At 29.0% G+C, this 72,089-nt stretch overlaps 1 protein-coding gene across 2 annotated transcripts; it reads left to right on the plus strand.

Annotated features, from left to right (window-relative positions):
• Window positions 1–19,528: 19,528 nt before the first annotated feature.
• On the plus strand, window positions 19,529–59,422 carry LOC129912658 (delta-sarcoglycan). 2 transcript variants are annotated; one of them, XM_055991004.1, is made up of 7 exons: window positions 19,529–20,351; window positions 44,831–44,910; window positions 45,311–45,940; window positions 54,046–54,166; window positions 54,500–54,761; window positions 54,950–55,073; window positions 59,073–59,422. In XM_055991004.1, exons 3-7 carry the CDS (start codon window positions 45,329–45,331, stop codon window positions 59,259–59,261), a joined length of 1,308 nt encoding a protein of 435 aa, XP_055846979.1. In that variant the 5' UTR covers window positions 19,529–20,351; window positions 44,831–44,910; window positions 45,311–45,328; the 3' UTR covers window positions 59,262–59,422. The 2 variants fall into 2 exon arrangements, with proteins under 2 accessions (XP_055846979.1, XP_055846980.1); XM_055991005.1 differs by lacking the exons at window positions 19,529–20,351; window positions 44,831–44,910 and having other exon boundaries at window positions 45,112–45,940.
• Window positions 59,423–72,089: the final 12,667 nt, after the last annotated feature.

The raw sequence follows: 72,089 nt of genomic DNA on the forward strand, positions 1-72,089 counted from the left end.
CTCATATTCTCTGGGCTTTGAAATGTACTCTTTATGTCTTTTCAGGGAGAAGGGGGATATATTGTGTGAGCCATATATATTATTTTATGACTTATAGGAGTTTGGTGAAATTTTGTTAAGAAGTTGAGGCTTAAGTTTTCTTCTTAAAGGCTTGTGTCAACGTGTTATGGGTTTTTTTGGTTACATTAATAAGCTTTTGAGGATTGTCATAAATTTAAGTTTAAAGTTTTTTTTTTGTTACAAGTTTGTGGAGAAGATAATCTCTTCTGGGTGCATGTGCACTTAAATGTAAGGGACACCTTTTGGCTTTTGTGTCGAACAGGAAGTGGGTGCATTTTTTTTATTTTTTTTTTTTTTTTCACCACAACAAAAGTAAACAAGACCTCACTTCATGATATACAAAAAAAAAACCATTGATGTGGTCCCCTCAAAAGGATATCCAACAACGATGAGCCACATAAAGAAAAACTCTATAGCTCTGAGCAAATATTTGCATAAAAAGGTCAGTGGCACCTTTTCAATTGGTGAAAGGCACATATAAACTGAATATTGCCCCAGGAAGTGGAAGGACTTTCAGATTTTTTTCTCTCTTTTCAATAGAAAAAAAAATACATATATCCCTCATATAAGAGCGGTGTTTGTGTACACAAGGTGATGATGGCTGGCCATTCATAGGTGGTAAATTGTGGGCAAAATGTTTCCTGGTTTTCTGTTTTTTTTTTTTTTTTTTTTTTGATTTTATTTATGTTGTTTTTGTCTCCTTTTTTAGCTCGAAGCAATAAAATGTTCTCATTCAGAAAAGAAATTCAAAGAGCTTTGGCAAAAGTCTGTGATATTCGAAAGTAAGAAAAAAAAAAAAAAAATTGCGATGCAGTCAGTGATTTATCGAATTATCCCTAAAGCGATTTCTGTCTCTCCTTATCTCTGATGGTTGAAAAAAAAAAAGAAATATAAAATCCATATAATTATTTGCAAAAGAATGAAAGGTAAAAAAAAAAATGTCAACTTTGTCCTTGTGATGATGATATCAGGGGAATGTCATGTAATTACCTCTTGTGACTGATGCAATTTTATTTTTAAGAGGTCCACAACGATTTCTTTTGAAATATTATAACTGAATTGGCTGGAGGCAAAACACTGTTTAATGTTGAGGTATTGTGAGTTCTGAATATTTAACTGAAGAGGTGCAATAATAATAAAAAGCTAATTTTTTTTTATAATTAAAAAAAAAAAAAATCTTTAAGAAAAAAGTCAACAATTAATTGCATTCATGGAAACACCCTCTGAAATACTTGAGATGGTATCTTCTTTATTATGAAAAACATTCTTACAGTGAGTGTTGTATACGCTTGGTAAAGAAATAACTTTTTTTTAAACTTTACTTCATTCAACACTCAACATGAAAATAACGAAAGTATAAACAACAGACAAAAAAATTTCATCGTTGCCAAGATTGAACAGTGGTGCTTTTTATGAATTTTGACATCAAAAATTTTTTTATTTAAGTCGCAGTCGGATATTTGTAAAAATAATTGACTTTAATGTGTTTTTAAGCTATATTTGAATATTATTCCATTCTTCGCCATATAGTATGTAATGCATTTCGTTGTTTGTAAAATAGTTGTTTCCGTATACACTCTGCGAAATAATTATAAGGACAAATTGATTTTATTCGTCTTAAGATATGTAAAGGATATTATTTTTTATTTCTTTTTAATCCAGTCAAATAAGGGTTTAACCTCGGAATGAATGTTAGTAGAAATTTTTTTTGCTCAATATCTTCCTTTTGCCATTCTATAACATATCTCAAAAGTCTAGAAAAATCTCATGTCCGCTTGTCGCGATTTCAAGGTCAAATCGCGAAATGGAGATTTTCAAAATTAGCAAAAATAGGCTATGGTATTATATACACATATGATACATGATTTCAAGGTATTTTTTAATGCTGATTCCAAAAAATCTAAAATCAAGACAATCTGACGTCTCTGGAAAAAGTTATACCTGTTTTTCATCTGTCAACTCATATTATTATAACAGTTGCAAACTTACTCCCGAAAAACCCTTAAAAGTTATGGTAGATGAACCAAATTTTGAATGAAGATTTTAGAATCCATCATTATTAAAAATCAAAACAATCCATTACAAAAAATATATATACCTACCTACGAAATAATGGTATTTTTTGATGGAGGGGCAAATTTTAGGATATGCACTAAAAAAGATTCTTGTTCATCTTAGGAATAAGTGCTAATAGGCTAATTTTTTCATTTTAATCTTTGTTTGGATATAGGATTTTAGATTTTTTGGAATCAGCATTAAAAAATACCTTGAAATCATGTATCATATGTGTATATAATACCATAGCCTATTTTTGCTAATTTTGAAAATCTCCATTTCGCGATTTGACCTTGAAATCGCGACAAGCGGACATGAGATTTTTCTAGACTTTTGAGATATGTTATAGAATGGCAAAAGGAAGATATTGAGCAATAAAAAAATTCTACTAACATTCATTCCGAGATTTACCCCTTTTTTCTCCTTATTTGACTGTATTATTTATGAATAGGGAGACATGTATATGGGGGATTGTTTCCCACCATTTGTTTTTATTTAATTCATTAGAATACAATAATACAGTTATTTTTTCCGGGTCTGGAGCGAAATAATTATTATGGACACATCTGATTTTTGCACTAAAAGTTAGGTTTAGCGGGATAATATGTAACCAAAAGTAAGTGAATTATTTGGAAAATTAATTTTAAGCCATTATATCGATTTCATAAGTAAAAGTTTTTAGTAATTTCAAAATGCGACCTGGAAAATCTATGAAATAGATTGAACTGAGCAAACTTAAGGCTTACCATGAAAAGAGGCTGTCTACCCGGGAAATATTTACAGAATTGGAAAGGTCAGATTGTGTATAATTAATAATTTAATTTACAAAGGTGACAAGTATGGTTACTTAAACTATTAGGAAGGAAGCCTTTGGTCGAGGAGATAGCCAAAAGCGGAGTACGACGCACAGTGTGCAATTTTCGCAATCTAGCTGTACTTTAATGAAAAATATATGTCTCCCAAATCTAACAAAATTGGTATCATATGAAAGGTAAAACCTTAGGCAATAGAATGGCAAAAAAAAACAACAAGAAAACAACTGTATTTAACGTTCCTCAGAATCACAAACATTAGCTTGGTTCAAGAGAAAAAAAATTTAAAGCTCCTTGCTTTTCTTGGGTCACTTTGATAACAGCGTGGTTAAGTAATTTAATAGTTGTTTAAATGAAATTTATTTTTTTTTATTTTAAATAACATTTAAGAAATATTTAAGGTAAGTACATTTTTGTGTGCACTAAAAAATAAAAAAAAAATAAAAAATCATTTGTGTGAAGACCTAAAGAGTGTTGTTTTTTTGTGTTGTTTAACTTTGTAAAGCGTTTTAAAAATGTATCCTCGTGTTTCCATCGTGTTTTTGGGCTTAAACTTTTCTTGCATCTGCCGTGCGAAACCATTAATTTTTTTTTTTGTTCAGGTTCATAGGGCAAAAACCAATTTTTTGATCTTTTGAAAAATCGTAAATCACATTTTTACAAATTGAAAATGACTTTTTTAGATTCTTGTTGGCAAAATAAGACAAAAAGATTAAATAAAATTTTTCGATATTTTGCTTCGTTTTCGAAATAGAGACAGTTTAAGAACCAACTCCCAAAATCGTTTGTTGGATGTCGGCTCTTCCCCACCCATTGTGCTACATTTTGTACTCGTATACCACGGGTTGGGTTCGATATCCCGCTTTTTATATTCCCGTTTTTTTAAATCCCGCTTTTAAAATCCCGTTTTTCACTATCCCGCTTTTTATAATCCCGCTTTTTAAAATCCCGATTTTTATAATCCCGTTTTTTATTATCCCGATTTTGCAAGCAAAACTAGTTGTTTTATTTTAAAAAATCGCGCGATTTTTTAAAATAAAACAACTAGTTTAGCTTGCAAAATTGGGATACTAAAACAAATTAAAAAATGAGACATTGTTCTAAACGCATTTAATTAAAAGCTTTAACAAAAAATATAATATATAAAAAAATAAGAAAAAGTAAGGAATGTGATACTAAAAAGAAATCAATTAACGAACTAATATTTACTTTAAAGTTTCAGAAGAACAATCAAATCGTGATAATCCCATAGATTAATAATAACATAAAATGATCACAACACCTAAAATTAAGTACACACTACATAATCAAAAGAAATTTCATTTAAATATATTTCAACTTATATTTGGATGCATTTCAACAATATTGATATTTAAATAAATGAAATTTCTTTTACTTGTGAACTCAATTTAAGGCTTTATATTTTTATAAAAGAAATACCGTTTTCATAATGTGTTGAAGGTACATATTGTGTGGGCAAAAAATCAGTTTTACTAATTTTTTTGTCTATTTCTCATGATTTTTTTATTTGTGAATTAAGCATGTATTTGGTAAAAAAAAATCGGAATTTTCGGGATTTGACGGGATTTTAAAATGCGGTATTTCAGAAAACGGGATTTAAAAAAGCGGTATTTTAGAAAACGGGATTTTGAAACTTTTTTTTCGGGATTTTCGAAAAACGGGATTTTAAAAAGCGGGATTCCGATACGCTCCCGTATACCACATATTGGACATAAAGTTAGATATATAATTTTGAAAATCAATATAACCCTTGTAGAAATACATTACTTAAATTAATTATGTTGGTTTGCATCAAAAAAATTAACTGAACTTGGAATTAGAATTAAGTACCGCTAGATTGGCAAAATTGCACACTGTGCGTCGGCTGCACTAAATAATGGAGGTGCACAGAGAAAAATAGACCACATAAAATAGAACAAAAACAATAAGATTTCTCTATGGTTTTCATCCAAGAAAGAAACCTTATTAAAACAATCGGGTTTTCCTTATTGTTTTAAAATCTGCAAAAAAATAAAAAAAACGATGACCAGGCTGGGAATCGAACTGGAGACTTCAAATCATTAGTCGCCCAACTTACCACCTGAACCAGCCTGCCATGAAAATATTGATCGCGATTTTTGTTCTAGTGCTAAGTTGCAAAAAAAATCAACTTTTCAGTAAAATTTTAATAAGATTTTCTCTTTAAAAATAATAAGAAATCTCCTTAAAAAAACCTTATTAATTAGTGGAGTAACTAAAGCTCAAAAATTGGCAATATTAGGGAACCCGGTCGAACAGCTTATATTTTGATCATCTTTTTTTTCAAACGTCGGTAATTAAAAATACTTTAAAGTCTATAGATTAAAAATTGCCGGTGTTGCCGTTTTGATTTTTTAAATTTTATTGAAGATTTTTGTGAACAAAAAAATTTTTTTTCCAAAAATTTTTCTTAAATTTCATAAATTAATTGATGCCAAAAGATTGTCTAGGAAATTCAAGGAAAAAAAATATCTGGGAGTGAGGGACAATCTTTCATCGTTCAAGCGATAGATGCAATTTTCTTATTAATTGACTTCAAACACAAAAAAAAATATTTGAACACAACGGCCACACCTACAATATTTAAATGTACATTTTTAAAAAGCTAGAAGCTTAGTCATATTTGTAAAATTAAAATTAAGTTAATTGAATAAAGAGCTTTTGAAAGAATGGTAACTGAACTCAAATTTTTGAAAAAAAAATTATTGAAAAAATTTTAACATGTGGTTTTTAAAACTTTTTCGTAATATAAAATGCATTTTTTTTTTCAATTTTTTTTGGCCACATTTATTATAATTTGAAATTATAAAAGGAAATGTCAATATGTATTACGGTTTATAAAAAAAATTAAAAAGTATTTCATTTTCGAAGAACTTTTTTGAATAGAAGTTTTGGAAAAAAATTTAACTTATTTTTTTTTTAAAGTTCAACTTCTAAATATAAAATTATTTTTTATTAATTTAATAACCCTTACTGTTGAAAGCTAAATAGCAAAAATATAAAGTTCTTATTTACCAAAGTCTTTGAGAAAATCAATTATTTCAATGCAAAAATTCAGTTTTTATCAAAAAAAATCATTGAAATTGAAGTAATTTTTAATTATTTTTTTTAAACTGTAATATATATTACCTTTTCCTCTTCGGAATTCAACTGATAATATTTATGGCCAAAAATTTTTTTAAAATAAATTCATATTTTATTAGATAAAGTTTGGAAAAAGTCATTTACATTTTTTTTTTTTTACATTTTTTTTTAATTCTGAGTTTGAGGACCATTTTTTCAAAAACTCTTCATTAAGTTTAGTGGATTTAAATTTAAGAGATAAGAATGAGCTTCTGGCTTTTTAAAATGTATTTTAAAATATTGTAGGTGTTGCCGTTGTTTTCAAAATATTTTTTTTGTGTATGAAGTCAGATTGTGAGAAAATTGCATTTATTGCTTAAACGATGGAAGATTGTCCCTTACTCCTTTATACTTTTTTTCCTTAAATTACCTAGAGAATGATTTGCTATCATTTGTTTTATGAAATTTAAGCAAAAAAAATGGTTTTGTTCAAAAAAAAAATTAATTTTAATTTAAAAAAAACAATACGGCAACATCGGCAACTTTTAATCTATAGACTTTAAAGTATTTTTAATTACCTACGTTTGAAAAAAAAAATCGTCAAAATCAGAGCTGTTCGGCCGGGTTCCCTAATAATTTGCTTTAGTTACTCTACTAAATCGTTGATTTTAATAAGATTTCCTTATGAAATGTATGGACGGTAAAACAATATGGCAATGTGTTAATTTTTAGCGGGTCATATTTTTCTCTGTGTGGATTCAGGTCATTTCTACCAAGGCAAATGTTGAAAATCGTAGCTCTTGCCAAGGCATAAACTTGCTCGCCTTCGCTTTAGTAAAAAGCATTATTTATGCAGTATTTTTTTTTTCTTTGATATTGATATGAAACAAAAATGGTTGTTTGTAAAATCGGTTTACGGACTATAATCTTACGTGAAGACGTCATAACTCATAATTTATAATTTTTGAAGCTCAATACATACATATTAATTAATTAAATTAAAAATTAGAATTTTTCACTATGTCAATTTTTTTATATGCAAAAGTATACCAAAAAGACTTATATTTCTTTTAAAAAATTAAGCCATAACTAAAGCCTACATGTTTTGTAAAAAGTGATGATTTCTTAAAATAAAAAAATCACACATTTTTCATGAAAAAAGAGAAAAAAATTAAGTTTTTTTTTACAAATCATATTGTCAATATTTTTGCTTAACAATCATTTGTACTTATTATAAAATTTTATATCATCGGAAAGCTTATTATTTTAGCTTTCAATATTTACCTCAATCTTTTTTGTGCGACATCTAGAAAAAAAGCTGGAATTTTTTAATACAATTAATTTTCATCAAAAAAAAACTTTTTTTCTTACATTTCGATTTGGTCCATTTTTTCATTGACAACTAATAATAACATTTTATAATGATAATAATAATGATAATATTTTATATCATTGGAAAGCTTGTCATTTCACCTTTAAATATATGCCTCAATCATATCTATACGACATCTTTCAAAAAGTTACAATTTTAAAAGACAACCATGTCAAAATTAAAACTGAGATTAGGGGAGAGTGGGGCCAAATGTAACACTTTTTTCTAAAATCGATGGTTCTCCTACAAATTTGAAAGTGGGTCAACCAGACCTTTTTTAAATTAAAGACCCATGTTTTAGCTCCAAGATCCATTATAAAAATTTAGCAAAACATAACGGTAATGTTGAAAAATAAAGCTTCCAAAAAAAAAATCGTGTTGTTTCAACTTACCCCACATACGGGGCAAAGTGTAACACATACCGGGGTAGGTTGTACCAAGAACTAAAAATAAGAGAAAAATACATTTATTTGTTTATATTTATTTATTTTTAATTAATAACAATAAAAACAAACCTCAGTCATGAAATTTTGGTGCAAATTTGTAAAAAGTGGAGAAAATCCAAGATTTCCAGAGAAAATTTGACAGTAGTCTTAAATAAAAGTTATTCGAATTCATAAATTGTTTTATAAGCTTTATGAATTCAAGTGGTGGTTCAAAAATGTGTTTCCAATTTCAAAATAAATACAAATTCAATTACAAGCATTCATATTCAGGGTTGTTATTTGTTAATTATATTAGGTAAACAATTTTTCAGTATAGGTAGGTTTTTACATGGTACAACTTGCCCCGGAAAAATGTTACAACTAGCCCCAGCATGAAATTTGGCACATAAAATCAATTTAAAAAAAAAGCGAAACTGATATAGACATAACATATACACGCAATTTGAGCCAAAACACAGTTGCATATAACAAAAAAACACTTAGCACTCTATCTTTTTCGGGTAAAGAGGTAGACCAAAAAAAAAATTTTAAAAAAAAGTTACAAACATGCATTTTTTGGGCACCACTAGTGTAACTTCTCACCCTGTCGTCTAATCTTCATCTAAAGAAAATGTGCCGGTAGATATGCAAAAATTGAGCATTTTTCTCCTTTACGCGTTTCTTAATATTGAAAGGAACATCGCTTTTTTTAGCTGTTAATTCTTACCCCTGTTACATTTAGCCCCACTCTCCCCTACGTTGGTTTGGTGTTGGCAAACGATCTCTCGCAGGTGTTTTGTTCTCACTCGTATCGATCCGTGAAAGCTTCGCACAGTCGTACTATATTGGTACACACAAGTTTAGCGAACTACTCGAGAGGGTGGTGTTAGGTTTTTTCGTTACGAAATTTCTTGTTCCGGTCCCCGAGCTCAAAGCCCGCGATAAAATCTATGCAATAGCTTAATAAAAACTTTTTTTCACCAAAACTAATATACCTATACATATATTGGATACTCATATCTATTATTTTAATCGGTAAATGAGAAATAGTTTAATGTGGTTCTGATTAAAATAAAAACAATTTCCCCCCTCCAAAATTTTGACCCATACGTGTTATTAAAAAAAAAATTAAAGTCCCGTTGACTTAAAGTTCGGAAAACAACTTGATTCCGGTTTATCATTTCTGGAGCATTTAAATCAGTATTGTTTCGTATTTCTGTCGTAAAATCATATGATCAAAATGGAAAATCATATTTCTTAAAAAATGCTTTATCGATTTTGATACAAAATTCTATAGGCTTTGGTAAATAAGCTGGACGGCATAGCGACCAATTTTGTCTTGAAAATTATATGCAAACAAAATTTTATTTTTAAAACTGCTTCTACAATTATCCATGTAAAATTGACGATTAAATTAAATTGAAATGTTTTTTTTTATGAAAAATTACTACACTGAGAAAAAACGTATTGAGAAAAAAAGTAACGTTGATGCAATGTTACAAAAACTTTCATGAAAAATTTTCAAATTAAATTTATCAGACTTCAGATTCAGTTCTAGAAAATTCCAATTATATTTCATTTTTCATTTTAGATCCTGCCATTGTGCATGATAGCTGTCATCCAACTCATATATTTTTTCTTTGTCTAATATTCTTTCAAAACAATTGCAAGTACGAACTATAACTAATCCTCTAACTGGAAATGACTAAAAACTAAAACTGACTGAAATGAATTAGTTTGATAAGAAAACAAAAATAAAACAAAAATTTAACAAAAGAAACCAATTTCAATTAAATGAACAAATAAAAGATGATACAACAAACTAAACGAAAACTAAAAAAAATGAAAAAAAAAAAACAAATTATTATCCACATCAAGCGAGTTGCAACCTCTTTTAAAAACTAATAAAAACTAAAACGGAAATAAAAGAGAGAAAGAAAAAAAATCATGATTTCCACTTTGCTGACAGTAACAATCATAACCTACAACCACTCGTGTCTCTTCGGCAAACATAACAGTGCAACCACAAGTGCACAAAATTGTCCCCTTTCTCTTGGGTCCTTATATTGTTTGTGAGAGGGGGGGGGGGGGGGAGAAGACATCGTCTGACCAACGAGCGCCGACGACGATGATGATGTTGAGGTCCACTCTCTCTCTCTCTCTCTCTGATAAAACTATTGCTACAATTTTGCAATCAGACTAGGAATGTCCTTGGAGATCACGTAAAGAATTGAAAATTCCCTCTTCAGTATAACACAATTCAGTTTTGTGGGCAGGCCAACAACATCAGCATCAGGTTCAGGCGATGACGATGACAACGACCGACCACCACACAGAGAACGAGAAGTGACATCAGGTCAAATGGATTCCATATAGAACAACAAACTAAACGAAGCCTGTTACAGATACTTAGTTAGGATTGTGTCCTGGTTCTGGTCATATAACGTCGTTCTCATATAAAATTGAACTGAATATGAAGTAATTGCTCGCCTCCTCTTGCCCACCATTGTGGTTTCTATATTTTCTATATATGCAAATCCTCAAGTAAAAAATGACAGGAAGAACAAAAAAAAAAAAATAAGGTCCTTTGATTAAGCAATTTCGCCTGATGCTGTCGTAGACTGACGGACGCATGCAACAGAATGTCACATAAAAGAATTGTTAATCTGTGTGGTTGGATTAGATTTGATTCTAAATTAAATGTCAGCAAAAATAGCAACAGCGTATCCTTTTTGCACATTCGAAGCACGTAGATTTTATTAGTTTCACCCTTCCTCTATTCGAATGTATACTTGTATGTGTGAAGAACAAAGTAAACTCTCTTTTGGTTAACTTCAAAGATGGGGAATGCTTTATCCCTGGGATTATCACAGGATATCAAAACATTCTGAAGGATAAATTTATTACCAAACTATTTTAATAGTCTGCCAAAGAAAGTTAGATATATAAGAGAAAACTTATCGATGTCACACAGGTTGATATTGAACTGCAAACTCTTAACGCAAAATGATGATGTATGAACGGAGATCAAGCAAAAATGTTGTAGCCAGGACTTGTCATCTATATACTGCGGCTATAAGACATGAGAAGTAAAAGTTGATTTAGGGAGAGTCTGAAGAATGCTGAGTATTTTTTTATTTAATTTTAAAAGGATAAAAGGATACTTTTGAAAAGCAATAAATTCATACAGGTAGCTGAAAGTGTTCCCTTTTGAGCAAGAAAAAGGAGTCTTTAAAAGAATATCATATCGTGCAATTTTTAATAAATTTGCAAGAGTTTTTGAAGGATAATGCTCTACATAAGAAAAAGTGTATTTTTGGAATTTGAATAGAAAATGAATGATTGGAATATAAAGGCAAAATAAAAACAGAGGTTATTCACCTTTTAGTTCGTTTACGTTTTTAATTTTTTATTTTTATAAGAAAATGTTTGAAATGTATTTTTGCAAGAATTTAAAGTGTCTCAAAAATATCATGGTTTAATAAGGGTGTTTTTTCATAACAAATTTAGTTTATTTTTTATTACCGAATTTCATTCGGATAGATCGCACATTAAAAAAAAAAAAAACATGATTTTCTTATAAACAAATAATTACAAAAAAAGCCTGCATCTAAAGACCTCTTTAAGGATTCGAATTTATTTAAAAAAAAGTCTTCATGACATCATGACAAATTAGGACTTTTCGAAGCAAAAAGTATGACCTTAAGACCTTAAGAATTTATGAAAGAAAAAAGTCTTCATGACGAATTAGGACTTCACGAACCAAAAAGTATGACCTTAAGATCTCTTTTAAGAAGCGAATTTATGAAAAAAAAGTGTTAATGACGAATTAGGACTTCACGAAACAAAAAGTATGACCTTAAGACCTTTTTAAGAATGCGAATTTGTGAAAGAAAAAAGTCTTTATGACGAATTAGGACTTCACGAACCAAAAAAAGATCTCACGAAAAAAAAAGATCTCTTTTAAGAAGCGAATTTATGAAAGAAAAAAGTGTTCATGACGAATGAGGACTTCACGAAGCAAAAAGTATGACCTTAAGACCTTTTTAAAATGCGAATTTGTGAAAGAAAAAAGTCTTCATGACGAATTACGACTTCACGAACCAAAAACTATGACCTAAAGATCTCTTTTAAGAAGCGAATTTATGAAAAAAAAGTGTTAATGACGAATTAGGACTCCACGAAGCAAAAAGTATGACCTTAAGACCTTTTTAAAAATGCGAATTTATGAAAGAAAAAAGTATTCATGGCGAATAAGGATTTCACGAATAAAAAAGTATGACCTAAAGATCTCTTTTAAGAAGCGAATTTATGAAAAAAAAGTGTTAATGACGAATTAGGACTTCACGAAGCAAAAAGTACTATCTCAAGATCTCTTTTAAGAAGCGAATTTATGAAAGAAAAAAGTGTTCATGACGAATGAGGACTTCACGAAGCAAAAAGTATGACCTTAAGACCTTTTTAAAATGCGAATTTGTGAAAGAAAAAAGTCTTCATGACGAATTAGGACTTCACGAACCAAAAACTATGACCTAAAGATCTCTTTTAAGAAGCGAATTTATGAAAAAAAAGTGTTAATGACGAATTAGGACTCCACGAAGCAAAAAGTATGACCTTAAGACCTTTTTAAAAATGCGAATTTATGAAAGAAAAAAGTATTCATGGCGAATAAGGATTTCACGAATAAAAAAGTATGACCTTAAGATCTCTTTTAAGAAGCGAATTTATGAAAAAAAAAAGTGTTAATGACGAATTAGGACTTCACGAAGCAAAAAGTACTATCTCAAGATCTCTTTTAAGAAGCGAATTTATGAAAGAAAAAAGTGTTCATGACGAATGAGGACTTCACGAAGCAAAAAGTATGACCTTAAGACCTTTTTAAAATGCGAATTTGTGAAAGAAAAAAGTCTTCATGACGAATTAGGACTTCACGAACCAAAAACTATGACCTAAAGATCTCTTTTAAGAAGCGAATTTATGAAAAAAAAAGTGTTAATGACGAATTAGGACTCCACGAAGCAAAAAGTATGACCTTAAGACCTTTTTAAAAATGCGAATTTATGAAAGAAAAAAGTATTCATGGCGAATAAGGATTTCACGAATAAAAAAGTATGACCTTAAGATCTCTTTTAAGAAGCGAATTTATGAAAAAAAAAAAGTGTTAATGACGAATTAGGACTTCACGAAACAAAAAGTATGACCTTAAGACCTTTTTAAAAATGCGAATTTGTGAAAGAAAAAAGTCTTCATGACGAATTAGGACTTCACGAACCAAAAAGTATGACCTTAAGATCTCTTTTAAGAAGCGAATTTATGAAAGAAAAAAGTGTTCATGACGAATTAGGACTTCACGAAGCAAAAAGTATGACCTTAAGACCTTTTTAAAAATGCGAATTTATGAAAGAAAAAAGTATTCATGGCGAATTAGGACTTCACGAACCAAAAAGTATGACCTTAAGATCTCTTTTAAGAAGCGAATTTATGAAAAAAAAGTCTTCATGACGAATTAGGACTGCACGAAACAAAAAGTATGAAAAAAGTCTTCATGACGAATTAGGACTTCACGAACCAAAAAGTATGACCTTAAGATCTCTTTTAAGAAGCGAATTTATGAAGGAAAAAAGTGTTAATGACGAATTAGGACTTCACGAAGCAAAAAGTATGACCTTAAGACCTCTTTAAAAATGCGAATTTATGAAGAAAAAAGTCTTCATGTCAAATCAGGACTTCACGAAACAAAAAGTATGACCTTAAGATCTCTTTTAAGAAGCGAATTTATGAAAAAAAAAGTATTCATGACGAATTAGGACAAAAAGCAAAAAGTATGACCTTAAGACCTCTTTAAAAATGCGAATTTATGAAAGAAAAAAGTCTTCATGACGAATCAGGACTTTACGAAACAAAAAGTTTGACCTTAAGATCTCTTTTAAGAAGCGAATTTATGAAAAAAAAGTGTTCATGACGAATTAGGACAAAAAGCAAAAAGTATGACCTTAAGACCTCTTTAAAAATGCGAATTTATGAAGAAAAAAGTCTTCATGTCAAATCAGGACTTCACGAAGTAAAAAGTATGACCTTAAGATCTCTTTTAAGATGCAAATTTATGACAGAAAAAAGTCTTCATGACGAATTAGGACTGCACGAAACAAAAAGTATGAACTTAAGAACTCTTTTAATATGCGAATTTATGAAAGAAAAAAGTCCTCATGTCAAATCAGTACTTCATCAAGTAAAAAGTATGACCTTAAGACCTTTCTAAAAATGCGAATTTATGAAAGAAAAAAGTCTTCATGATGAATTAGGACTTCACGAAACAAAAAGTATGACCTTAAGATCTCTTTTAAGAAGCGAATTTATGAAAGAAAAAAGTGTTAAAGACGAATTAGGACAAAAAGCAAAAAGTATGACCTTAAGACCTCTTTAAAAATGCGAATTTATGAAGAAAAAAGTCTTCATGTCAAATCAGGACTTCACGAAGCAAAAAGTATGACCTTAAGATCTCTTTTAAGATGCAAATTTATGAAAGAAAAAAGTCTTCATGACGAATTAGGACTGCACGAAACAAAAAGTATGAACTTAAGAACTCTTTTAATATGCGAATTTATGAAAGAAAAAAGTCCTCATGTCAAATCAGTACTTCATCAAGTAAAAAGTATGACCTTAAGACCTTTCTAAAAATGCGAATTTATGAAAGAAAAAAGTCTTCATGACGAATTAGGACTTCACGAAGCAAAAAGTATGACCTTAAGAACTCTTTTGAGTTGCGAATTTATGAAAGAAAAAAGTTTTCATGACGAATTAGGACTTCACGAAGTAAAAAGTATGACCTTAAGATCTCTTTTAAGATGCAAATTTATGAAAGAAAAAAGTCTTCATGACGAATTAGGACTGCACGAAACAAAAAGTATGAACTTAAGAACTCTTTTAATATGCGAATTTATGAAAGAAAAAAGTCCTCATGTCAAATCAGTACTTCATCAAGTAAAAAGTATGACCTTAAGACCTTTCTAAAAATGCGAATTTATGAAAGAAAAAAGTCTTCATGACGAATTAAGACTTCACGAAACAAAAAGTATGACCTTAAGATCTCTTTTAAGAAGCGAATTTATGAAAGAAAAAAGTGTTAAAGACGAATTAGGACAAAAAGCAAAAAGTATGACCTTAAGACCTCTTTAAAAATGCGAATTTATGAAGAAAAAAGTCTTCATGTCAAATCAGGACTTCACGAAGCAAAAAGTATGACCTTAAGATCTCTTTTAAGATGCAAATTTATGAAAGAAAAAAGTCTTCATGACGAATTAGGACTGCACGAAACAAAAAGTATGAACTTAAGAACTCTTTTAATATGCGAATTTATGAAAGAAAAAAGTCCTCATGTCAAATCAGTACTTCATCAAGTAAAAAGTATGACCTTAAGACCTTTCTAAAAATGCGAATTTATGAAAGAAAAAAGTCTTCATGACGAATTAGGACTTCACGAAACAAAAAGTATGAAATTAAGATCTCTTTTAAGAAGCGAATTTATGAAAGAAAAAAGTGTTAAAGACGAATTAGGACAAAAAGCAAAAAGTATGACCTTAAGACCTCTTTAAAATGCGAATTTATGAAAAAAAAAAGTCTTCATGAAATTTATTCACTTGATTGTAGGGAACTTTCTCGAGCTCATCATCAATTCGACCTCAAGTCCTTTTACAATATCCTCACGTATTAAATTCAACACAATCTGATATCTCAAAGCTGAAAAACACCTTCATTTTCTAAGCACCTACTAAAGAACGTGTTAAATTATTGTCACAAAAAAAAAAAAAACTCATATCGCACTAAACTTCAACTTCAATGTGACTTTAATCAAAACGACGACACTTAAATTCAAGTCTGTCGCGCTGTTGGGTGCTTTTGCTATGATGGTTGCACACTTCACTTAGCAACGCCTCACAACAAAGTGTCACCGTTACGTTGTTGTATAAAATAGTTGAAAAAGGGTAAACCACTCAGCGAATGCATACTGCACTGAATGGAATCAGCTCCAGCTCTAGCTCTCCCGCCAAAGAGGATAAATAAAACTCAAAAGAAAGCGTGAGCTTGGTTGAGTTAACAAAATGCAAAACAACAGAGAAAATTTTTAACCCCGCGGTGGAAATGGTAATACGAGTAGTACAAAAAGCAAAATATTTACCAACTGTTGGAGAGCTAAAAGTTTTTTTTTTTTTATTCTTTCCTTATATCATTGGGAGTCCTGATCCTGATGTTGTGAAGTGAAACCAAAAGGAGCAGCCGGGCTGAAGCTTGTTGCTGGATGAATTCCATTTAGCATGGCTGCTGCAGCAGCTTCAGGACTTTAAGAGTGCAAGGATATTTTTTTTTTATTAAGAGTGAACCCGCCGCCAACACACAACATTGTCTAGCAGATGGCTGCATATGTGTATGAGGTGTGTATATGTGCACAGAACACCTCTCTGCTCTCTCTTCTTGTTTTTTTTATCTGAGATTTTAATTTTCCTGTTTTACTTCCGGTTTTCTGGATTTTGATATCAGCTTGATTGCTGCATGTTCTGTTATATGTACCTGCCGGTATTGTGATGAGTTTTGTATTATTTCTCAGCATGCAATGAATTCAAGTCGTCGCATATATTCAGCGAGCAGATGAATAACCCTGCTGCCAGCAGCGAATGGAATGCCGATTTCCAGATTCTTCCATTCACACGTTGGATTTTTTTTTTCTTTTTTGAATTTATTTTAATTTTGTGAGCTTTTGTTATCGTAATATTTTTCACGGTTCGAAAGGAATTCTCTCATCACAATCAAAGCACACAATCATTTGTGTTTTTGTTGTTTATAAATACAAAATATGGTCACGTGGATTCACACAATGATAATAATAAGAATAATAAATGTTTTGGGTTTAAAGCGGCATTCATTCGATATTTAATTTTGTTTTGTAGTTTAAACAAGGAATTTTTTATTCACCTCGGTTGTAAAGAATATTGTTCTTTTGAAATATGTACATAATAAGAATAATTATTCTCGTATTTTTTATTAAATTCACTTGTGTTTTTTCTGTTAGTAATAATGTAGTATGTAGAATTTAGATAATGTAAACCCTGCATTAATCCTGACATATCTTGTTTTTGGCAAAGTATTTTTATAGGTAGTAGCTACAGGTAAAAGGGTGTTTTTTTTTAAGGGCTGAATTTCATGTCTGAATAAAGTTTTATAAAATCTGACAAATGTTCTTTTTTTATTTTTTAAACTTTGTGAAAAAGTGTGTTTTTGTATAGGAACTAAGAATCAAAAGAGTCTACAAAATGATCTTGAGTGAAAGGGTGAAAATTTGTAAGAATATTTCATTTACCTCAGGCACTATGAATATAATCAGTCTTTAAAAATGTTTTACCATTACGAACTTTATTTTTTTTTTTTTTTGCTTCATGAAAAACATTGTACAACGTAAGCACTATAGGGATTGGAAAACTTGATCATTAAGCTTAAATTTACTTTTTTTTAAATTCGTTATGACCACTTCTTGCTGAGATATCTAACTTTTAATGGAAAAGATTTTTTTTGTCTTTTACCATCAATATCTCAGTAAACCGTGGCACGGTGGAGCATTTGGTGTTTTTTGGCATCAAAATTCATTTGCACGGCCATTTCTTGACGAAATTTCATAAAATTCGGTACACCGAAGGACATTTGTATGGAGAATACGAAAAAGCTGCCAACTTTTTCTTATTCAAAATGGCGGCTCCAAAATGGGGGCCAGAATAAGCCGTCAAATAGGATTTTCTATTTTAAAATAGTACCTATATAAGCTTTAAATTTGGCTTAAGTCAAGTCAAAAAGGCTTAAGATCTTAAACATAGAATTCAAAGATTCATAGGTAAAAAAAGTCAAAAATTTTGTAAAAAAATATTCAAAAAGTGCAAAATTAGTAAAACACACTTTTAGACCTCTTATTACGCTATTTTATGGATATTTTTGTAAATTAGCACAATTTTGACATATCTTCCATTAATGTTTCATACAAAAATTGAGTATTTTGGGATTATATGGTTGCCAACTATGTTTTTGAATAAATATTAGAAAACATGATATATTGAAAAATTTCAATGTTCAATAAAACTGAGAATTTACTTTTTCTGTAAATTAAAATTTATTTTTTTTATAGATTTTAATAATCTGACATTTCGTCAATAAATGGCCCTGCAAATGTATTTTGACGCCAAAAAGAACTACTGTCAACGCTGATTGCACAAGAAAATTAAAGAGGGATTGAAAATTTTGAATAAATGTCCCAAACAAATCTGGAATATTAATTTGAAAAAATGAAGAAATAAAGGCTTTGGGTGGGTTTTGGAATAATCAAGGGTTTAGTTGGAAATATTGAGAAAACCAGAAATGTTGATTTTGCCTTTTTTTTTATGTTTGTCACCGCATAACTTTTGACTGAGTGAACCAATTTTGATAATTCTTGTTATGTTGGAAAACTGGTGGCTGCAGTGTGGTCCCATTTTAATTTCGTTCAGTTATAGCCATACAAACTATTAGAAAATTTTTGCTGTTTGCTCAGAAGTCTCAATACTGGTTTCATTTTTCACCTTTTTCAAAAAAATTAATTTTTTTTCTTCCATGTTGTTACGTAATTTGCAACCTCTTAAATATTTAGAGACCTGATTTATTGTGTAAAAATCTCAAATAAAAAAATCCACTTTCTTATCATCTTTGAGAACCAACATTAAAAAAAATTCGCAAAAAATCACAAAAGATTTTAACAGTTTTGGATTGGAGAAAAATAAACCTAAATTTTAAAACAATTTTCACTACTTTGTGATGCACAGAGCCTTATAAAATCTAGTACACTAATCTGGTGATAATTACAGTATGCAAAAAACTTTTCTTTTAGAGCACATTTAGGGCCATTTTTTTCACTCGGAGTTGAACATAACTTGAGAATTTTTATATTAAAAATTCTCAAGTTTCGTTCAACTCCGAGTGAAAAAAATGGACCTTAATTATTTGAGACAAACTACAGTTTTTTAAAATGTAATTCTAATTATAGTCATTTTTTTCAAAAAAAAAATGTATTCTGTTTCCTAAGCGGGAAGAAAAAGACTCCAACCTTATAAAAATTTTATACTTTTTTTGACTCATCGTTGCATTTTAATCCTATATATTAACTGCTTAAGTTTTTTAATAGAAATAAATATTACGCATACGCCCCAGTGACCCATTATTGTGACTTTAATTTTTTTGACAGTATGAACATTATATTCTCTTGTCTGGCAATGCCCTTCCATCAACCACGTGCTATAAATGAAATTCCTACAACCTCTCTCTCTCTCTCTCTACGTCACATGCGCATTTTCTCCATTCACCACGTGCTTCGCAGAAAGTGTCTGCAAATAACAAACCCCACACACAACAATACAACAGACAAAAACCAAAATAATCATCTGTTTTTCGTGAAAATAGAGAAAAGCTTTCCCAACACACTCTCTGGATGCCAAAACACCCGCACACAAACACTTGTAGATAATTCACGAAAGCAGCTCATTTCCCCCTCGCAATAAACTCCCACTTCTGCCCGCCGCTACCACGCTTATCGTATTTGCACGTAAAAATATCTGCACGTCATAGGGAAAAATTTCCGCACTCGAGAAAGAAAATTTTTCAATTGCTTGCCACAGATAGATTCCGTGATTCAGTGATTGTTAAGACTCCAAAGTGCACGGGAGCGTTTTTGGGGCAAAAATTCCGTCGCGATATTTTTTCTCGTCCGTACTACAGATGTTTTGGTACAGATAGATCTGTTAATATTAAAAAAAAAAAAAATTAATTTAAAAAAAGTAGAAGTTTCAAAAAAAAAAAAGATACGAAGCTCTATCCGAGTTGTACGAGTGTATGCAGTCGGATGGAAAATTTAATTGAGCATTTAATTGCCCGTTGATTGATGACCAAAGTCAAAGCGAAAAGCAATTTTGCAAGCGAGGGTTACAGCAACTTACATCGCTGCGTGTTGCCTCTATGAGTGCGTGTGTTTTTTTTTTTTGGTTAAAGTGTTTTAGTCTGGCTAGGATTCTGGGGTGAATCTCTGCTTTGTTTTATTTTATCTTCATTTTTTTTTTTGTTCAGTTTGGGGGCAAAATTTATATTCGCGGATGAATAAAAAGTGAGAGAGAGAGTTGGATTTATATATATTTAAATGCGTAAAATGAATGATTTTTTGAATTTGCAATGTTGAATGAAGTTCTCGAATTAAATTCAAATTCTGATTTAATTTTTGAGTCACAAGGTTTATTGGCCTCAGCCAGTGGCAGTAGTAATAACAATAATTGTTTTCGCAAAAAGAATCATCATCATTTGCAGAGGGTTGAGGAGAACAATCATCAGCAGCGAGAACGTCACTTTTTAGATTTGGAAGGTGACGAAGACGACGAGGAAGCAATTGAGGAACGTAGTCCACATGAAAAATTGAGTTGGACATTTTTTGAAGAAGTTTCAACACTGGATAGACATCTTCGGAGTGAGGTGAGCTGGATTTTTGAGTTTTTTCTATGAGTTCTGTAGTACAGACCAAAATTTACTAAGAATAAAGACGGTCTTAGGAAACTAATGCATCCAGCAATATTTTGGCTGAAAAAAATTAGTTTAAAGGAAGAGCTTAGCAATTTGATTTTTTAAGATTTTCATATATGTGCCTACCAAACTACTTTTCAAGTTCGAGATTTAAAAATTGCAATGCCTGTGAACATAATGTCATAATTTTGATTTCTGACTTTAAAATTTTTAAAATCTAGTATACTCGATACCCCTTAACGCACATATACATGAGAAATTTAAGCTCTTCAAAACTAGAGCAGTAAAGTATTTTTTGGATTTTAAGTTTTTTTCTAGAGAATAATGTCAATTTTAAGAAAAATATTCAACATTAAACCACCAATATCAAACAATTCAATAAAAAAGTTATTGAAATAAAAAATTGTATGAATTTCTTACAATTTTGACTATTTGGGACTACATTAGCTATTTCGACTATAATATACACAAGTACAAATGAGTGAAATTGAATTTTCTTTTTAAAAACCAAATCTAAACGTATTTTACCAAATGAAAAAAATTTACTTTGCTCAAAAACGTTTCTACAATCATATGAACGTTTTCTTCATTTCACTCATAAACCATTTAACTGATTTGAACAACATTTTGGAATGCTAATGTATTAATTTAAATCAAAAAACACATTTTTGAATTTGACAAAATAATCTAAAATCAATGGATGAGTTTTTTGACGTTTTGTTTATATGTATGAGTGTCGATTAATAAATTACTTATTTTATTAATTTTTTTGAAAAATGATTGAAAATTTGTTTACAAAGTATTTTATAATGTTCTTCTACAGAGATGAATTTAAAACAAAAAAATTAACATCGTCGAGGCAACTGTGTTATAAAACATATTTTTTTTAAATAAAATATTCAAACCTTTTACGAAAACCAAATTTCAGAAAAAATAGTCAACACTCAAAAACAAGATTCAAATTATTTCTTAACGTTTTGAAGAATTTATTATTCTAAAACTAAAATGAAATAATACAACTTTTTAAAAGGATTAGAAAATTACTACTTCATACCTAATTTTGGTAGATATTTAACAACAATAAAATAAACAAAAATAGTTGAAATCAGTCTAGTCATTTGAGAGAAAACAAAATAAGAATTAATAATAATAATAAATACAATGTTTCTATACAAAGACCCACAAAAAGTTCAACTCCAGTTACACTTCAAATTCGAAGTGAGGAAAATGATCCTTTTCTGAAATTTTTCGATTTTTTCTGGGAGTTGTATGGTAACTCTCAAAGAATAATATTGTGAACACTTAGTAACCTATACAACAAGTAATGCAGGCATGTAACAATCCTCTACTGAAATGACATTGAAAATAGAATTTTTAATAGTTTTTTTATGTCTGAACATTTTAATTTCCATGCAAGATGGTTTTCTTATAAGTCCGCTGCCATTCCGTTTTTGAAATCAGGAAATATTTTCAACCAGGATAATACAGAATCATTTTTATCTTTAATTCATTTGCTTTCCACCAAAAATTTAAAATTGATTGCAAAAAAGAATGAATTAAAAAAAATATTTATTGCATGAACAAAATTTGGATTGAAAATAAAATTCTTTTTGCAAGTAAATATATTTTGCATTAAAAAAAAAATTTATTGCATATAATAAAATTTCTACATTGAAAACAAAAATCAATGCAAATTGTGTGCATTAAATATTTTTTTTTTACATTCCTTGAATTTCTGACAATTTTCGCTTTTTGACAATAAATGAGCTATTTCAATTTTCAACTGTAATATTGAAGCCAAATAATAAGAATTCTAAGAAATTCGACGAATATTAGAAAAAGAACATATTTTTACATTTATTTATTTTTTTTTTTTTTTCAACGCAGAAAGCAAATATTTTTAAAGTACAACAAATAGGTACCTACTTTTATTTTAATGCATTTTTTTATTTGCAATACATTTTTTTTAGCCCATTAAAGGTCAAGCACCATTAAAATAAAGAAAAATGAAAATCATGTACTCTTCTTAAATCTTCATCTACTTAAAATAATAAGACTTTTGTTAAAAATTTGCGATTCGTTTAAGATCTTTTAAAGCCGAAAATCAAAGTGAATTGTATTTCATTACAGTAAGAGTTTTCTTCTTAAACAAAAGTATCGTTTAAAATGAAATGATTTTTCAATCAATGCATGTTAGTTAATTGAAGTTAAAAGATTAATTAAAAATAAAAATAAAAGGATATTCAGTTTAATTTAAAAGCATTATTTTCATTCAAATTTGGATGTGCATACATTGTGCTTTCTTTAAGTACTATTTATAAAGAATATGTATCGACTTATTTTAAGACGGTAGTCTTCTTGACAAAAAACTAAGCAGAAATCCACTTTAATTAATACAGATTCAATTTATTTTTAGCATCCTTTTTTTCTCCGTGTAACTTTCGTTAAAATTACTTTGTGACTTACAGTTTTGTAGTGATAAAATAATTTTGGATTTTCTTTTTCAAGTCTAGAAATATATACCTAAAATAGAACAAAACAATAAGATTTCTCTATAATTTTTTTTCTATGGTTTTCATCCAAGAAGAAAACTTTATTCAAACAATCGGGTTCTCCTTATTGTTTTAAGATCTGCACTTGTAGGGTTTTGAGAAGAAAAAAAAAACGACAACCAGGCCGGAAATTGAAGTGGAGACTTCAAATCATTAGTCGCACACCTTACCTCCTTAACCAACCTGCTATGAAAATACTGATCGCCATTTTTATTCTTGTTCCAAGTTTGCAAAAAAAAAAAATGATTTTTTCACTCAAATTTTAATAAGATTTTCTCTATAAAAATAATAAGAAATCCTTATAGAAAAATCTTATTAATCGTTTCTTTTAATAAGATTTCCTTATAAAACACATGGGCAGTTAAACAATAAGGCAAAATATGACCACTGTTTAGGTGGTCATATTTTTCTCTGTGCAATAACCGAGAAAGTGAAAATTTAATTTTTATTTACAAGTCCTAAGAACTTTTCGTGTTTCATATTGGACAATTAAACCATTTGATTGGTGACAGAATGGTTCACATATCTGATCAATTTCTCAGGAGAAGAACTCTTTGCCTCAAGATTTTTCTACAAAAAAAATTACTCATACGCCCCAGTGATCTGCTAAGTTCCTCTTTATTTAATCGTTGTTTTAATAGCAAAATAAGGCAGTTATTATTGACCATTCAATGACTTCCAAAACTATAGAAAATGTCTTTTTTTTAATATAAATTTTTTAATGTTTTGTATGCAATCAATGAAATACAATACTTCGTTTAGAGGCCAAAAAAATTTAAAAATATGTTTCTGTAGTTTTTATTACATTATTTATACCTATAGCTAAATTAATATATTCTTTAATGAATTTTATTGAAAAAGCAAAGAATTTCATGCGATATTTTATTTTTTATAATAATAATTGTTGTGAAGCAAATAGGTTTTTAATAGATTGAAAATTGAAGCTGATGTAGGATTTGGTTTTTCAGGAATAAACTAAATTTTTGTTTCAGTTTTATGTAAATTTAATTATTTTATTCAACGTTATTTGAGGGTTTAAACAAAATATTTGTCTTTTACAATTTTTTTTTGTAGTTGGTATATTTTTTTTAAGTAATTACGAGTAAAAACACAAAATTAAAAAACTTAAAAAAAAAATCAATAGCTCGTTTTAAGGAAATCACCATAAACGTTTTGATAATCTAACAAAATTTTTATCTTTTGAAAATGTGTCTTTTATTAAATTAAAAAACACTTTGAGCATTACTACCTACACACTTTTTTTTGAAAATGGAAACAACTTTGGAAGAACTATTTGAGATTAATGTGAAACATAATTCTTCAAGCATCTTCGTAACATACAATTATTCCGTTTATATATATTAGGGTGGGTCAAAAAAATCGAATTTTTTTTTTTGATTTGGTACTCCTCTAGAATATACACACCAAATATGAGCTCTTTATATTAATGGGAAGGTCCCCCGCTTTGCAATTTTCCATTTTTACATCAAGCTTCTACTAAAAAAAATAATTTTTTTATTAATTGACTTTTTAGCAAATTTCTTTTCATATTCTTGTAGAAAATTGAAAGCTCTACAAAAAAGGCCTTATACACTTTTTTCGTTTACCTAACCGTTGAATAGATATTTGAGGTCCAAAAATCGAGAAAATCTTTGAAAATTCGTTTTTTGTTCTTAATTTAGTAACAAATTGAAAAATTATAATAATCAAACGCGAAAGACGTATTCTTATTGGAAATTGATTGCTCTACTAAAAAGGTGTTATTAACTTTTTTCATTTATCTAACCATTCTAAAGATATTCGAGATCAAAGTTAAAAAAAATTATAAAAACATTTTATATTTTTAAAAATTTTCCAGTTCACTGAAAATTCATTATTTTCAATTTAGCAAGACATATTCTTGTAGGGGCTTAAACGTTCTACAAAAAATTCCTTAGCATCACATTGATTGCTTTAACCGTTTAGAAGATATTCGTATCCAAATCGCAATGCATACGGGTCATCAGAAAACTATTGAAATCAGTGAGCATTGGTTTGGATACTAATATCTTCTAAGGAATTTTTTGTAGATCGTTTAAGCCCCTACAAGAATATATCTTGCTAATTTGAAAATAATGAAGTTTCAGTGAGTTGAAAATTTTTTAAAAATATAAAATGTTTTTATATTTTTTTTTTAACTTTGACCTCGAATATCTTTAATATGGTTAGATAAATGAAAAAAGTTAACAACACCTTTTTTGTAGAGCAATCAATTTCCAATAAGACTAGGTCTTGCGCGTTTGATTATTATAATTTTTCAATTTGTTACAAAATTAAGAACAAAAAACGAATTTTTAAAGATTTTCTCGATTTTTGCACCTCAAATATCTATTCAACGTTTAGATAAACGAAAAAAGTGTATAAGGCCTTTCTTGTAGAGCTTTCAATTTCCTACAAGAATATGAAAAGAAATTTGCTAAAAAGTCAATTAATAAAAAAATTATTTTTTTTTAGTAGAAGCTTGATTTAAAAATGGAAAATTGAAAAGCGGAGGACCTTCCTATTAATATAAAGAGCTCATATTTGGTGTGTATATTCTAGAGGTGTCTAGCAATCGATTTTTTGGAGTAACAAATCAAAAAAAAGAATTTAGATTTTTTTGACCCACCCTATATATACGTTTCTGAAAACTTTGTTTTTTTTTTACCGGCAAAAATCGATATTAAATTCTGAAAGTTTAAAATTACTTTTGATCCTTTTAATTCAGTTCTTAAAACAATTCTTTATAGTCCAGTAATTTTAGGTTTTATCTGCGGAAAAATTCCTACTGGGCTGAATTTTGGTATACAGCTTAATGACGGCTTTGTTATGAAGATGTGAAAAATCGACATTGATATCGTGTCCGCGTTAAGAGTTATAGGGGTCAAAAGGTCACAAAAACTGTTTTTTCACGATTTTCAGCAAAACGGTAAGTCTTATCAAAAAATTTTCAATGCAAGAATTGTAGACCAGATTATTATAAATAAAAAGTGTCATGACACTTTTTTTCCTAAGACCCACCGTTTCTTAGGTATAACGATTCAAAAAGTTGAAGTTTAGTTGTAATCGTCATAATCCTATTCCTGAAAAAAAAACTCCTAACTGAAAAGTTCCTGAAATTTCATTATTTTTTTAGCTTGAATTTCGTTTCTCAACTGTTAAGAATATGGGGAAACCAAAAAAAAAATGGAAATTTTCGCCATTTTTCCGATTGGGGCCCTTCTCCCGAAACCATTTCCCTGGGAATTTTTGTTTAGAATATGTCTGAAAATATACAGGGTGTGCAATAGAGAATAGACAACCCTAAAACGGCTTAAAGCTACACTTATGATTGTTCTAAAAACATATAGAAAAAAGTTCTATCGCAACCAGTTCATAAAATATGGACTTTTTTCGTTCAGTGTATTTTAAATTTTATCATCTTATGTTTTCGTTCACTACAACCACGAATGAATGAATTTTATTTATTTCCTTTTTTTATAATTTTTTACAATAATTGGAGGAGTACATAAACACTTTAAAAATTTCATAGCTATTGCACATTTTCGTGAAAAAAATTTTGAAATCTGTTTTTTGATGCAAAATGTAAAAAAAGTATTTTATGAAAAATTTTAAACACCTGTGGTATAAAATAAATCTATAGAAACCTAGGTGGCCATCTTTCTTAAAAATATTCTCCTTATACCAGAATATTTTTAAGAAAGTTGGCCACCTAGGTTTCTATAGATTTATTTAATACCACAGGTGTTTAAAATTTTTCATAAAATACTTTTTTTACATTTTGCATCAAAAAACAGATTTCAAAATTTTTTTTACGAAAATGTGCAATAGCTATGAAATTTTTAAAGTGTTTATGTACTCATCCAATTATTGTAGAAAATTATAAAAAAAAAAAAAAAAAAATTCATTCATTCGTGGTTGTAGTGAACGAAAACATAAGATGATAAAATTCAAAATACACTGAACGAAAAAAAGTCCATATTTTATGAACTGGTTGCGATAGAACTTTTTTCTATCTGTTTTTAGAACAATCATAAGTGTAGCTATAAGCCGTTTAAGGGTTGTCCATTCTCTATTGCACACCCTGTATATTTTCAGACATATTCTAAACAAAAATTCCCAGGGAAATGGTTTCGGGAGAAGGGCCCCAATCGGAAAAATGGCGAAAATTTCCATTTTTTTTTTGGTTTCCCCATATTCTTAACAGTTGAGGAACAAAATTCAAGCTAAAAAAATAATGAAATTTCAGGAACTTTTCAGTTAGGAGTTTTTTTTCAGGAATAGGATTATGACGATTACAACTAAACTTCAACTTTTTGAATCGTTATACCTAAGAAACGGTGGGTCTTAGGAAAAAAAGTGTCATGATACTTTTTATTTATAATAATCTGGTCTACAATTCTTGCATTGAAAATTTTTTGATAAGACTTACCGTTTTGCTGAAAATCGTGAAAAACCAGTTTTTGTGATCTTTTGACCCCTATAACTCTTAACGCGGACACGATATCAATGTCGATTTTTCACATCTTCATAACAAAGCCGTCATTAAGCTGTATACCAAAATTCAGCCCAGTAGGAATTTTTCCGCAGATTGGGCTTAAGAATGACTAAAATGACTGGGCTATTAAATGAATAATTTGAATAAATATTTACTTAAATCCAACCCATGACCTTGACCTTCAAATAAAAACAATATAACCATAAAGTTTATTTACCATCATCTCCCCTCGAAGACTTTAAAATTGTATAATCTCGAATTTCCGTACATTCTGTTTCACCCTTTTTTTGAACTTTACATTCAAGACAACCTTCATACAAAGTATATACCCATAATAATCACATAGTTGAATTAAATTAAGAACGAGAATTACAAACAACAATACGAGTGTTACATTCAATTTTTCGGAAGGAGGGTAAAACCATGTTCAGAAATTACAGACAAAGACCAAAATCCACTCGCACTACCGAAAAACAAATACTAAATGCATATATCGCCCCCACCATATGGAGAAGGCTAATAAAAATGCTAATATCTAGGCAATAACCCTTATGGAGTCTGTTTAGACGGAGTTTAACCCCCCTTTATATTACTGCAAGTACAACCATAAATGTGTTGGTTGAGGGGGGAGGCTTTGAGGAAAGAGGGATTGAACTTAAAAAATGATATACATCCTTGCGACACATTGTTCCGCATGGAATATTATTACAGAACATTCGCTTAATTTAACTCTGGCTCTCTTTCTCTCTCTCTCTCTGTATGCTCTTTGTATGTGCGGTTGTATAAAACCAGTGAGTATAGGGACACCTACCTTTCTGACAAATAAATTGGTGAAAAGGAGGAAACAGGTAATACGGCTAACGTGGAATTAAATTCAAGGATACCACACAAGCTGCTCTAACGATTTTCAAAATTTTAATCTTGAAATCCTCTAATGAAAGGAGTACATTTTACACAAACCATATTCACATGTACTCAACTCATACCATCCCAAAACCAACACACGTAGTCGAGAGTATACTAAGGCGTTCTGTTTAATAAAATTATTCATTGAGTTGTCCTGAGATAGAAATTAATAATACAATGCTATTTTAGCCCAGGATTCCAACAGCTAACTGAATTAAATATAAATGAAAATCGTTGTGAATTTTAAGTTGAAAATTCTCTCTCAAACTTAAAAATGTTATTTTGGCTGGCATATTTTTTTAATTTTATTTTTAAATGTAATTTAGGAAATGACATTCACTAGATTTTCATCATTCCGAGTATGTGGTGACCTTGTATCAAATACATCAACAGCCCACCACTTTATTATATTCTATTTGGAATATAAATAAGTTTGAGAGGTAAATCTATGTGAGCAGACAAAAATATAAATTTGTGTTGACACTTTAAAAATGAGGAAAAAAAAATTAGATACCTATTATAATTTTTGAAAATTATGTGGCAATTTTCTTGTTTTTTTGTAATAAAAAAAATAATTTTGTGTACGAAAATACAATTGACATGACACACGTACAAACTGGAAGATTAATAACTTTTGTTAGCTTATCTTTAGATTAACAGTTGGTCGTAAAAAAAAAAAAAAAAAAAAATTAAAAACAATTTTGTATAGGTAGATATTTTGGTAAAAAATTTCAACCGTTATAAAAATATTTTGAGTAAAACGTTCATCAGCTCTAAGCCCTAATTTATTTAATCCCTTTTAAATTTTTTTAAGTCGCTAAAAACTGAAAAAATTGACAAATCGCATACAATTTTTAAATTTTTTCAAAACGACTTTAACTATCCTTTAATTAAAATAACAAAATATTCTTTTGGGAAAATTTGGTCGTACTTAATCCATGCCGACAACTGTATTGAACTAAAAAAGATTTTTCACTGGGATCGTCGTTTTGTGTCTCTTTGAGCATTTCTGCTGCTTGTACCGGTGTCACGAAATTTTTTAAATTTCGTTTAATTATATTCAATCTTTTAGAACTTTTAAGTGTTGTCAAGTTGAGACAATCATAAAATAATGGTTTTCACTCCGAACTGATTTTTTTTCCATTTTTAGTTGCGATATAGGTACTATAGGGCAAGTTTAGGATTCGTAAAAAAAAAATCGAACTCGCGATAACAATCAGACATGACATTTAGACCAGTGCCAATAATTTTTGAAAATAAAAAAATTACTAGCAGCATTTAGGATAAATGGTATATGAAAGGAGAAAAATAAATTGCCCACAAACAATTAGTTGAAAGTGGGTGGGTGGGCGAAAAAGTGGAGTGTGTCTCAAAAATGGTGTTTTTTTTTTTTTTTAATTTCTGTCAAAAGTAGACCTCCTTTCGAAAAAAATTAAAGGCAAAAGTTGTACATAGTAAAAGTGTCTACAACTTTACTCTCAACATTTTTTTATATTACCTACGTCAAAAGTATTGAGAAAAATGCAAAAATACGATTTTTTTATTTTTTATTTTTATCTTTTACAAAAATAGTTGGATTTTAACAAAACTTGGTTAAAAATTACTTTGTTATATTTTCTATCTATTTAAAATTTTTTAATTTTTGGATTTTTGACTAAATTTGAAAAAATAACCTATTTCAATCAAAAAAGTTACCGAAAACATTTTTGATTTTCGAAAAGTTTGGAATGCAGTTGTTTAGATTAAACCTTTTATCTAAGATTATGTTTACTACTATACTTTTGTTATAGAAAATATTGAGAAAAATTGAAAAAAAAAACACGATTTTTAAAATCGATTTTTCCGTAAATGACAGTAATATTGGCGAGAAATACTTTTCTCTAGAAACCAAATTATTCTTTTCTAACAGCCTTTGATCTTATGAATTAGAATCTAGCATTAGAATGGCACTAACGTGATAAGTTTTTGAGATATACAATTTTGAACTTCCAAAACACTATTTTTGTGATGTTTTGGCATGGTAATATCTTAAAAACGTGATGTGATAGAATTTTTCTGACTCGAGCTAAACGCACAAAAAACCATTAGTAAAATATACCTTGATTTGTATACAAAATACTTATACAAAATCGAATGTCATGTTCGTTTTCAGTTTTTTTTTTCTATTTTTGTATAAAAGGGCTCTAACGATTTTTAATTTTTTTTTTTCTAAAAATTCCTTTTCATACAGTAAATCAGATGCAATATTTTGTTTTAAGATCAACACCATTAAAAACCGTGCTTTATCAATTATTTTTGAAATTTTAAATCCAAAAATATTTTTTTTTTTTCAAAATCATATTTTTGCTTTATATTAAACCAATATAAATGCTTTTTGTAAAAAATTGTTCAAAAATTAATTCAAATATTTAAAAAAATGATTATATGGTAGGTACCGTTAATAATGATTTTTGAAAAAAAAAACTTTTTCCCACCAAAGGATACCAACACCTTTTTTGAAAACTAACTTTTCAATATTTTTAAACAAAATTGTAGGAGCTTTTTTTTTTATTATGGCTTGTATTTGCTCTTATATAACAAATATTCCAAAAACACCTGCACAATGTCGAAAAAAAATGAAAATCGGTATAGCCTTAAAAAAAAAAATAATATGTATTTACATATAAAAAACTTCTAACATAAAAAAATATGAACCATTTTTGAGTAAATATCTATCAACACTTAAAAACGAGGTTTCAACAAAAATCATCAGCCTATATTCAAATAATTAATTTTTCGATATAAAATTTTGAAATATTTTTTAAAAATCAAAAATTTGGTTTTTGCAAATATTTTTTTTTTTTTTTTTTTTTTTAAAGCGAAATTCAGAAATTGAAGCAAAAAATAATGCTTAAACAGGTACCGTTAATAACGAATTATTGTTGCAGTTTGATTGGAGGGGTTTCAAAAGTAACTTTATGAAAAACAAACTTCCAAAAATGTTTCAGTCTTTGGTGAATAAACTCTCATAAACTAGCTGTTGGCTAAAATAATACATATCACAACAAAAACATTACTGTTAAAAAAAGAGCCAAGTTCTCCTATGTTGAAATTATGCTGGCACAAAAAGTACTGAGATGTAAAAGTGTACCAAGTTCTAAAGTTTGGGTTCAAATTCGTATCAATAAAATTTTGATTGTTCTCTTGACAATTTTTCTTTTAATTTCCGATTTTTAAAGTTATTTCAAAAATTGCCAAGTAAACAATCAAAATTTTATTGATACGAATTTGAACCCAAACTTTAGAACTTGGTACACTTTTACATCTCAGTACTTTTTGTGCCAGCATAATTTCAACATAGGAGAACTTGGCTCTTTTTTTAACAGTAATGTTTTTGTTGTGATTTCACTACTTTTTGCAAGGTAAGGCTGTAGAATTGAAAATCTCTATATTTGATGAAAATTCAGTGAAAATGGGCGGTTGCCACGCCCCCTGACTGAAATTCTCAAATTTAAAATTTTTTCCTTTGTATAAACTACCAACTCTACCATTCTACCAAATTTCAAGATTCTAAGATAATCAGAAGTGCTCTATAATATTTGATGAAAATTCAGCGGAAATGGGCGGTTGCCACGCCCCCTGACTGAAATTCTCAAATTTAAAATTTTTTCCTTTGTATAAACTACCAACTCTACCATTCTACCAAATTTCAAGATTCTAAGATAATCAGAAGTGCTCTATAATATTTGATGAAAATTCAGCGGAAATGGGCGGTTGCCACGCCCCCTGACTGAAATTCTCAAATTTAAAATTTTTTCCTTTGTATAAACTACCAACTCTACCATTCTACCAAATTTCAAGATTCTAAGATAATCAGAAGTGCTCTATAATATTTGATGAAAATTCAGCGGAAATGGGCGGATGCCACGCCCCCTGAATTGAAAATCTCAAATTTTCGATTTTTTCCTTTGTATACACCACAAGTCCTATCACCGTGTAAAATTTCAAGTTTCTACGATAACGGGAAGTTCTCCATAATTTTGATGATCTGTCAGTGAGTGAATCAGTCAGTCAGTCAGTCAGTCAGTCAGTCAGTCAGTCAGTCAGTCAGTCAGTCAGTCAGTCAGTCAGTTACGGTTTTTGAGATTTTCGAAGCCCTATATCTCAGAAACTACTCATCGTAGCAAGCTTAAATTTTGTGAGGGGTTTTGTTTTGACTAGCTTAACAAATGAAGCGAGTTTGAAATTTCTAGTATCTTTGGTGTGGAAGTTAGAGGGGGGTCGAAAATGGCCTGAGTTGTTTCCTGTAAATAAGGGTGTAGTGCCAAAGTTGCTAGAGAACTTGGCTGGGCACTACCGTGCCCCTTGATACCAATAGTGCAAATAATATTTCTTATATTCCACTGTTATAAAGGCTGTTTTGTTGTACAAAAATAAAGAAAATGCGAATAAAAAAAGTTATATCCATTATTTTTTCCAACGTTTCGTAAGTGTTTCTAACTTCTTCAAGGGTATTTATTCAATCTGTTAATATAATGTTGTTTTAGTTTAATATTTCTTATAATTTGAAGCTAAGCTTTTCAAATATCATTTGGTCTCATTTAATTTATTTTTTGCTTAAAGCCTTGCGATTTTTTTCGTAAAAATATTTGGTACCGTTTCATTTGATGAAATGCACTTTTATGCATTTTTAATTCAAAATGTTTAAATGAACTTAACCTTTATGTGGAAAAATATTCATTTTCATGAGAATCAATATTAAAAACAATATGTAGAAACATAGGAATGAACATGCTTTTTACTCGAAATATATCCATTTACAATTATACATATTTACTTTAAAACAATTAAAACAATAATTAGCTAAAGCATTAAAGACTTGATAACTAGGATTTTGTTTTTACATTTTGCATTTTTGATAATGTTTCTTCCAAAACTTTGGTAGGTAAAACTTTCCGGACTTGATTGAATTATATTTCAAAGACTCTGCAAGAATATTATTGCTCTTTCTAATTCACTAAATATTCTTCCCCTAGTTAAAATTGAGAAAAATATCCTCTAAAATAGAGCTACATACCTATATAAAAAAAGGACAGAGAAACATTTTCGATACTAATTAATTTTAAAGATGACAAGTCACGTTCTCAACATTCTCCATTATTAACTGTATTAATTATGCGATGTTTCTTCCTTCCTTAAATTTTTTCTCAATCAACTAATTAACTGAAAAAACAACTGTTTTTCATTAGAAAAATATCATTATTCTGTCAACGAGAACATTAAAAAGAATTATAGAAAATATTACAATAAATTTCCTTAAAGCATAATTGATTTTAACCGCAATGATTTATTTTTAATTAGATATTCCTTTTTGTAGTTGACTACAGACATATGATTTTAAAAACAATCTGAAAATTAAAGTTTCTCTTTAAAAAATATGCATTTGCTACTTTTTTATGACCCATTTCCTGATATAACACAGAAACAACTCATAAAAACACACCTGTTTTTAACTGAAAAAATAAATTATTTATTTAAAGTACTCAATCCATAAAAAAAATTAATGTTTATATACAAATATAACTAAAAAATAACATTCTTCAAAAGAATATAATCAAATCTGGATACATTAACCCAAACAAATAAATAAAGAAAATGATTAATGATTCTGAAAACATTGCAATTAAAATTTCAAAAAAAATAAAACAAAGTATATATTTCGGACAGCAATTTTACATACATATATTTATAATACTACCTCTGCCTACAACAAGTCAGGTTGTAATGGCAAATTTCCACCAAATTAAATGGTTCGATAAAAAGATAATAAATTGAGTAGTAATTGCAGACAGACAACAGCTATTAATGTATCCAAAGCCAGCAGGATTCTGAATCTGATATTACTCGTACATTTATATTATATTGCATGTTTGTAGCGTAGGTACCTATGTATGTGAAAACAATAATAATTAATTTCGATTTGAGAATCATGTTGCGAAGTAATGTTGATTTGATAATCCTCACAGGATTATTGTTCTTTATTTTCAATTTTATTATTTAACAACAGGTAAATTGTTTATAAAATTTCAATAAAATCATTTCATGTCCATAGGCTTTTATACATTTTGCTTTGTGATACTGATTGTGTAAAACTGACACATAAAGGAAATTAATTGCTAAATTATGTCAATGACTGGTTAATATGTGAGCAGTTCTTTAATTTTTTATTTTTTTTTTTTTTAAGCCAAATGTGAAAACAAAATTTAAACTTAAAACGTTTTCTGTGTGGGATTGCAGTAATTTAATTATTCTTGGTTTATTTGTGGGCTTCGGTTTATTTATACTATACATATACCTATTGTTTTTAAATATACTTGGTAAAATGTATAAAAGTGGGGCGGTTTAGCACCGAAATCTTGCACTTTGTGATAAAAGCAATACCTTAAAACGAGGGTTACGTATTGTACTAACAATGCTATAAATTTGATTCCATTATCACAAATTGTACAATTGAGCTCTTTATTAATGCTAAGCATCCCCACTATCAATCAACAAATTAAATTTTGAAAAAGTAAATTTTTAGGTTAAAAAATAAATAGATATTTTTTTTTTTTTTTTTGAAAAGTCAAATCTTCGAAAACGGGACAGTGATTTTTTATGAAATTTTGTTTTTATGTGCTGATTAATGCTTCATAATTATTTTTTAATTAACTTTATTCAATTTTTTCCCTCATTTCTTCTATTTAGAAAAAATATTTTTTTAACATCTAAGTTCCAATTTATTCACACTCCATTAAATTTAAAGTCGCCATTAAAAAAGGGAAATTTTAAAATTTGTATGCGATTTGACAGTTTTATAATTTTTAATGGAGCCTTTAAAAATAATGGAGAGTGAATAAATTGGGCCTAAATCGGTTTTGAAAACTTTTTTAATTCAAACAAAATCCAATTGTCAATAACTTTTCAAATTCATTAAAGATACTCCTTGTTTTTCTTTGAAGAACGAATTTTATGTTTGTTATTTTTTTCAAATACAATCTTAATTATATTTTTATACTCGTAGAAAAGTTTTTAAATCCCAATAATAAGTCATGCGTTTTATTTGAATTACTACATTGATTACAAAAGAATCAAAATGGCCGATACAAAGGTGCACAGAAATGCCTTTCATGCTTTATCACTTCAAAAATGGTCATTATTATTGAAGAAAAGTGGGGCCATTCCAAAGTAACGGAGAGAACTTATTGAGGCTTGTTTCCAGTATATCTCGTTGAAAATGCAAGATATACTTTATAACAAGTTATTCCTTATAACTAGTGAAGAAATTTGGCACACTGAAAGATATGGAGAATACGAAAAAGCTGGGCATTTTTATATTCAAAATTGCACGAAACGTACCAAATTGGTAAAACATTGCCTTAGAGCCATTATATTGGTAATACACGGATTTTGTTTAAATAACCAACAATTTTGTCAACTTTACTATCAATTTTCATAAACAAATTTGATTAAATAGTTTCCAACAACTAATTACTAATAGTAATAGATATTGAAATTCTTAATTCAAATCCAAAGTAAATTCAAATCAATGACGATACAACAAATTTGAAAGGGTTTTCATCTTCGCAGCTTAACGACAAAATTTATTGAAAAATATTAAATAAAAAACTCTTAATGTGTACTAATTTAATACCGCTTTGGGTTTTTTCGAAGTAAAATGTATTAGACCGAGAGCCCACAGCAAATTTTGGAAGTGGAGGTATAACCAAAATGTGAGTATGCAGTTTTATAGCCTTATGTATTCTAATAACGAATTCAAAAGTCTGGCAGCCTTAAATCACGGCTTTTTATGGTTTCCGAGGGGTTAAATATCGCGAGTTTTCCAATTAATGTGAGTAGGCTAAATTAACACAAAATCACATTCTGAATATAAGGACTAATGCTCTGTCATTTCCCCTAAACCTGAAGACATCAATCTTGACGATGCGATGAATAGAACTCAAGATATAAACTGTTTAAACGGCTATGTTTTGGAGACTTTGATGTTTAATTTTATGTTTGTTATTTTGAATTCAGAACTCACCAAAAATAGAGCCCTTATGGTTAGTTTAAAAAGCAACATTGATATTTTAATTGACAAAGTGAAATTTTCAATATCCACCTAGAATAAAAAAATGCAAAATGATCACGGTGTTACAAAAATGAGGTTTTAAAATATACGCGGGCGGAGACCTATCAGGTTTTGTAGAGCTAGTCGCACTGAATACGAAACGGTATTTGAAAATCCCCTAACACCCCCAAAATCTGGAGTTACGGGCAAAAAACGGTTTTTTGGACCTCCACCCATTGAAAAAATTCTAGCTTCGACAATTTTTTACCCATTTTCGATTTTTTTAAAGTTTCTGATAGAAATAAAAAATAGGCGAAAAAAAAATTTTTTAAACTCAATTTATACTATTTTTGTCCAGACTGTGAATTTTAGTAAAAAAATTACTCACTCAGAAAACTGCCTCAATTGATTCCTTATCGAACCGTGAAAACTATATGTTTCTATGTCTTCTAGTTTACGAGAAAATTGAAAAATAAAAACAAATAAAAACAAAAAATATTTTGAAAAAAGAAAAATCTGATAAAATAATTTTTCAATTTTCTCAAAAACTAGAAGACAAAGAAACATATAGTTTTCACTATAGTGAGTAATTTTTTTACTTAAATTCACAGTCTGGACAAAAATAGTATAAAATGAGTTTAAAAACAAATTTTTTCGCCTATTTTTAATTTTGAAATCAATAATTTCAAAAACTATTGGTTATATTATATTGATTTAAAAATTAGAATCAAATGTACAATTTTTCCTTTCGTAAATGGTACCATTTATTACTGTAAGTGTTGCCGTTGTTTTTTAATAATTTTTTTTTATTTTGATAAATTTTTTTTAGAAAAACGCCCCTCCCACCTTAACGGGGAGAGATAGACCCCCCTCTCAAAGAAAAAAATGTTTTTATTGAGCTCCTCTACAAAAACCCGTTATCAAATCCTGGCGCTTAAGTTATCCTACTACGTGCCGAAACAACATTTTTTTTCTATACCTAAAAATTCGAATTTCTGTATCTGGGTTGAAATTGAAAAAAATTTTTTTCTAAGCCAATTTTGAAGTGATTTTCATAAAAAATACCTCGATTAATTGGGAAATAGATATAGTTTTACAATATATTTTTTAAATAGCATGTTGTTTTGAAAACATATACTTTAAATTGATGCCGAAGTTATGCAAATGACAAAAAAAATTGAATTTTTGAACTTTGACATCTTATAAATTCTAAGTGGTTTAACCGAGTTACATGTTTTATACATTGTTAAAAAGGTATATTTATTTTCTATCAGAAACTGTAAAAAAATCGAAAATGGGTAAAAAATTGCCGAAGCTAGAATTTTTTCAATGGGTGGAGGTCCAAAAAACCGTTTTTTGCCCGTAACTCCAGATTTTGGGGGTGTTAGGGGATTTTCAAATACCGTTTCGTATTCAGTGCGACTAGCTCTACAAAACCTGATAGGTCTCCGCCCGCGTATATTTTGAGTGTTACACCGTGAATCATATCAAAATTGTTATTTTAAATGTTGGATGACTTTTGTCACTGAAAAATGTTAATTTGAAAGCTCTTATTATCAAATTTTTTGTTCGGTATATTAAAGTTTTAAAAATTTAAAAAAAAAAAAACAAACAAACAAAAAAAAGAATTCGCAATTTTGCACGATTCGTGGGCTTTCATTTCAGTACCTGCCCCACCGTCCATAGATCTATTACACTCCTCGTTCAGGTAGCCACCCCTTAATTTTTTTTCGGGAATTGCCCATAAATTTCGAATAAAATTTAGGCCGAACTATTCGCAGGTCGCAGGTCACTTTGAAAGACTAAATTTTAGAGCCAAACCAAGGCAGTACATTTGAGGGGTATCGCGTGTAAGCAAAAGGTACAAAATTGGACTTGAAACACTATACCTTGTGGCAAACTATAGCCACTACTTTGTTAAAGACTGAATATTTGTTCTTTTGCCCCACATTTGTACATTTGTTGAAAGCTGAGGAGCATCCAAAAAGACAGTTAAACAAATGTTCTTTTCCTAAAGATTTCTTTAAATGTTTTTCTAGAGTATCCTCTCTTTATCATTTAAAGTTTTAAGCCTTTTGAAAATTTATTTATTCAATCTTAAAAACGAATACTCAGTTTTTGTTTATATACATATTTCGAGTAAGTATATTCTTTATTATATATTTTGTGCTTTAATTCGGCCAATGTTTAAGAAAAATCAATGCAATTTTTTACAAAAAAAATTTCTCTCTGACATTGAGAGTATTGATGTGTCTACCAGATCATGAAAATTAAAGTTAATACCGACAGAACAAAATCCTATTTTATTTTCAAAGGCAATACCCATCCATCTCAAGAGAATTCTATCCTCCGAAACAATTTGCATAATTTCTCTAGAAAATCATTCCACCGTCTCGTAAAGGCCTTTGTTGCTTTTCTTCCGGTTTTGTTAAAACAAAAGAAAACTGAAAAAAAAGCAACTAGGTACCATCAAACTATCGAAATGATGGTTTTCAAACTTCTTTTCAGTTTTTCAGGTTTTTTCACGCACTGATACTTTTATTCTTTACCAACTGAAAAAGAAAAAAAATACAAAGAAAGGAAAAACCTTTTTTTTAACAAAAATTTAAAAAAGATAGAAAAATAGAAAAAAAAAAGAAAAAGAGAAAATAACTTGAACGTTGTCCTTTCTCCGATTATTTCAAATGTAATTCCGGCGCACAAAAGTTTTTCCCGTATATAGTTGCCTTCAACAACCAAACAACGAGACAAACTCAAATTAAATCCACTCTCCACCTGTAAACTTATGGCGTAGATTTCCCTAAATCCCGGCAGTCATTAAATTCTGAGATGATACTCCTTTTCTAAGTATTTGTGTGGAAGTAATTTTAGTCGTGTTTAAGTTTTCTTCCTTTTTCTCATCCTGGCTGATATCGTCCTTTAACGGTAGAAAATCCACGATACAAACTAAGTTGAACTGTGTGTCTTGTGTCGCCCAGCATTAGCAGCAATAATATTCTCCTTTTTTCTTTTTTTGTTTGAAAAAAATATCCCTCGAGGAAAAAGGAAAAGCTAGAGCTATGAATTTGCTCAGTCAGTAGTTGTTGAGATTGAGAACTGCTGCCGAGGACGATGATGATGACAACAACGAGGAAGAGAGTCTTACAAAGTTGAATGTGACTTTTGAGTTTGTGCAGTCAAGAGTCACGCGATGCAGCAGCAGCAGCAGTAGCAGCAACATCCTTACTCGATCCTTAATCGTTTCGAGGAAGTTTTGTGCCATTTTTTCTCCATTTCCCTCAATTGCACACATTAATGGAGGACAAAAAAGGATATGGTATTTTTCAAAACAAGAAAAAGTCATTTTTTTGTTTATCGTTCTCCTTGAAACGGTGTCAGAAAGGTAGGAAGTGCAGCAGGTCTTTCTCTCAGTTCTTATACGCTTTTCAGCCTTTTATTCTGAGATATAATCAAAGAGAATCTGGAAAATGTCTGTCAATCTTTGATCTACATACAAAATGAGGCTGATGTGGGTTTTATATAGAATATTTTCACTACTGCCCACGCCAAGAGCCAGCCACAAGAGAAAGCGAGGACAAGCAAGCAATTAAGTGTCAGATAAATTAACCTCAAAGGCAATGAATAGACCGAATCATTCAAGCAGGTTAGGCGATTCCATAGTTTTTATGTAGTGTTTTGTGTATTATTTTAAAAATAATATGCATATAGAGGGTTTTTTGTTTAGTGGTCTGGGCATGATTTATGTAGTTTTGAATGTTTTGTATAACTTTGTTTTTTGTTTTCAAAAATATGAAGAGGTGCGTTTTTGTATAAACGTTTTGAAATATTTATCTTTAAGTTTTGTTGAATAGAAAGAATTTTTCAAAAAAAAAATTGTGTGTATTTTTTGTTATTTATAGTTTGTGGTTTATACTGCTTGCAGATGTTTTGGTTTTTCAATAATTTATTGTCTAGACACAGCTGTGACCTTGATTTCGAAAAAGTATTCTTAAGAAACAAGACAAGTTGATATATCAATTTAAAGATTTGTTTGAAAATATGAATTGTACGAATGTTTTATCTTTAATTATACTCTTAAATATTGATTTAAAACATCAAATAGTTGAAGGTCCTTCAGTAATATGATTTATATAATTATCTAAATAATTATTTGCTAATTTCTCGCAAGTTAACCAAAATTTGAATTGAATGCGAAATCCACGATTTTTCACTTAAAAATCATAATACCTATGCCTTCTTAGAGTCAACGAAGCAGCTTCAATCGATTTTCTTACGTCACACCCATTAAGAGATTGTGACGTTAAAAGACCCCAAGCTTTTATACACCTCTAACTGTTCATTACCAACAATTTGATGCATTGTCTCTTTCTGTTATTGATTAAGGTGACAGTTGCGGTGTGTTTTATGATAACACGTGTTTGGTTTTGCCAAAATATAATAAAAATTGTTGGAAATAGTTTGTGACTTTTTTTCAGAAAAAAATTCCAGAAAATTATATAAAACCGCTTTTATGAAAAAAAGACAAAAAACGTAAACAAAAATGAATTTCGTTCACTGAGTTTTCATCCCAGGTCGAAAAAACGATTTAGAAAAAAGTTATAACCATTTAAACATGCGTTGGGGTTCGCACGAGGCACGAACCCCAATCCGTAAACTAGGGTTAACAAAAAGTAATTTTGAAAATAGCTATATTAAATACTAAAAAAATAAAGTGTTGAATATACAAATTTTTTTTAGTGAATAGTACACAAATCAGGAACAAAAAATTAAGTAAGTCTGTCACGCCCGTTACATAACAAAGACAGTATTGTATTGTATTGTATTTTCTTTTTTTTTCCATAGATATTATTATGGGCAGAGTTCTTTATAGACATCCTAAGTTAAAGACCAGTTTCGAAAGCAAAACTATCGAAAATAACTTTATATAAAATTGGTGATGTAGGATTGGGGTTAACGCAGTATAGAGGTACCGATTTAAAGCTCAATGACGCATTAAAATGAAAATATCCAAAAATCCAGATTTGCAGTTTGGCTTTGTGGCGACGATATTATTTATAAACATTTTCAAACATTTTTCAAAAAAAAAAAAATGGTAGGTATGCCAGTAAAAATAAAATATTAATCGAAAAATAAAATCAAATTAAAAAAAAAAAATACTAAAAGTTAGAACATTTTTGTTAATTTTAACACTAAAATTCTTGAACAAAAACTTTCGTTGATATCGGTTACGTCTCTTTTTAAGAAAGTCAGTCGCCAAGAAAGCTGTTAAGGGTCCAAACAAAGTAAAAATAAATTGCACGACTGGGGTTGCACGTACTTGCTCTTATGCTTAAAGTAACTATAAAGTTAAAGCTTTTTATTCAAGAAATTTAAAATTTGATATTTTGAAGAAATTTCATAAGTAGTATAAAAAAATTAAATCTGTTTTTATAATTAATAAAACTCCGTTTTAAAATATCTTAAAAAAAAAACAAATATGCCATTTTATTTCTCGTATAAAAAGGTATTTTTAGAAAATAAATTTTGAAAATTGTAGGAGCCGTTTTTTAAAAAAATAATTTTTTATATATAAAATTTTTTTAACATTTTTCAAAAAAAAAGTTGGTATGCCATTTTGAAGAAATAATTAATTTACACATAAAAACTAAATTTCAAAATTTTTTATTGATCCGTTTTCAAAAAATTGATTTTTCAAAAAAAAATTTTGAAATATTTTTTAAAAAACCAAAAATGCGTTTTTTGAAAATTTTCTAAAATTTTAATATTATCTTTACTTACACACTTTTGTATAAAAATTTTCATTTAAATCGGGTTAATTTTGTACGAGATATTCAGAAACGAAAAAAACCGTTCTATGACAGGTACCGTTAATAACGGTACAAAAAATATTTTTTTTATTTAAAAAGTTGGCCCTTATGTGTAGTACTACACACAAAAATTTGAATCAAAATCGTTAGAGCCGTTTTTGAAAAAAATTACCTTTTCTATTTCCGTTATATGGCAGGTACCGTTAGTTTTGGTCATAAAAAAAAAATTTCAATTTCTCCTCTAGAGAATCACCAAAAACTGCTAACTACCAAGTTTGAAGAAAATCACTTCACTCGTTTACGCTGCAGCTCCAGATAGAGACAGACAGACAGACAGACAGACAGACAGACAGACAGACAGACAGACAGACAGACAGACAGACAGACAGACAGACAGACAGACAGACAGACAGACAGACAGACAGACAGACAGACAGACAGACAGAATTGCCGGACCCACTTTTTTGGCATTCTCCATCATCGTAATGTCATGTAAAATTGTTATCTCGAGTTCGATTTTTTTTACGAATCCTAAACTTGCCCTATAGTACCTATATCGCAAGTAAAAATAACTCATAAATGATCTCTCTCGTCACTGAAGTAAATAAAGTTTACAATTATGTAGTTTCATCTTAAAACCTTCACTGATGGCATTATGCTTTTAAATTTATTTATTTCAAAATCGAATAATTTTTTAATGCGAAGTAAAATCTTTGAAAAACAACAAATTTTTGAAGGTGGTACTACCAAGTGTTTATGGAGCCATAGTTGTAGTACTTCGGTACTTGGTAGTTGTACGTTCTAGATGTTTTTGTAGATGTTATTCATAGATTATAAGAAGTTATATAGCTATATAGACATTTTTCTAACCAATAAATGTTTTCAACTGAAAAAAAGTTACTCATACACCACAGTGACCAGTTTCGATAATAGTTTAAACCGGGTGTTTTGCATAAGAGAAAAGTTGTGTATCTCCACTTTTTCACTTTTGAGTACAATTTTCCATGAAATTAGTTGTGTTTTTTCCGTATCCGCAGTTGCAATTTATACATATTACAAAAACAACTCGTAGCTGCCTATAAGAATAGGATGATCGGATTGGCTGAAACTCTAGCCATAAGCACTTGGTGGTAGCAACTTCAATATGTTGTTGTTATTCAAATGTTATAATAAAAATGCTAGTTTTTCATTTTTTTTAATTTTTCGTAATTTTTTTAAATTGAATTTGCATAAAAGCGCATATCATGAAATTACTCGGTACCAGTTTTTTTATGGAAAAAAAATTGTGATGGAGTTTTTGTAGCACAAAATTTCAGATAAATCATAAATTTTCATTAACTTTAAATAGTAGGTATTATGTTTTCAGTTGTCCTTTATTTATAAACTTTATACTTAATTTTAACAGGCTACATAAAAATGAATGAAAGTTAGAAATTAAGTCATAATACTTACATATTCTGTTAAAACAGTAGAAATTGATAGGTAGTAGTTTTGCACCATAAACTTCCCGACATAAAAACTGTGTTTCTTAAAATAATTGTTTTCCCTTCTCGAAATCAAAATCATAAAAATTGTTTTCATAAAAGGTTTTCCAAAAAATACCTGTGAAGTATTTGTAGTTTTTTTTTTCAAAAGCAAAAGGCGATAGTTAGAAAGAAAAATTTTTTTTTTACTTTTGTAAATTTCACACATTTTGTAATAAGTGGCTGTTGTGGTTATGACTTCATCTTCCACTTTTTTATCGATATGATTTGCCACAAGTAGGGAAATTGTTTTGTTGAATGTTGATGAGAAATAGCTTCGGAAAAGTATGAAATATGTCTATTTATTTCGTTACTTAACATAATCATTTTTATCAAAAAAACAAAACCGACTTCCATGGATCAAAACTTGGTTTTATGGTTTTTCTCATAGTTTCTATATCCAGAGCAAAAAAAAAATACAGACGAATTGAATACCTCCTCCTTTTTGGAAGTCGGTAAAAAGGCATTACTTATGATAAGTGTAGTTCAAGAATGCCAACAATTAAGACTTACTTATATGTTTACGTTCACAAATCTTAATAAATGGAAATTTATAATAGTTTACACTTAGTTTGTGAGAGCCTTTAAACAAGTTATATACGATTGAAAAATGGATAGAGTTGTACTAAAATGGTTGATTACACTAGGTTTGTTCGAATACAAAATCTCTTGCAGAGCAATTTCATGTGAAGATATTCTGTAAGAATATAACCTACCTCAAAAACAATTCTTCTAATGTCCCAGCCGTGACAGAAAAAAAACCCTATATTTTTTTTAAATGACGAAATTGAATTGTCTTTCTTTGATTTCTATGTATAAAAAGTTCTATACTATATCTTAGTAATCCCATTTCTTTGTTTTCAAAGAACTATCTAACACAAAATTCTTTATAATTTAATAAACAAAAAAATGCAAACTCTATTGCGTTGTTATAATTTCTACAAACTAACACCACCTATCCAATCTATCTGTCTATCTATCCAATTGACAATAATGACTATAATTTGTTTTTATTTTTATTTTTATTTTTATTTTTAGGCCACCACAAGCGAACAACCGGTAGATAGTTCGCAAAATGATGACGAAAACACTGCGGCCGATGTTGTGGCACTTTTGAGGTAAGTGTGTGCTGCCTCTTATATTTTCAACGAGCGCCCGTCAAGCGCACCACTCATATTTATTTTCTTTTTCAAAATTCTTTTCCAAAAATAAACACTCATATGCTGCAATATTGATGAGATCATTTCATTATGTTTTCATTCCAAATACTTTTTTATCAGTTTTCTCTTATTTTTGTTGTAAAATTTGTAAAAAAAAAAAATATAAAATAAATATTTCTTGCACATCTTTGTTTTTTCCATATAAATTATCGCACTTCACCAAAAAAAATAAACAAAAAAATAAAAAAAATCATCACCATCCGTGCACTAACAACCATAAAATTTGCCCCCCAAAAAAATATTTAACCTCCTAACTTTGAACTGAAGTAATTCACCAACTATAATCCATCACCAACAGTCCCCGGATCTACTCGTTATGAATACAAAGACTTTGTCGCCAACTTCCTCGTTTAGCAACAACAACAATATCAATAACATTAACCACAACAATAGTCGAAGTCTTAAGGCTCAAATATTTTCGAAAAGTCCGAACTTTGTTCGAAAATCACTTTGCGAAGACAACGGCAGCACTTGTAATATAATTGGCAACACTGGAGCTTGCAGTGGCGGTGGAAGTTTTTCTGAGGCGGGTGACATTGCCGAAATTCTACGGAATGCCGATGATGCCGCGATGATAGGTGACACCGGAACAACAAGATCAGAACGTTTACCAAGGCAATCAGCGTATGTGGCAGGGGTGGATTTGGGGGACCGACAACATACACAGCAGGCGACAACTTCGAGGGCTTTTACGGAAAACCATCAGCAGAGATTGCAACAACCACAGAAGAAGTTGCCAAACATGGGTGCTTCAGGGAGAGGACATCGTATTGGGGCGAGCAGTTTTGCTGACGGAATCGACTATCATTTGGGATTGATGGGATGGCGGAAGAAATGCCTTTACACACTTATACTCGTTCTTATGCTTCTGATAATCATTAATTTGGTTCTAACACTGTGGATATTGAAGGTTATGGAGTTTTCATCGGTGAGTTTGTACTGTTTCAATTTTCTTCATACATAAATGTGTGTGTGTACATTATTTATAAATTCATGGTTAAAGGTGTTTGGGTTTGTATCAACCTTACCTGAGATTTATTAAAAAAAATTGTAATCGGGTTCATCAATATTACTGATTTATCAATCAAAAGTTATAAGCTTTAAACGTCAAATCTAAGCCTTAATCAATTCTTCAATAATAAAAGCCGAAGCAAAATGTACTAAAACAAACCAGGGTTGTAAAAAATCATTTTATTATTAATGCGTTTGCTCTCCATTAAAAATTAAGAAAAAAGAAAATATTTATTGCAACTAAAAATATTTTGCATTTAAAATAAAATTTTTATTGCAAATAAAAATATTTTGAATTGAAAAAAAAATATTGCAAACATAAAATTTTCTTGAATGAAAAAAAAAATTTTCAATGCAAAATGTGTGCATTAAATATTTTTTTTTTTTAATATTCGTCAAAGGAGATGGGGCGTTTTTGGGCCATGAGCGTACATTAATGAGACTAGTCTCGAATTGAAGCTGGAGCTTAGTATATTCTATATATGAAGTTTTTTTTTAAATCGAAAGTCAGGGTTCTGAGATATAAGGCTCCAAAGTTCGTTCTGATAACCATTTTCTGTCCCTTTTATATGCAAATATCATTAGAACTATAAGAGCAATATGTATGTTTTTGATGTCAAATGAAAGGTTGTTTTTGTGCCTTTTCAACAATATATAACACATATACACATAAAAAAGAAACGGCGAAAAAATAAAGAAAAAGTAAAATATTAATAAAAAAGAGAGTAATCCTGAACAAGTTTAAGGTTGACCTGAAAAAACGACAAAAACTAAGGATGAGGCTTTGTTCCTGAAAGCCTCTGCAATAATAATCCGCTTTTACCAAAATCGGATTAGATATTTTTTCGAGATATCCCCATAAAAGGGTTTTTTTTTTGTGAAAAATTCATACCAAAGCAAGGCACGAGTACGATAACTTAGGCGCCGAGAATTGACAACGGCTATTTGTAGAGGTGTTCAATACAAATATTTTTTCTTACGGGAGGGGGGGTCAATTTCCCTCCCTTTAGGCGGGAGGGGCAATTTTCAAAAGAAATACTTGAAATCATAAAAAAATTATTAAAAAACAACGGCAACACTTACAGTTATCAGCTAGAGTTATACACTTGATTTTAATTTTTAAATCAAGACATTTCAATCAATCGTTTTTGAAATAATCGATTTCAAAATCAACATTTGGGAAAAATAAGATTAAAAAAATACATTGCATACTATTTTTGTCAAGTTTTTCAATTAGAAATTGGTTGATGAGTAAATTGTCTCAATAATTTCCTAATCAAACACTGAAAACCATATCTTCTTATGCCTTGCTTCTAGTTTTTGAGAAAAATGAAAAATAGAAAAACTAATTTCTTAATCAGATTTTTATTTTCTTGGCTGTTTACCATTATCAAAAATCAGAAAAGATCGATATTCATACATAGAGTCAGTAAAGAGCTTTGTACTTCTTAAAAAAAAACTAGATTCCCATTGTACGCTCACCGCAGGAGAGCCCTGATGGTGCAGAGAATAGTCCCCAAAAACTTAATCCACTGAAGGATTTGAAAAAAGTTTTCTTATTTTACAATTTTCTCAAAAATTAGAAAGCATAAGAAGATATGGTTTTCAGTGTTTGATTAGGAAATTATTGAGACAATTTACTCATCAACCAATTTCTAATTGAAAAACTTGACAAAAATAGTATGCAATGTATTTTTTTAATCTTATTTTTCCCAAATGTTGATTTTGAAATCGATTATTTCAAAAACGATTGATTGAAATGTCTTGATTTAAAAATTAAAATCAAGTGTATAACTCTAGCTGATAACTGTAAGTGTTGCCGTTGTTTTTTAATAATTTTTTTATGATTTCAAGTATTTCTTTTGAAAATTGCCCCTCCCGCCTAAAGGGAGGGAAATTGACCCCCCCTCCCGTAAGAAAAAATATTTGTATTGAACACCTCTACAAATAGCCGTTGTCAATTCTCGGCGCCTAAGTTATCGTACTCGTGCCTTGCTTTGGTATGAATTTTTCACAAAAAAAAACCCTTTTATGGGGATATCTCGAAAAAATATCTAATCCGATTTTGGTAAAAGCGGATTATTATTGCAGAGGCTTTCAGGAACAAAGCCTCATCCTTAGTTTTTGTCGTTTTTTCAGGTCAACCTTAAACTTGTTCAGGATTACTCTCTTTTTTATTAATATTTTACTTTTTCTTTATTTTTTCGCCGTTTCTTTTTTATGTGTATATGTGTTATATATTGTTGAAAAGGCACAAAAACAACCTTTCATTTGACATCAAAAACATACATATTGCTCTTATAGTTCTAATGATATTTGCATATAAAAGGGACAGAAAATGGTTATCAGAACGAACTTTGGAGCCTTATATCTCAGGACCCTGACTTTCGATTTAAAAAAAAAACTTCATATATTGAATATACTAAGCTCCAGCTTCAATTCGAGACTAGTCTCATTAATGTACGCTCATGGCCCAAGTCCCATATAATTTTGCCCCATCTCCTTTCTTACAACTTTGACCATACATGAGCAATTTCAACTATAAAATTGAACAAAATTGTACGAAATTCGACGAATATTAAAAAAAATATTGAATGCACACACTTTGCATTGATTTTTTTTTTTTTCAATGCAAAATATTTGTATTTGCAAAAAATATTTTTTTTTTAATGCAAATTTTTTTATTTGCCTAAATATTTTTTTTTAATATAAAATGCATTTTTTTGAATTGATATTTTTACAACAGTTAAACAAACTACAAAGTGGGGAGAATTTGTTTGACTTTAAATGGAGTTATCCTTATTTTGCGATAATGACATTTACTTTAAAAAATTTTGCAAAAAGTCGTTTGTTTTTACATAGACTTAAGAACCGGTTAAAGATTTTGAAAAGTATTACTTTTCTAGAGTTGCTAGATTAAAAAATATTGAAAAATGTGAAAAAATCTTTTTAAAACATAATTTAATCGAAAAGAGTACCTACATGCAAGGAATGCAGCTTTGTGCTATCTAATATCAATTTGTTTAAATTTTTTTCTATGAACAGCTGTTCTAGAAAATTTACCAAACAATGCAAATTCGGTTTTTGACAAACCAATAAATTGTCTGCCACTTCATCATACGCGACATTAGAGTTTACAGAAAAACTTTAGTTACTTTTTGTACTCAACTTTATTGAAGCCGATCTTTGTTTATATGTTTTTCAGAGCAATTTGTTGATAAAATTACAAAAAAAAAAATACTTCCTATTCGGTCTCAGTTTTAAAAAAATATATCAGTGTCAATGTCAATAATAAATTATTTTTTTGGATACTAGAATTATCTGAGATGTCAAATTTTTCAACCAATAGTTTAAAAGCCAAACATTTTATAAACAAAAAACTAAACAAAATAATTAAAAAAAAAAAGTTAAAAAATAAATTATTTTTTAACCCATTTCCGGCGGCTACCAGTTCCAGTTGACTTAGAAACTTGAAATTTTACACACTATCTGTTTTTGGCCCAATTAGAGGAAATCTGAAAAAAAAAATTTTTGGAAAAGCTTTTGGTTTTCCAGAAAATTCACGTTGCGTTTTCGCAACGTTAGCCGAAAGGGGTATCAAAATTTTTGAAATAATTTATTTTTACATGGAGTATGAATCAATTTTATTTTAATATTTTTATGAAGAAATTAAGCAAATAAAGATACACTGGGTAATAAAAGGTTGTTGAAAATAAAATAACAAAATTTCTAATAAGTTAAACATTATATTTTGATATTTTATGCTTACTAAGAAAGGTTTTTTGTGTGGTACTCATCGAAGCATTTTGGATATGAATCAAGATATTACATTTCTTGCAGAAAAAAACGTATTCTCTGAAACACTTGCGACATCGTTTTGGTGACAGTATGTTTGATGTTGTCAAAAAAATGATAAAAGTGACTACTTCATTCAATTCTTATCGTAGTGCAATTACTTAGTGATAACTTCACTGAATTGATTCCTTTCAAAAATCGATAAACCAAATCAGCACCCGCCAACAATCGACAATTTTTTTTAAGTTTCACAAACTAGAATACCGTCTTCTTACAGGTAATTGATTTATTCTCAATGCAGAGCAAAAAACCAACTCTTGTTTTGTATTAACATTCATAGTTCGTGAGAATAGAAGTGGTAAATCAGAGCTGACCGAACTCAAACAAATGAGAAAAAGTCATGGTTTCATTGATTTTGCATTCGATAACGAAAATGAAATTGCACCTGTTCGCTGGAACAACAATTGTAACAGTCTTATCAAATCATTTGATGTACTCACCACTATATCAGGCAAAACGGTTTGATCGAATAAATTGAAAACTTGTCAACAATCAATGCCAAATTCAATTCGTGAAAACATCATAACGATGGATGGAATTGATTTATATGATAACGCTACAAGCAAATTATCGGATTCGAATTGATCAATTATATTTGACTATCAAATGCGCTGGATGAGGCGTTGCTAAAAGTATAGAAAATATATTGCATTTGCAAAAAGTTTGGTAAGGAAACACCAATACCAAAACTAGAATTCATAATATTTGTTGTAGATTCCCTGTTGCGATCAGAAACAAACAATGAACCAGATATCCAAAGGGAAGGAAATCCCAATGAAGTGCTCCATTGCGACGTTGTAAGTCTTCTAGCCAAACTGCTTTTCCTCCAAGAAATTTTATATCCCGATTCATCAAAAATACTTCGATGAATACCGCACAAAATCCCATTCTTTGAAAGCATAAAATTACCAAATTATAATGTATAACTTATTACAAATTTTGTTATTTTATTTTCAACAATCTTTCATTACCCAGTTTATCTTTATTTGGTTCATTTCTTCATTCACTGAAATAAAATTTATTCATACTCCATGTAAAAAAAAATTATTTCAAAAATGTTGATACTCCTTTCGGCTAACGTTGCGAAAACGCAACGTAATGCTTTCATCTTACCTGACAAGCAGGCAACTCAAATAAATTTCTTCAGCACTATTTTAGAATATAATTTGAACCCTTATTTACCTGTAGTTGAGACTATTTAGAAAAATTATAATTTTGACTATATTTTTCAAAAGTTCAAAAATTTTACCTCAAAATTTTGAAAAACTCGAATTTTCATAGCCCCAAAAAAGCTCGAAAAAACTTTTTTACAAAAAAATCCAAAAACAGGTCGATTAGATAATTTGACTATCTTTCCAAATAATTTTTTAGTTTATTTAAAAATATAATCAGTTATGTTCCAGAAGTCTTCAAACATGACGTTGCGAAAACGCAACGTTAGCCGGAAATGGGTTAAGTCACAAAAAACTAAAATTAGAACATTAACTTTCTTTAACTTATGAAAAACAAATTGCTCAAAATGTATTAAATAATTTTAAATTTTTCGATCTTTATTTACTTACTTTTAAAAAATGGTAAATTTAACATAAAAATTGTGTCCTCCAAAGTTCTATTCAAAATTTTGGATTTTTCTTGCGATACCTAACGGTGAATTAACTTTGAGTAACCAGTTCACAAAGTTGTTCTTGAGATTCCTTTGCGAACAACCAAATTGTTAAGGTTTCTTTATCTGCCACCAAAAACTCTAGGTATTTGTATAAAAAGAAGCATCTTAGATACTCATTTTCGAATCACGTTCTTAAGTTGTTGCTTTAGAACATAATTATCTTTCAGTTTGGTCCCTTACAACCAGTGCGCCTCTAAAGAGTGCTTTTCTTCTCTATTTTCAACCAAACCACTTTCTCTCCAATTTTTAAAAAAATGTTCTAAAAACTTCTCTCTTTGTTATTTTTTTGTGGCCTGTTTTAAAATTATTTACTTTACCAAACCAAGTTTCTTTTTAATAGTTTGCTCTACGGTGTAGGTATACAATTGAGGTGTGGAGTTCGTTCAAGTTTCACTTTTTTAAACTAAGTATGCAAAATTTTAGCACTAATGCACTAGGGTTCTGAAAATATGTGAAAACTCGAAATCATATAAACAAATACAGGTGCACTTTAAGTATATTTGAGATATCTGAGAAATATAAAAAAGTGTTTTTTTAACGATTTTTGAAAATCACTCTTCTCTATCTTAAAGAGTTAATGAAATGCATTACTGATCTTTGCTGTTAAATTCATGGAAGTTAAAGTTAAGTTAACGTTGACATCCGTCCATTAGAAAGTTAGATGGCCTGTTTCTGACAATATAGCATGATCTTTAATAACACTGGTCTGCAAGGAAATTCTCCTTTAATTAAAACTATAAAGGACTAAACAATTTTTGTATGCTGATTACGATTCCGAAGTCAGAATTGACCACGTCACGTTTTTTTAGATATTCCCGTTAGAAAATCTCAAAAACCCATTTTGTTTGTTGTTTTCGAAGAAATATTTTGGCATAATGTAATCTTTTTCAATTCAAATTGTTACGGTTTAGGAAAGAACTTATTTTTTTTCTTTCAAATTCCGTTTCAATCTTCTCAATATCTGTTTTCATCTCCGAGATATCTTAATTTAAGTAAGTTTTAGTAAGTTTGTCATATCTTACCATAAAGAAACTGATCTCTTAAAATTAATATATCTTTCTCCCTAGAAAAAAAGTATACTTTTCTAATGGTCTTTAGTGTGCTGATTTTGAATCCGAACTCAAAAAATTTCGGTCAGATCTGGTTTTTGAGATATAGTAGTTTTTTTTTTTTTTTGAGATTTTCTAAAAAAAAAAACTTGATTTTGTGATACTTTAATGCGAATATCTCAAAATCCTGACGTGATAGAATTTTTTTTTGACTACGGATTCTAATTCAGCACATCAAAAACTATAAGAAAAGTATACTTTTTTTTCTAGAAAAAAAAAAAACAAATCTGAAGCTTTACAAGGCAGTTTATCGAATGATTTATTACAAATAAAATATTTCTAAATAGAAAAATAGTAGGTATATAAAATTACAAAACACGTACAAATTTTGTTTAATGTATTTTATTATGGTTTTCTTTACATATTTGACGTTTTAAATATAATGAGCGTTGATATTTTACATTTTTTTAATTAAGGTGCTTTTTTTTCATGAAGGATTTACTAAAAAGTGAATAATTTCGTTATTCCTTTTTTTTTTTGTCAATCAGTATTTTAAAATATGAGTAAAAATTTATGTAAAAGGACATATTTAGAATCAATCGATAGGTCATATTATGAGGAATAAGTCCTCTAAATTTGAGCTCAATGCGACAAATAGTTTTAATTTTATATAAGTTTAAATGAATCTAAAATTGGTGTTTTTTTAAAACTACCCACATTTTTCAAAAATCATTTTTACAAAAATGGTACCTGATAGAATTTTTCTGAAACCAGATTCAGGAAAGTCTAATCTTTCATAATATCAATAAATTTTGCAGACCAGTGTAATAAAAGGTCAAAAACTTCAATAAAGCATTAAAAGCAGAATAGAATACCTTTTTTTACAAATATAGAAACCTTTTTTTTTTTTAAGTATAGAATAGAATAGTTGTTCCGCATAACAAAAAGTAAGCATTAAAAAAAATTTTTCTGAACTTTGTCAGTGTTGTTATTATTTTAACCAAGTATCTAATTTTCTCTTAATTCTGAGCATCTGGCTAACATTTTATCAAATCAATTTCGTTTTCCAATTCATTAGTCTTCCTTACATTTGTTTACCTTAAAACTTAAAATCAATATCTTTTAAAATTCAACCTAATTTACTTTTCAATGTGTAAAGTACAAAATCTTTTAATATTTTCGACCACAAAATATTAATCACACACATAAATATTATTTAACCTCGATTATAATGGGGAAGTAAACAAAAGCACCCTTAGGGTCTAAATCGTTCATCATATTAAATACAACTACAAATAAACCAAAATGTCATTATTCTTCACTACCCCTTTTCGACACACAAACACACAAATGTAGAATTAACAGCTAAAAGATAACACAAAACACCTTTAACCACAAAAACATTTGGAAATCTCATATCCCGTCATAATATCGAATCAATTTATCTTCCAGGAAGGCATGGGCCAACTTAAAATTGTTCCTGGCGGCATTCAGCTAACTGGTCAAGCGTTCATAATGGATTTGCTTCGGGCTTCGACAATACGTTCCAAACACGGTCAACCCATATCTATAGGTGAGTTTGCTCTAAAATTTATATATCAGTCTGTCTCGCTCTATCTCTCTCGGTTTTATTTATGTAAATTATTTCGAATCGCCCTTAAGGTCATCATCGGTTTTAAGGGAGGGTGACATATAACCAATCTTTGTCAGTCGAATGACGAATGTTTATAGATGGGCATAAACAGATATGATAAGTTAGCCACCACATCCGGTGTCAAAGACCGAAAATTCATTGAGCTCTTACCCCAACTCTTATTCATAATTCAAAAAAAAAATAAAACTTCCAGTCTTTGCAATTCAATTGAAAGCTTTATACCTTTTTCTTTTTTCTTTCTTGTTTTTACAGAGTCATCACGTAATTTTTCCATCAATACACGTGACACGAATGGCATCCTGGAGAATCATTTATTCTTGGGACACGATAAGCTCGAATGCCTTTCGACGGGATTCCAAATCAACGACACTACCGGACGAAATTTATTTTCCGTTACTCGGGATGAGGTTTCTATCGGGGCACACGCACTCCGTATCGATGGCGAGGGTGGTGCCATCTTTCGAGAGTCCATACAAACACCGCACGTACGTGCCGAAGCCGGTCGAGAGTTAAGGTGAGTTATTGTCATCTTGCACAGGGTAAAAAAAAGGAAGTCGAATTCGAATCTTGGAGTTAATAATAAATAGCTTTTTAGTATATCGGGTGTAGTTTTGGGTTTTTGAGTGTTTTTGGTTTTTTTCTTTTTCAAAAATTTTGATTTTTTTTTTTTACAATTTTTATTTTTGATTTTTTTCTTTTTAGATTCGAATCACCGACACGTCAGCTGGAGATGACAGCAGCTAAAGATATAAATCTACAATCAAGAGCTGGCGGCATCGAATTGTCTGCACTCAACGATGTCAAGTTGAGTGCACTTGATGGATCGGTAAGTGACATTATATGGATTTCATTTTTGTTCTTAAAATATGAATAAGGTCTCTTTTGAGTATGAAATTAAATGAGGATTAGATTGTTTCGAAAAGTATTCGTCTTGTATTTTTCCGTTCCTGCACATTATTTATATGTTCTCTGAAAATAAAATAGAAATTTTCCACATTAATTAGTGAATAAAGACTTGCGATGTTGGAAATTAAGGGTTATGGGATTTAAGAACCAGCGCCATTATGTAGTACATAAATGCATAATTTATACAGTCAGCAAAAGTACACTTTTTTCGCTATTTATGTAGTAATTTAAATAAAGGGAATTTAGTAGGTCACTGTGGTGTATGTGTAACTTTTTTGAATGAAAAATCTTGATGCAATTTGTTCATTTCTAGAATATTTATTTATGAGAAAAGTTAACAACTTTCAAATAATTTAATGAGTAATGCAAAGATTTCGAATAAGGTGCAACTTTAAGAGAAGTAATTAAAGAGAAGAATAAAAAAAATATAAGGAAAGCTCTGGAGATCTGGATATTTAATTTCAATGGATTTAAAAATGTTATTTTTTATTGTATCTTTTCGCAGCAGTACAACAGTTTCGAAAAAAGTATAACCTCACCTCAGACTTGTAATGCTCAAAATGACAAGTAAAACCGTAACAGAAAAACTCAACACTTTTGTAGTGATTTTGGATACGCAAAAACAAAAAGCGTGTAAAACCTATATTTTTTTTACTATGATTTTATTGCAATACTAAAAAATTATTATTAACACCGTAATTGTAGTCATTAAAAATATTTCAAGACCAGAATTTTCAATTTTTTTAGATTTTCCTTTACAATAACCTATGTAATAATTTTGTATCCCATAAAATAATCTTTATTTTTAAAATGGCTGTTTATTTAGCTTCAAGTTTCTTTTTTTACCCATCTACGATTTTTTGGACTGCAATATCTTTCATCAAAAAAACATACTTTTCTTTTAACTATCAACAGGAGCATAAATAGAGTCCAAGTCATGGGGGGGAGGGTTACTTTGAGTAATATACTGATACTCTTCATACATTTGCCGACTACATCCGAACAAAATACCAATTCAATTTAATTTATCATTTTCACAAATAAGCATTTTTTTTTTTTTTTTATTATTGCAAAACAAACAAGAAATATTATGAACTTCTTATTGCCCAGTCAAATTAGTTGCATTTTTTGTGGCACAAAATGTAAGTTCATGGGATTTGTTCTGATGTATATATCCTTATAACAAAAATCAATTCAATAGCCACCATCTTGTACTCGTTTTAACAAAACAGACTTATTAACAATAAAATTATCTACAAAATACTATGTAAACGAATTTTATGATTTGATTTAATTCAATTTTATAGTTGGTCAAATTCCGGGTTTGTTTCGCAAGTTGGGCTATTAATAATTAAAAGTGATACTTGGTAAAAGAAAACATATTATTTGAATTTCGATATTTTAAATTAAAATGTTTACTTTATAGACCAGTGCCGATGCCTTCAAAAACATTAAAAAGTACAAAAAAATCATAGTAGGATGAAACCCATTGGAAAAGGAGGTGAATATGATGAAAAATTAAAGGAAAAATAAATTACGGGCGAGCCGAGTTCTTGAAGCGGGTGGGTTGAGTTTTTAATGGTAAAAAATGGTATATCTCTATTTCCGGCAAAACTACAAGTCCTATAGAAAAAAGTTGTATGACCAAGTTGTAGGTAATAAAAAGATCTACAACTTTTGTATCAACAATTTTTTCACATTACCTCAAAACTTATGTGAAAAATTCAAAAAACCGAGTTTTTGGTTTTTTATTTTTATCTTTTTCAAAAACAAAAATTTTTCTACGAAATTTGGTGAAAACTTACCTTATTATGTCTCAAATACACTGGAATTTATTTGATTTAAAATATTAATTTGTTCACCTTATTTTGACTTAATACCAAAAAAACACCCTAATTTTCAATCGAAAATTCACGTGTCAAAATATCAGGTTTTTTCAAAAAGTCGATGGGCATTTCGTTTTTTAAAATGTCTATTTTCTGATGGTGTAAAAAAAAATTTACATTAGTATACTATAGAACATGTTTTAGTAAAATGCAAAAAATGAAAAAAGTTGTAATTCGAAAAATTTTTTTTATCATTGTTTACAATTTTGGCCTATTTATTCGAATTTACACTTTAAGTACTCAAAAAACGTAGGATTTCATGTAATATTGATTAATGTTACAGTTTTTGAGTAATTTAAGTGTAAATTTTAATAAATAGTCCAACATTTTAAATAATGATACAAAAATTCAAGCTTTTTGCTTTTACCGAGAACATGTACTATGGTATACTAATGTAAATTTTTGTTTACACTATTGGAAAGGAGAGATTTTAACGAACAAAATACCCACCGATTTTTTGAAAAAAGCTGATATTTTGACACGTGAATTTTCGATTGAAAATTAGGGTGTTTTTTTGGTATTAAGTAAAAAAAAAAGTTAAAAAATAAATATTTTAAATCAAATAAATTACAGTGTATTTGGGATATAATAAGGTAAGTTTTCACTAAATTTCGTAGAAAAATTTTTGTTTTTGAAAAAGATAAAAATAAAAAACCAAAAACTCGGTTTTTTGAATTTTTCACATAAATTTTGAGGTTATGTGAAAAAATTGTTGGTACAAAAGTTGTAGATCTTTTTATTACCTACAACTTGGTCATACAACTTTTTTCTATAGGACTTGTAGTTTTGCCGGAAATAGAGATATACCATTTTTAACCATTAAAAACTCAACCCACCCGCTTCCCGAACTCGGCTCGCCCGTAATTTATTTTTCCTTTAATTTTCATCATATTCACCTCCTTTTCCAATGGGTTTCATTCTACTATGATTTTTTTTGGTTTCAAAATTTATCGACCCTGGTCTATTAAACAATTTATAACATTTTAAACAAAGGGAATGCCCATATTACTACAGAGTCATGTCCCCTAGAGTACAGAGACGTGTTGAATATAATGTGAAAGGTGGCGTTGAGCTTGTTATGAATGTGAATTATTTTGAAAATCGTTCATGGGTAAAAATCACCTACTTAATATCTCTAATTGCATTAAACATAGAAAAATAATTTGGGTACAGATTTATAAACATAATCCTTTCATTTGATACCAATATTATTTTTGTATGTTACAAAAAAACAGCTGAAATCTTGATTTGAGATCAGAAACTTCAACCTCAAATACCTTGATGACTTTCCCATGAATGATTTTTAAAATATTTCACACACTCCGCCCATGGACGAAATTTGAAGCTCGGGTAGCTTAAACAAAGTGAAAAAAGAAGTTCACCATTAAATCTTCCAAAAAGCTAAGCAATAGGCGCCAACAATACTGTAATTGATGATTCTGATGAAGAGGACTTTGCAGATTGTATTTGTACCTTCTATCTGCAACTGTTTTCTTGATCCAATTCAAAGTATTGTTGGATTAAGTGAAAAATGTGTATCAAATGGTACCAAAAAGCTTGTGCTGGAGTGAAAACTAATGAAAATATAGCATAATTGTGTTTTTATTACAAATAGGCTGCATTTAAAACAATACAAACGGTGTTTCTACCAACAAAATTTGATAGGGCGGTCTTAACCCCATGTGGGGGCAAGACGGTTTTTTGTTTGATGTTTTTTCAAAACGTATTATCTTTTGTTCAGTATTTTTTTTATTTTTTTTTATAATAATAAGAGTTTCTGCAAAAAACATTAGACTTAATGAATAAAAACTTTATTCTATTTAAAAGATGTTTTTTATTGGTTTTTAAGACAGTCAAACACTAAGTGGGCGGTCTTGCCCCCACTTCCCCTATCTATATCAAACTTTTTTTTCTGCTTTTCTCAAATGAATATGAATCCTGAACTTTTTTTTATGACCAACCAGACTTTATTTGAAATTGTTTTACCAAACAAATCCTCAAATACCAACATTTTTATTTCTTTTACCCTCTAGATCCGTCTAGAATCGGCAAAAATTCTCATGCCAAATCTCCGAACAGCTCAACCTCCAATTCCTGGTGCTGGACAAAGTCGTGAGCACATGCATAGAGTCTTCCAATTATGTGCATGTTCCAATGGTAAATTATTCTTAGCGTCCCCTCATACAATTTGCGCTGGTGATGATACAACAGTTTGCAGATGATCCGAAAATCAAAATTAAAATCCCCACCAAATGAAATAAAAAATTAAATAAAAATATATATATATTATGTATATGTATTATGAAAGCCCTTAATGATTCGAAACCAAAAGATTATTATAAATTAATAAAATTAGATATATTTATAATTTTTGTATATAAATTGTTAATATAATAAAATATAGTTCAATTATGTGAAATATTCAAAAATGCTGTATAATAAATAGAATATGATATAAAATAAATAGGTAAAGAAAAAAAAAAATAAATATTATTATTAAACAAAAAAAAATAGAAAAATAAGAAACAATTACAAGAGGCCTATTAGAATTTATAAAATTTGTAATATATACAAAAAAATATATATAATTATAATAGATATCATTGAGAAAAATATTAAACAAATGAAAAAAAAAATTACTTGGCAATAAAATTGAATTTAGTTTAAAATTATGTGGCAAAAACAAAATTATTAAAAAAAAAACTATATTATTCGATGTTAATAACAAATATTAATAAAAAAGATACATCATATCTTAAAATACAAGAAAAGGGATACACAATAGTATTAAATCAAAAAATAAAAATATGATAATCTATAACCCAACAAAATGAGCTTCTTTTGCAATTTTGGACAAAAATAAAAAAAAATTAAAACAACAAAAACAAAAAAAAAGTTAGATAATTATGATGATATATAGGGAAATGGTAAAAAAATCAATTATAAAAAAAAAAAAAAAAAATAATTAAATGTTTATAAGGAATTTATTTGCAATTGTTGAAAAAATTGAAAAAAAAAAATAATTTTATGTGTTAAAATTTATTAAAAAAATAATCGCTGTCCAATAAATTTTGAAGGTCCGTTCTCCTTATGGAGAAATTTGGTACGTTTACAACGAATAAAACGGAATGCGCTACATGCTTGTATATCAATTAATTTTTTTTTCTATTTATTTTTTATTATTTATTGTATAAGGCTTCTATAAGAATATTGTTAAAATATATTTAAATATTTGAGTCATAAATTTGTTTGTAAATGTTTTTCATTTTGTTAAAATAACGGCAATCATATCAATTAATATCACGGTGCGACACTGAAAATACACCCGAGAAAGAACATAGTGTAGGGTGTTCGTATGGTCGAATAATACATAAAAATATTTTTGTTATATTTTTGGAACCCTCCATTTTTTTTTTATTTACAAAAAACCATTTTTACAGACCTTACGATGTAATCTATCAATATTTCATTCATTTTTCTAACAACTCTCAATATGTTATATGTTTTTGGAAATAGGATTTCCAGACCTTTTGAATGATGTATATAAGTCTATTGTTTAAACAAATTAAGTGTAGGTTTTTATCCCACAAATCTTGAAAAAGTGATTTTTTTCCCAATTTTTTCAACTTTACCCAATTTTTTTTGCAAAATAAAACAAACAAAAAAATAAAGTAAGGTTATATTCTGAAAGAATATACATTTAGGCACAAATTGGCGTATTTTTTTTATTGAAATTGACCAAAACTGCGGAATCTATGTTATTTTTTCGTAAATAGAAAATGTGGCTTTTCATGATGTGAATTGCAAGGTGCACAATAGGGTGTTCATTATTTTAAAATAATAAGAATTTCTATGCTCCTAGGATCTTATATTGTTGGAAATAAACTAAAAAAAATATTTTCCAAGTTTCAAGTCTCTAACTTAATTCTAACCCGTGCCGCCAAGCGGTTGAAGTTTCTTATGGGAATAACATGGGGTTTCTTGGACCTTGTTCGATCAATTTTAAATTCCAGCCAAACCATTCGTTCAAAAAATTTAAAACTTTACAGACTCAAATTTAATAAGTGTAGCTATCATGTGAAAATTTTTCAGATTTTTAATTGTTATAATTTTAGAGATTTAGCTTGGCAAAAAAAGTCATTTTTTCAGACTTTTTCAAAAATCGCTTTTTACACGTTTAATGTCAAAAATTTAAAAAACATACATTTTTATTCACAAATAAGCATAGCATGTATATGTAAAATGCAAATTCAATTCATAGTTATATAAAAAATTAGTTTTGTATTCATTCTTCAAGTCACATCGATATTCAAAAAACGTGTTCCCGATTTAAGAAAAAGTACTGTAGTAAATAAATAAAAAACTAGTTAATTATATAACTTTGAATTGAATATATATTTTAAATATACATACTACGCTTATTTGTGATTAAAAATGTATGTTTTTTAATTTTTTAACTTTAAACGGGTAAAAAGCGATTTTTGAAAAAGTCTGAAAAAATGACTTTTTTTACCAAGCTAAATCTCTAAAATTATAACAATTAAAAATCTGAAAAATTTTCACATGATAGCTACACTTATTAAATTTGAGTCTGTAAAGTTTTAAATTTTTTGAACGAATGGTTTGGCTGGAATTTAAAATTGATCGAACAAGGTCCAAGAAACCCCATGTTATTCCCATAAGAAACTTCAACCGCTTGGCGGCACGGGTTAGAATTAAGTTAGAGACTTGAAACCTGGAAAATATTTTTTTTAGTTTATTTCCAACCATATAAGATCCTAGGAGCATAGAAATTCTTATTATTTTAAAATAATGAACACCCTATTGTGCACCTTGCAATTCACATCATGAAAAGCCACATTTTCTATTTACGAAAAAATAACATAGATTCCGCAGTTTTGGTCAATTTCAATAAAAAAAATACGCCAATTTGTGCCTAAATGTATATTCTTTCAGAATATAACCTTACTTTATTTTTTTGTTTGTTTTATTTTGCAAAAAAAATTGGGTAAAGTTGAAAAAATTGGGAAAAAAATCACTTTTTCAAGATTTGTGGGATAAAAACCTACACTTAATTTGTTTAAACAATAGACTTATATACATCATTCAAAAGGTCTGGAAATCCTATTTCCAAAAACATATAACATATTGAGAGTTGTTAGAAAAATGAATGAAATATTGATAGATTACATCGTAAGGTCTGTAAAAATGGTTTTTTGTAAATAAAAAAAAAATGGAGGGTTCCAAAAATATAACAAAAATATTTTTATGCATTATTCGACCATACGAACAGCCTACACTATGTTATTTCTCGGGTGTATTTTTTTTTTTTTATTTTGTAGCACAGTGTATTTATAACAAAAAAAAATATAATGTAGCGATAATACATAAATAGCTTTATGTATATATATAAAACCAAATTTTTAATATTTGGCAATCAAGTAACTACTAGCCTTAATATAAATTAAAAAAAGAAAAAAATGATTTTGTTTTATTTGTCTTTTTCTCTTTATCTATCGGCTCTATAAATTTTAAATCCATTAGCGTACCTACATAAATTAAAATACATATTAAACAAAAATTGATTAAGTTTAAATTTTAAGTTTATAGAAATAACAATTTAGATAAAAAAAAACATGTATACATAAAAATAGAAATCTCTTTACAAATTGTAAAATATAGAAATACAATTATTACTGAATACCAAAAACAAAACAAAAAATTATTGTAAAATAGAATTTGTTAAATTGATTAAAAGAAAAAAATATGAACAAAAACCAAGAGAATTATTTTAGAATGAAAAAAATTAAAAAAAAAAAAAAACAAACAAAACAAAAAGAATATAAAAAAAATATTTGTTAGATGATTTTTTTGATACCGATGAATGAGAATTGATTTGAAATATAAATTATAGACCAAACCAAATAAAGTTTTCAGTGAAATGAAATTAATTTGACCAGTGTTGTTATTAAAAAGTTAGTAATTCAAAGTTCAATTTCACTCAAATTTTTTTTAATAGCATTATACTCTTTTTAGAATTTTTTAAATACCTAATACTCGTTATGGGTAACTAAAAATACTTGTTTGATGACATTTATTGTCAAAATTGGCACACAAAAAAATCAGTGTTGCCAGTGTTAACCCTCTGTCGGCACATGGGTGCGAATTTGGAAGGTCAAAAATAAAAGTGGTAACAAAAAAGTGTCTTTATAAAGGTGAAAATACATTTTTTTGAAATTGTGAATACAATATTCGAATTCCTCGGAAAATTCTACATCAATTTAAAATATGACAATATATAAAATAGTGAGACCGAAAAAAGTTCTAGCGACATGAAAAAGTATAAACCAAATTCGCAAAAAAGAGGTGTGCCTGCAGAGGGTTAAGAGGTAAGTATTTTTTTTTTTTTTTTTTTTTCTTTCATTGGGTTGGTCGTTTTATGTGAATAATTATATTTCTACAAAAATGAATCAAAGTACTTTTATTTATTTGTAAGGATTTTTTGTACAATTTGTGGAGTTAAATTAGACGAAAATTTGAGGCACATCACAAAAATTTTAATTTATTTTTTGCATTTTTTGTTAACCGAATGCACGATATTGGGTTAAAATTTTAAGTCAATTTTAGCAAAATCGACGAAGTTATATGAGTATTTTTTATAATTCAATTATAAACGTTTTATACCAAAACTTTAAACTTCAAAAACGTTTTCCCCAGAAATAAAATTACTACAGATTCAAATTTATTATGATTTTCTATTTTACAATAACAAACATACAGGTTTTTTTTTTGTAAAAATCACGTTTTTCGATTCAAAGTGTTCTAAAAAAATGAAAAACTTAAATTTCAAAAAACCAGTGGAACACCTATTATATTTAACGAATGCGTATTGATTTTTGATGATCGGACAACAAGCTATGAGAAGCACCGTAATTCTACTTTTTTCCTAGACACGCCCTAAAAATTTTATACTATACATATTTTGCAAATGGCAAATTTGAATGTGCCATTAGTTTAAAAAAATAAATTATAACTGTATCGTCACGAAAACATGCCTTTTTGATTCGAATTAACCTTAGCCCCCCTACACCCTTTAAATGAAATTGAGCTTAACACAAGTTTGCAATTTCATTTCTTTTATTGATGTATTTTAAGAAAAAAAAAAATTAAACCATATGAGTAATTCCATGTGAAAAGAATATACGAAAAATACTTATGTCATGATATCTGTTTGTGCTATTTTTTACTGGTTCCTTAGCTCAAAATATTAACTTCTGCATATAAATAATCCCCCCAAAAAATTAGTAAGTGAGTAGTATGAATTAATTCCTTAAGTCACTCAATTTTTGAGAGTAAAAAAAACCATGATCTTAAATTACTTTTTTGCATATTTCTTACGACTTTATACATAATTGAATGAATGTTTTTTTGCATTTGTAGGGTGATATTTAGACCTTTCCAAAACCGTTATTAAAAATGAAATCAGTCCATTTTAAGCTGATCTATTACAAAAAAGGTGAAAAACACATTTTATTTTTTTTTCTAAAAAACCAATTTTTTAATTTTTTTTTTCAAAACTTTTTTTGAAGTAAAAAATTATGATCTTTTCAATAAAAATAGTTTCGTAGTGATTTTTTCACTTTTAAGCTGTTTTTTTGCAATTTTTTATTTTGATGATTCAAATTTTTACATAAAACGATAATGAGGCTCGGCACGAGTACGATAACTTAGGCGACAAGAATTGATAACGGTATTTTGTAGAGGAGTTCAATACAATTATTTTTTACTATGGAAGGGGGGGTCTATCTCCCCTCATTTAGGCGGGAGGGGCAATTTTCTAAAATATGACGTAAAATATTAAAAAAATTATTAAAAATCAACGGCAATATTTACAGTTATAATTGATATCTTTCTGAAAAGTCAGAATAATACACTTAATTCTAGTTTTTAAATCAAATTATTTCAATTAATTTTTCTCGAAATAATCAACTTCAAAGTTAAAATTTGGGGGGAAAAGTTTTTAAAAAACACATTAAATACTATTTTTGCCAAGACTGTCATTTTAAATATGAAATTAATCAATGAAATAAACTGAAAATCAATTTCTTATCAAATACTGAAAACCAGATGCTTCTATGCCTTCTAGTTTTTGAGAAAATTGAAAATAAGAAAATTATCTTTTTATCAGATTTTCATTTTTTTGACTATTTTCGCAAATATTAACCGCTTTTTAAATTAAAAGTATCATGCCTTTCCCCCTTCGCGGGTTCTCAGGATTTTAACTTCTTTTTTGGGTCCTCTGTCCCGCTTCTCTTAGGCGATTTGAAATTGGTCCTTAGAATCTCGCGATTTTTTTTATAAAAATGGTAAAGGTATGAAGTTCAAGGCATATCAAAGTGAGATGGGTAAGAGGGGACATGCTGCCCCCCTGCAAGCCCCCTGCTTGAGCACACTATTATAGGATTTGGGTGTATATATGTATATATGTAGTTTGGGTGTAGGCAAATTTTCTTCAGAATTTAATTGGGGAAATCCCTCCAGACGACACCTTTTTCACTATTTTTGTATGAAAAACTGAAAGCACTTACCTATTGAAATTTGGAAAAAGAAGAGATATTACTGACATTATCAAGAACTAAAAAAAAAATTTTTGAAATGAAAAAATAACAAAATGGCGGCTCTGGAGCCTTTCAAAGTTGACGCCTCTAGTTTGCGCCGTGCTGTAACTCAAAAACTAATGAAGCTATCGACTTGAAATTTGAAGCAAATTACTCCTTAAATCATGATGATTTCCTGGACCTGTACATTGCGTCAACTTTGAAAGGCTCCAGAGCCGCCATTTTGTTATTTTTTCATTTCAAAAAATTTTTTTTCAGTTCTTGATAATGTCAGTAATATCTCTTCTTTTTCCAAATTTCAATAGGTAAGTGCTTTCAGTTTTTCATAAAAAAATAGTGAAAAAGGTGTCGTCTGGAGGGATTTCCCCCCTTAAATTCTGAAGAAATATCACCCTACAAATGCAAAAAAACATTCATTCAATTATGTATAAAGTCGTAAGAAATATGCAAAAAAGTAATTTAAGATCATGGTTTTTTTTACTCTCAAAAATTGAGTGACTTAAGGAATTAATTCATACTACTCACTTACTAATTTTTTGGGGGGATTATTTATATGCAGAAGTTAATATTTTGAGCTAAGGAACCAGTAAAAAATAACACAAACAGATTTCATGACATAAGTATTTTTCGTATATTCTTTTCACATGGAATTACTCATATATAAAAGAGGTTAAAAAACACTTATTTTTATAAATAATGCCATTTTGTAGCAATTATTCATCAACACTTTAAAAATTTTACTGTCCCGTTTTCGAAAATTTGATTTTTCTTAAATCCAAAAATTTGATTTTACAAGTTTTATTGTATTGTATATAAATGCATTCATAATACCTAAATGTATTCATTAGAAGATAGACCTTCTCTAAAAATTATAATTTGAATTTTATTTTAACAAAATCGTACAAGCCGATTTCGAGAAAAATAAACTTTTCCAAAATTGATATAAGGGATGTCCTAAAAATTATATTATGCTAATAGGCCAACTTAAGGGCTCTCAGAATTTGGTGACTTGTATATTTTAAATCCTTACGGTTTTTTAATTAAATACAGTTCAGGTGAACTTTCGAAAAATCCCTACTTTGAAAGAGTATTTTGCTCCCCCATGTTCAGAATTGATTTTTGTTTTTTACAAATCTGACCCTACAACAGTGGTTAATAGTTAATTGGGAACAATTAATTAATTTTTGATTTCGTTCACCATTTCGCTACTAATTAGTTAACAGTTAGAATTTTTAATAAAACTCAATTTCTTACTTTAATTTGAAAACAACAAATTTTGTGGAAAAAAGGAAGAAAAACTAAAAAGCAACATTTTTGAATTAAAAATAAATTAAATGTTGTTTTTTCGTTTTATAAAAGGTGTATGTTTTTTGAAAGAAATAAGGCTCTTTTGGACCGCGAACAATGCTGAAAAACAGATACAGTCGACTCCCTCTAAGCCGAATTTCCCTGTAACTCGAACTTTTTGACCATTTTCATTTAAAAATTTTGGAGAAAAACCATGATTTTAATCCCTCTAACTCGAATTTCCCTCTAACTCAAACCAATTTTGGTGTAACGTGAAAATTCGACTTAGAGCGAGTCGACTGTATTTTATGTAAAATTTCTATCTAATTAGGAGTATAGCTTAAATCTTCCTGTTTTAAGCAAGCAAGTACTATAGTTTTTTTTTCCGAGGATCATCACTATAAAATCTACCACCGAGTATCAAGTTTTGGGATCACGCAAGGATCATTTTTATCGAATCGGTAGATGCTACCGAAAATAAAAGAATTTTTTAGACACATAAGTTTGAATGAATATAATATTAGTAGCACGATAAATTTTGTTCTTGAAAAATAATTTAATCCAAGAATCCGCAGATCATGTTTTTAAGCACTCTGTTATTATACCTGATTTATAAAATACTTAATTGAAAATAAATTTATTTGTTCTTTATTATTATTAAGTCAATGTTGCAATTTTGTCAAAATTCCTGAAAAAGTTCTATAAAATCAAAAGAAAAAAACAATGGCAAAATATTCAAGGAGACTCTAGCACGCAAACCCCTTCTTCAGAATTATAATAATCAAAAAATTAAGATCTCACAATACTTTCCAAGAGGATAACTGTTTTCATAGTGTGTACTAACTGATGGTAAAGTCCTAGCTCTCCTTACGAGTATAGCACTCGACATTCATTGTTCTTTAATATCCGAAAGGATATAAATCTTCTTCTTCGTCAGGCTCTTCTTCTATATCCTGAGAGAATGTAATAAATTTGCTGGCACCGCCTTTTATATTCTCACCAAAATATTATGACTTTTTTTTTGTTCCTTAGTATGGCAAGAGTGTCTACACCTCACAGTCAGCCAAGAGAATTCATTCCTGAGACTAAGAAGTAGGTATCTACATTTATACTCATACAATATATACCAAAGTGAAAAAAAAAACAGCTACACCCCCAAGGACTTCAAAGACTGCGCACAATCATAAACTCAGTTTTATAAGTTCAAGGAGCTGGGTGGGGATATGCCTCGAAGGATGAGTGAAAGTGAACAATAAGTGAGTCCTTTGAACTCAAGAAAAGAGCTTTTATGTCGAATATTATGATTTATGTCTTTGAATTTTGTCAGGATCTTCGATTATAATAGTACTGGATGAAAATGAAAACAAATTACTTCTTTCAAACTATTAATTGGGCAGATTCATGTTGGATTTGGAAATTTATTACAACTAAATCATTAATTGAACGAAGTTAATTGATTTATTAGTTAATATAGGCAGTTATTTTTTATCAGGAAAGAGAAGGCTATAACACAAAGATAGTAGTTTTAAAAACTATTGTTTATAGGACTAAGAAAATAAAGTGACAACTGAGGTTACTCATTGTTTTCTAGAGATTAGGACTGGAAACATTTTTGAGTAGTTCGTAACTGATCAACTGATATTTTTCAACAGTTTGGTCAATAATATTCTGAGAGTTGAATGTTTTAAATCACCAAGAAAATTGCAATGCAGACGAGTGTGCTGCTAACAAACCTTTGAAATCTATTAAGACAAATATCTTCACAACCTTAAAAAAAGTAAATCCAAAATAAATTCAATGAAGCTACGGACGATTATGGCCTTGCCACCGAAGTATTCAAAGCAATAACTGGTTAACTCTTATCTGGCAAATAATGTCCGGTGAAGAAAATGACTACAGAATATAATTACAGTATTGCCTTTTCTGGTTTTTATGAACTCTGAAGTGCACAAGTACAATCCCCGTGACGATGGAATGCACTATTTGAAAAATTAACAAAAAATATGATTTTTTTCTTATACGAACACGAACAACGCCGATTATTCTAATACCTATCGTCAACATTAGGCCAACATTTTTGTTTCAGCTTAAAAATGTCGGAGACAAATAAAGTAGAGGAAATTTTATTTACTAAATTTATTGTCTTAAAAATTTTTTTTAAATTAAGAAAATTCGAAAATCGTTTAAAAAAAATAATTTGTTTTTTCTATCTAATTTATCTAACATTTTTCAAAAAAAGGTTCGTAGGTACCTATGCCATTTATTCAACACATAAAAAGGAAATTTCAATGAAGTTCATCATTTTGTTTTCAAAAAAATTGATTTTTCAAAAAAAAAATAATTGAAATATTTTTTAAAATTCCAAAAATCTGTTTTTTTGCAAAATTAAAAAAAAAATTATGTGATGATTACACTGGTTTACAAGGGTTTTGTTCCCGAAACAAAAATATACTTTTCTGAAGGTTTTTGGTGTGCTGAACTCGAATCCGAAGTCAGAAACAACTAATCAGCTCCCGTTTTTGAGATATTACAGTTAGAAAATGCAAAAATACGTTTTTTTGAATTCTTCGGACCTTATTCTTTTGTATAAAGAAAATTGTTTGAGCATATTTAGTAACGGTTTCTATAAGAACTGTTTTCCATCTTTCGACACCTGTTTATATTTGCTCAATATCTTTTATATTGCCCGAGATATCTCAAACTGAAGTAAGTGGGTTTGGCTTCATATATCATAAAGAAGATAATGACGTTATAATAAAATTTATAAAAATACCAAACAACTGAGGATATCTCGGGCAGTAAAAAAGATATCGGAAAGATTTAAACAGATTTAAAAAGGTGTTAAATAGAACTTATGAAAACCGTTACTAAATATCGTCGGTATGCTGCCAAAACGCACTAAGTCATATTTTAAGGATTTTTAGATTTAAATGCAAAACGGTTCAGAATGATGATATCGATCTAGTAAAATACCACACTAAGAAATATTTGGCGTACTTTATGAATTATTTGAGGTATATTTTTGCACGAAGTCAGAAAAAATAACTTTAATACAGGCACAACGCACTAAGTTGACTTAGTGCTTTTTACCTGTAACGCAAGAAAAATTAAATCAGTACCAGTTTATATAATTGAGATTTTGTCTTTACTTTTGTGCTATTGTGTATTGTGTATTCATTACGAACAAATAATTGCAAATCATTACAGGTAAAAAGCACTAAGTCATGGCTTTTTCTACTTTTGTTCACATAATTATCATTTTTGTTATTCAAAAACCAAAAAAGTTTTTGGAAACTAATGTCAAAATGTTAAGTTTGTGTTTAAAGTGATTATCTGACAAATAACAGTTAACATTGAATTTTCACAAGAGAAATAATCTTAAAAATCGATTTACTCAAAACTATGTTTTTTGACTTAGTGCATTTTGGCTGCATAGCAACGATATGCTCAAAAAAATTTTCTTATATAAAAGAATAAGGTCCGAAGTACTGCATTTTCTAACGGTAATATTTCAAAAACGGGAGCTGATTAATTTTTTTTGACTTCAGATTCGAGTTCAGCACATCGAAAACCTCCAGAAAAGTATATTTTTGTTTCGGCAACAAAAAAAAAGTTTAATTTTGTTAACCAGTGTTATTTTAAAGATTCTGAATGAAAATGGTCGAAATCTGTTTTGTATTTTACTAGAAAATCATAAATCAAAAAAAGCCGTTATATGGCAAATAGGTACCGTTAATAAATGGTACAAAAAATATTTTTTTTTTTATTTCCAAAGAAAGCTTTTATGTGTTTTACTACACAAATAAAATGCACGATTGGGGTCGCACTTTTTAAGAGATTTTGTTGAGGTTGGGGAAGAGCCGACATTTAGGGCAAATTTTCTTAATATGAAAAAAAAACTTTTTTTTATTTGACTTTTTTTGGAAAAAATAAAAAAACAGTTTTATTGCAATAGATTTGAATATTATGTCTGCAAAGTTTAATCAAAATCGTTAGAGCCGTTTTCGAGTTATTTGGTTAAATTGAAAAATTTGTATGGAAGGTACACTTTCTAAGCGAGATATAAAAAAACCAAAAAAAAACCAACTTTCAGAATTCCATAAAAATCATCTGTATCAAATTTGAAGAAAATCCATCCACGCGTTTTTATGTGGAAATGTGTACAGATGGACGTACAGACGCACAAACGCACAGACGGAATTGCTAGACCCACTTTTTTGGAATTTTCCATACCTAATGTTGGTTTTGATTAAAACCTCAATTTTTTTTTTCGACACGAAACCAATACTTGCCCCATTGAGCAAGTAAAAAATTTTAATCAATTTCGTTAGAGCTATTTTTGAAAAACTAACCAAAAAAACCAAAACTACCTATCGTTAGTTTTGGTCCTAAAAAAAATGTTCGGACGGACAGACAGACAAACAGATAGACAGACAGAATTGCGGGCCCCACTTTTTTAACATTCTCTATCATCGTAATGTTATCTCGAATCCCATTTTTTGCTGTCGAATCCTAAACTTGGCCAAGATTACCTATATCGAAAGTGAAATATATTCAAGATGACGGTGAACTTTTCAAGTTGGAAAATATTTATTTTGAAAATTAATTTTTTAAAAATTTGTCTAGCAGCTCTATTTAAAATTTTGTTATAAAAGTCATAATTCTTGGCTTTAAAAAAAATACAACACGGTATTATTGGTATTATTATTTTTAATATTTTTTTTTTGCAAATTAAGTATATTTTAAGGAGGGAATAGACACCCCCATCCCATAGATTTTTTTTTTCTTATCTTGACCCAACCTACACACTCTAGCTTTTTGGTACATTCCTCCTGAATTAACCCGATTCTTTGGCTGTAGTAATACCTCATGGTGCGATTGTAAGTGTGATGGACTATGAAGCAAGTGGTCTAGGTTCGATTCCTAGCCATAAGATTTTTTTTCAGGAGTGTACCTACTACTTCCAAAAGTATCTTTCCTTTGTATTTTAGTTTAAGGCACACAAGAATGGTTGAAAGTTGTAAGTCGTTAGGCCTTGTGGCACAACATACTTCTGCTGTTCCGAAAATTCAGAATCCATACTTGACTCAGAAAATCAAGAAAATGTTTTGCTTGAAATGACCTCCTAAATAAAGTCCAGCAACT

The sequence above is a fragment of the Episyrphus balteatus genome, chromosome 2, assembly GCF_945859705.1.
Source record: "Episyrphus balteatus chromosome 2, idEpiBalt1.1, whole genome shotgun sequence".
Classification (NCBI taxonomy): domain Eukaryota; kingdom Metazoa; phylum Arthropoda; class Insecta; order Diptera; family Syrphidae; genus Episyrphus; species Episyrphus balteatus.

Excerpts from the sequence above, each read along its gene's own strand:
- LOC129912658 (XM_055991004.1), top strand. The coding sequence starts at position 45,329 with ATGAATACAAAGACTTTGTCGCCAACTTCCTCGTTTAGCAACAACAAC. Across the intron at positions 54,167-54,499 it reads CGGTCAACCCATATCTATAG|AGTCATCACGTAATTTTTCC; the intron begins GTGAGTTTGCTC and ends TTGTTTTTACAG. Across the intron at positions 54,762-54,949 it reads GAAGCCGGTCGAGAGTTAAG|ATTCGAATCACCGACACGTC; the intron begins GTGAGTTATTGT and ends TTTTCTTTTTAG.